This window comes from Oscarella lobularis, chromosome 5 (assembly GCF_947507565.1).
Source record: "Oscarella lobularis chromosome 5, ooOscLobu1.1, whole genome shotgun sequence".
NCBI lineage: Eukaryota > Metazoa > Porifera > Homoscleromorpha > Homosclerophorida > Oscarellidae > Oscarella > Oscarella lobularis.
Window position 1 is genome coordinate 2107352 of NC_089179.1, and position 72089 is coordinate 2179440.

The 72089-nt window shown below is 46.7% G+C and overlaps 3 protein-coding genes across 3 annotated transcripts in view; 2 read left to right on the top strand and 1 right to left on the bottom strand.

The window, feature by feature from the left end:
* Positions 1–26956: 26956 nt before the first annotated feature.
* Positions 26957–29584, top strand: LOC136187347 (52 kDa repressor of the inhibitor of the protein kinase-like). Its single transcript, XM_065974926.1, has 5 exons — positions 26957–26993; positions 27048–27133; positions 27197–28780; positions 28821–29108; positions 29156–29584. Exons 1-5 carry the CDS (start codon positions 26957–26959, stop codon positions 29582–29584), a joined length of 2424 nt encoding a protein of 807 aa, XP_065830998.1.
* Positions 29585–30062: 478 nt separating this feature from the next.
* LOC136187348 (S-antigen protein-like) lies at positions 30063–30905 on the bottom strand. Its single transcript, XM_065974927.1, has 4 exons — positions 30901–30905; positions 30779–30870; positions 30537–30734; positions 30063–30493 (listed from the first exon to the last, which is right to left on the bottom strand). Exons 1-4 carry the CDS (start codon positions 30903–30905, stop codon positions 30063–30065), a joined length of 726 nt encoding a protein of 241 aa, XP_065830999.1.
* A 26895-nt stretch (positions 30906–57800) lies between these two features.
* LOC136187349 (uncharacterized) overlaps positions 57801–72089 on the top strand; it is a 16816-nt gene continuing 2527 nt past the window's right edge. Inside the window, 5 exon segments of the mRNA XM_065974929.1 lie at positions 57801–58908; positions 58946–59020; positions 59100–59666; positions 59714–60068; positions 60177–60496. Of these exon segments, the coding sequence (XP_065831001.1) occupies positions 57801–58908; positions 58946–59020; positions 59100–59666; positions 59714–60068; positions 60177–60496 (2425 nt within the window).

The window sequence follows — 72089 nt, forward strand, 5'->3', positions numbered from 1 at the left end:
CCAGTAGTCGCTCTCACTGCTACTGCCACGAAGACAACGATGAAGAAAATATGTGAAAGAGTTGGGATTGTTGATCCAATATACGTGGTAGAGCCAATCGATCGCTCCAATCTGTATTTCATTTTTCTGACGAAAAAGCAAAGTCACGAAGTATACAGTCTATCTTGAGAGTGCATTCATGTAAATTGTATTCCATTTCCTTCTCAGGCTACTTTGCAGCCAGTCTCCGAAGGGCTTCGAAATGGCGAGCAGAGGAAAACGATCATTTTCGTTCGAACCAAAGAAATTGCGACGACCTTATGGGACCTCCTCCGCATTTTTCCCGAAGTTTCCATTCATCACTCGTCTTTGGAGGCCAAAACTAGAAGGGAAACAGAACAGAAATTTCGAAACAAAAAGCTACTTGTAGTCATTGCTACCATAGGCTTTGGCATAGTAACTCCAATTCAACTTTTCTACTGTGTTGAGCTTCTAAAAAGAATTGGGGGTTTTAGGGCATCGGAATATGACTTCAGCCATTTTTAGATGTTTGGCAGAGCTGGACGCGACGGCCTACCATCAACGTGTATTCTCCTTTACAGGCCAAGTTCTATCAGAGGCAAAACTGTGGATGCTGATGTCAAGGATTTGATGTCAACCAATTCGTGCATTCGACGAAAATTTTGCCAGTTGCTCGAATCTTCATTCGACGAAACACACTGCCCGGATTCCTGCTGCAGCAATTGCAAGCATGATTGCAACGACCCAAACAAGATGTTTGTTTACCAGCCACGTCCTCGGCAACCTCGAAAACGTGTTGCATCACCTAAGAAAACAAAAACCAAAAGAAGGCAGCCGAGGGAAATCAACAGATCAACCCTGAGCGGAAAATTGGTGGATTGGCGGAAAAAAGAAGCACGTCTAAGGAGGATGTCATGTTTTGGCGAGGAGGCAGTGGCAAGCAACTCTCTTTTACAGCATATTGTGGATATGAGCCATGCCATAGAAACTGTCGAAGATGTACAAGCCATTCCCGGTGTTAAACCTCACCTAGCTGCATCGTTATTCAGAGCCATTGAGCCATCAGAAATGAATAGATATTTGGAGGACTGCACCAATCTGTTGTAATCAAAATAAATCAACATCCTCCAAATCAATTATTTGTCGCCTAATTGGCTCTACTGCGTCACAGCTACCTCCCTTTGCCAGAAAATCCCGAAGCCATCCCTTCTCCAATTTCAAAATCCCTTCCCTGCGTGGATCAACGAACTTCCATCCTTCAATCAGTCGCCTCTCCTTGTCCACTATCACGCCATTATTCACGAGAGTGTTCACCATTTTCTCTACGTCTTCTCTTGCAGATCGAATGGTATGAGATGATTTTCTATCAATCCGAAGTATCTGCTCCAATTTTCGTCCTCCTTCCAATAGTTCTTTCGCCACTTTAGACACCAAAAACAGGCGGGACTTCGTCAAGTTTGCACCGCTGCCACGAACGGCATTTTTGATCACCCTAATAACAGGAGTTAGTATCAACAGTTTGCAAACAGTGTCCGAGAGCTTACAGGTTGTAATGCTCAATGAACTGGTCAATAGGCTTTCCATGGCCAGGCTTGCCAGCCATATTGACCGTCCTGAAATGGGTATGTATGAACGTCGTGGCAGGGGTCCAGTCAGCTTCAACGTTTGCCAATAAATTGGCTGCCTCATTTGCGTAGTTGTATTTATGCCCTCCAAGAAAATGAGGCAGCCAATATCTCCACATCCTAATTATTTCGGGCCCGTTCTCGTATCTGACTGCTTCTCGGAGATTGCAGTAGAGAAAACCCATGTGGAGTAGAGCCCTGTGGTACGTGTAAACTTCGTCAGAAGCTTCTTCCGGAAATGGAGGATTTTTCACAACAACCGTTGACTCAAAAATTTCACAAGGATAGGATAATAGTGAAATTATTTGAGCGTGAGACCGTCCTCATTGATTATTTATGATATTGCAGCGAAAGTGGCTTCCCCGTCGGCTGGAAATGATGTTTTTCTCTCTAAACCCTTTGTCAACAGCCATCAAATTCTGTTTTACTTGGGGAAGCTCAACTAATGATAACACTCATTGCTGCTTAAAAATGGACCAAACGTGCATTTTGTCCTTGAAATTTGAATGTTTAATGCAAATGAGGGACAGCTGCAACTTAGCCAGATTTTTCGGTAAACTTCATTCTGGAAGTGATTCTAATTTAATTCACATAACAAACCACATGGTTTGAATCGTTTTCATAGTTGCGTCTTTACAAATTTGCTCACGAAGCAAACTGAAGGAACATTCTACATCGTGCTTACACGTTATGTTGCTCATGAATTCTCGATGCCGCGTGATGAATTTTTCACTCTTAGCTTTAACTTGATGTTACGGCTAGCAGGGTTTCTCTGCTGAAGCCAAGAACAACTTTGACTGGTCTGCCGCTGTAAAAAAGTATCTACTGATGCAGTGAATGATATAAGATACTATCGGAGAAGCTAATCTTTTTCTGAATAAACTATAGCCACGAAACATTCCAAAGACGCATGGAAATACCTAAAAAACTTAGATAATGTAACAATAGAGTTTTGGCCTTGTTCTTATAGATTCTTAAAAAGGAACTCTGTTATCATTGGCCAATTTTGTAATGCAACGGAGGACAAAACGCATATTCTAAAGTTTATACCTATAGTCCAGTCTTAAGAAAGGTTGAGTCCACAAGCTAAGTCTAAGATTTGTGTTCGTTAGAGTGACGTCGCCTGCCGTCAGCAGGACTAACTTTCACTGCGCATGTGCGCGTTGCTACGCACTTCGCGGTCTGGCGAATAGCTCGTTCGTTGGTTCTTTTTCGTTCCTGATCATTCGAAATGCTTTAGGAACGTTTGTTTTTAAAGAACTGCAGAGAAAGATAGAATTTTGCAGCTGCAGGTTGCATGTACAATGGGGGTACTTTTGTTATGAAGCGTATCACGTTTCAGTGGCGGATCCAGGATTCGAGCAATGGGGGGTCGATGGGAGAGAGTTCGTGTGCGCCTTTGTCGCGCGCAAAAATTTTGCTGACCACCGCCACATTGGTGCATTTTTGTTACATTTCAACAGCTACACAGATTCATTATTCAAATATAATGGTCTTCTAAAATAAACATTATTTTTATTTTTGTCGCGCAAATCTGCAAAAATGTCGTCAGTTAAACTTTTTGCAAATTTCACGATATGTTTTCATTACAGCGTTGCCCTACAACCGGTCAGCAAACACGATGACGTGTTTAATTAGCTTTAACAGGCTAAATCTCCTCTGCTTAGCGCTAACCCCTAATCTTAACTGTCTTCCCACACCCAAAAGCACTGCGTTTAGTTTAATTTTAATTTAGATTTTTTTGTTTTGCTCAAGGGGGGGGGGGGGGGGCATGGACCCCATGGACCCCCTGGATCCGCCACTGCGTTTTGTGCGGTAGAGAGTCATACGTAAGTCATCGGATGAAGATGCTCTTTCGCCGACAGGTGCAACTTACAGTGCATGTGTTTGTAATCAATCGTGTCACGTTTTGCGCGGTATAGAGAGTTGGGAGGTGCCGTCAGATAACCAAGCTGAGGCCGCTGAATTTCTTCTGCCGATTCGTGCATTGCATGCATGCATTCGTAATCAAGCGTATCACGTTTTGTGCGTTAGGGAGCCCTGCAGTAGTTGAAGCGGCTGCATGCTGCTGCTGGTGTTGCTGAACCCTGTAAACTCTTAGTGGACTGCAATTTACATTTGTAAACACTTTCTTTATGTCATTATTAGGCGCTGCCGCTCTTCATACCGCGTTGGCGGATCCCGTTAACCTCAGTTCAACGGGATTTTATATAATTTCTGCCATTATTAATAAAGATTATGAAAAGTATAGCTTCGGCGAAGAAGAGTGGGAAGGGCAAAGGTTGTTTTATATCTGTTAATTATCTAACAATCACCATCACCAAGGGAAACATGTAACACATGATAAAACATCGGAAAAATGCCGAAAAGACACGCGAGCAACACACGGAATCCATTCATCCCTTTGTTTAACGCACGTTAAACAATAAAAACAAAACAACTAAAAATACTACATCAAAAAACAATCAGAAAAAACAGCCTACACCACCACACATAAAACAAAACCTCCCAAACTTAAATACAAACTGACAAAAAAGAAAAAATAAGAAAACACCCGAAAAGGGGCCCCTAAACATAACCACATAGGAACACCTTATAGAAACAATTGCAACTCTACAACAACCAACTCTATAACAAATCCACCTCTCAAAATCGAGGAGAACGTGTCTCTCGTGACTGGCAAGCCACCTCCCACGGAGATAAATGTCAGCCTAACAACTATGACATCTCGGATGCATAGCTGTTGTTCGGAATTAGGAGATTAGTGGCAATTAAACCCTAATCCCTATTCCTTACCCTCTCCACTAACCCTAAGCACACTCATGCCAACGACTCGCGTCCGATTTCGCCAGAGTCCTATCCTGAAAAGGAGAAGGAAATTGAAGGGAATGGCATACAAACCTACCTTTGAACGGCGACACTGACGGACCAATGGTCAGGATGGCAAATCCAATCTGAAAAGAGAGGAACAAACAAAGCCAAAAACACCATACGAAAGTACGGTGTTCATCCACTTATCTGACGGCCATTCGTGGGGAGAGAGGGGAGATTGTCTTCTCTTTCGGACGGGTGAGGCACTCTGGATGGGTTGGTCAGGCATTGGCCGATCTCTCAAAATGCAAAGACGATTTCCTACGCGAGAGAATAGGTTGTGGGGCTCTGGGGACGTTAGTAGCAGGAAGGGACCGAGTTTGTGCTCTCCTAACCCGAGACCGCTCACCCTAACTCCTAACTCCTCACCCCAACACTAACAATAACCCTGACCTAGGAGACAAGTTCCCTACCTATATTGAAGAGACCTAGGGGACAAGTTCCCCTACCTATATTGAATGTCTAGATCTATAAGAGAGAGAGAGACTAAGGAAACAAGTAATTTTTGTTTCTGGGGGTTCCATCTGCCTATATTAGAGACATTAGCCCCTAATGTTTGTTTCTGGGGGTTCCATCTGCCTATATTATTATTAGAGACCTTAGGGGTTCCATCCGTCTAAATTAGAGACCTTTGCCCGTAATTTTTGTTTCTGGAGGTTCCATCTGTCTATATTAGAGACCTTAGCCCGTAATTTTTGTTTCTGTGGGTTCCATCTGCCTATATTAGAGACCTTAGCCCGTAATTTTTGTTTCTGTGGGTTCCATCTGCCTATATTAGAGACCTTAGCCCGTAATTTTTGTTTCTGTGGGTTCCATCTGCCTATATTAGAGACTTTATCCCGTAATGTTTGTTTCTTGGGGTTCCATTTGCCTATATTAGAGACCTTAGCCCGTAATATTTGTTTCTGGGGGTTCCACCTGCCTATATTAGAGACCTTAGCGCGTAATTTTTGTTTCTGGGGGTTCCATTTGTCTATATTAGAGACCTTAGCCCGTAATTTTTGTTTCTGTGGGTTCCATCTGCCTACATTAGAGACCTTAGCCCGTAATGTGGTTCCATCTTCCTAGTACCATACGGCAGATCTTTGAGGTCTTCCTAGTACCTTACGACAGATATTTGAGGTCTCCCTAGTATCATAGGGCCGATATTGGAGGTCTCTGGTGCGAGGGGAATTACTGAATTGAATATTTATCCTTGCAGCGAAAACGGAAATTACAAAAAAACAGCGTTTACGTTCGGACTCCGACCAAGAAACACGCCTTCCCTCGGTCAAGAGACGACATCCGATATCGTAGAAGATCCTCAACGTTTTATTTCAGTAAGATTATGCTTAATGAAAAACATATTTTAAGTTAACCGACGTTTTGCAGTTCGACTCTAAATACACCTCTACAAGGAGTCTTTCGCTAGAGTTGGTGGCTAAAGCCGGTGAGAAGCAAAGTGGAAAATTTAAAAAATCTTATTTTAATTTTTTATGCAGAAATAATCGATCTTTATACGCCCGGCGAGTTTGCAACGCGTCAGAAGCAACAATCTTTTTTCTTTCAAATAATGACTTTGTTAGGAGGAATCCAATCAAAGCGCTTCGACGGTAGGCGGTAATTTGTCGTTAGATTGATATTCGATCTTTTTTGTAGAACTCGTTAGAGGTGGCGACCTGTGCAGGAACGTGCCTTTGTCGGCGTCGCCAAGGCGACAAGCCATGTCGTTGCTGAGAAAAAGGTAAAACGTTCACCTTTATATTTGGCACAAGTTGATGTGTTTTTGAAAGATATAACAGCCCCAAAACGCCGTTGTCGAAGCTGTACGAAGATACGGCTGCAGAATTTGACGTCAAACCCAGCACAATCAAGACGAACAGCAGCCGTTTTTGGAAGGAGGCGGGTTTTCGCAACTTGGCTGGATTCTTTTTAAGGAACGTACTGGGGGTGCGTATACGATTAATGGCTGCTCTAATCTAGCATTTTCTCGCACGTTATACATCGTCTCCGGATACGGCGTTGGATCTGTTCGTTCGTCCATCACTGTGTCGAGACGAGTGTGGTTTTTCTTCGTCGTCGCTGCTCGTTCGTCGCAAAGGAGATCGGTTCGGTCTGTGCTTGGTTGACGCGAAACCAATAATGACGTACCCGATCTATGTTAGGAAGCTACTGCAGTTATTCGCCTTGACTCGTGTTTGTGAATCACTTTTAGCGTGTAAAACTTTAAAATGCGTATCGCTTGAGATTGACATGTGATGACATACTTACATCCCGCCCCTTCCGCGCGATTGCTTATGCTCGGGAAAGTTTTCGGCTCGCAAGCATTCAATAGCTGTGATCTATCTATCTATCTATCTTGTAAGAGGAGAGTTTGGTCGCGTGGCTAACTAACTGGCTGACGAAGGTAGGTGTTTTCATTTATGTATTCATTCATTCATTCCAAAGAAAATCGATTTTGTCTTGCTGCAGCATGGCATTATCTGTCCAAAAGTGCGGCTGTTAGTATTTCCAATTAATGTTCACAATATGCATTGGATCTATGGGAGTGAGTCGCCTTTGAAATTTAAGATGAATAATTATGTACTTCACTGTTAGCTGGTAGACTTTACAGAGACGTCGGTGACTGTGTTAGATCCTTTGGGAGAAGCAGGAAGCGGCAACTGTTTAGAATGGCGGCAAAAGATAATGTAATGGAATAGCGCTATTACAATGTGTCATGCGCTGTAACGTCTTGTTAAAAGGAAATTGCTTCAATGTGTCAAGGATGATGAGAGCTGGCGCAAGTGGACATTTTTCACTATTAGGATTTCAAGGTATAATATCGTGTCTACATAATACATATATAACATGCAGTCACTAAACAACATGCAGACTTTACCGTTGCAAAGGAATGGCAGCGATTGTGGCATATTTGTAATTATGGTAAGACTTCAAATTGTTACGTTAATTTCTGAAATTGTGGCTAATAGTACGCCTTGTGCAAAATATTAAAAAGGACGCTGACTTTTTCTCAAGTAAGTGGCGCTAATGTCGGAACTGACTGACATCAATGTCACTTAGGTTACCATGGAGAAAATACGCAAATAGATAGCCGGATTGCTCCTCCAAAATTTCCATAGGATTCCGGGCGAATTGGATACAGATGACAGTCAGTCTCTGAGGGAAATGGGGATATACGACAGTTCTTCAGAAGACTCATGTAAACCTGTAACGTAACACATACCATTTGTTGTGATATTCTGAATAGTCGAAATGGTCGAAGAAATGCAAATACAAAAGGCTGATATATGCTTGTGGGACGAAAAGTATGTTACACACTAATATCTGCTTCTTTCAACAACTGATCTTTTTCATTAAATAAGAATTGCTCAATAAAATGGACAAGCTTTCGCAGGTTTGGTGAAGAAACAGCTACCTTATCTGCGGAATATTGAAGAAGGAAACCTATGTATCCTTCTCTATTCAGCCTGGATTCCTATTTCTGCCTTCATAGGAAACAACGAAAAGCATCAGCAATTTTCGTCGATGCCCAGCAGTAAGCAAACATACCAATGATCAGTAAAGTTTGTCGATAGCGAGAATATGGATTAAAAAAACAGGAAAGTAGAAGACCCTGTCGAGGCGGAATGTCTGACAAGGGAGCAGCGTGACGCTGTAGTTGCTCTTCTCATGAAAAACTTCGGACAGTCGACTTCTGGAGAACTCCATATGGGAAAGGTGACTTGTACAAATGGAGCAGATACTTCGAGTAGTACTATTTCAGAGTATCGTTTAGTTTATGTACGTGTGGAAGGTTTTGCTTCCTGAGGCAGTTGTATGTGCAGCAAGGGATATCATTGGGCGTGCCAGGAGTGAAGTAAGATTGGCTACGTATCTGGCAGCCACAGTATGTACTCATACACCATTTTAGACAATTGCCTTTTTACGCACCTACAGTGAAAGACACGCAGTTACTGAGGAAAAAGACACTTTTTAGAAAAAATGAACGTTGTGGCAATTTTCTCTTCATCGCTGTCAACGGGTTTGCATGCCGAAGGCCACGCCCACAATATCGCTAACACTAGTAACCTAAAGTTCACTAAAGCAAGGGGTTTAACGCCTCTATACACGTTTTAACGCTTCAAAACAAAGCTTTCGTAACTGTTCTGCGCTATAACAAGAGAAAGGAGCACGTTTCGCGTTACACTGAATTCGGAAGATAGTGGGAGCACGACAGAATCCCTATTGAAGTTCGGCAGAAGTAAAACGCTCCGACCTTACCGAGCGATGCGAAATGCCCCAGTAAAGGTGCCGAAAGCCACGCGACGAACCGCCGAAGACGGATCGGGTACCTACCTCATACGGGAGTACTGTTCCATATCCTGAGCCATTCCATTTGCAGGCGTAACAACTGTGCGTCGAAATTCTAGTTGCGCCAACAACGATCGTAGACAGTCAACATCAGATTCATCGTCGTTTGAGCACATGATATCTGCAGTGACATTTCAGTCTAGTACTGTACATCCCGCCTTATTTTACTGCTGTACCTCCAGACCACGTGTGTTTTGCGTAGCCTGACGGAATAACACTGGCTCGCAATGCTCTTACTACTGCAATCCACAAAATCCCACAATCGAGTTGTCGTCGAATAAACGCTAACATTTCCGGTTGTACAGCAGAGTTTGAAACCACAGCCTGTATACGGTCGGCTCCCGCTGCATAACTGACCGTGAAGTAGCCTTGTAAGGAATGGCTCTTACTGGACTTACTCCTCGGAGTCAGCACATTGCGCATTTTTTCAACGCCAAATTTTGCAATTTTTGTCCGAACATTTGTGCGCGAATCTGAAGAACATTGACAGGCCGGCTTTGTCCGCGGCTGCGAAGGCTGTTGAATTCACCGTCGGTGACGAGACCTGCACCAAACTAGACATGTAGGCTTACAGATTGAGATGCTATCAAACCGCAGACGTCCATCTTTAAATCAGCCATGGCAGCTCGGATTGCGCTCGTAAAATGGCGCATTTTCTCGTCTGACGGCCCTCTGCATGGAATCATTTTTATTGGAACAGCGTATGGCTTCGACAGGCGTTTCTCTGGGCTGATCATGAAGACCATTGCATGGGTAGCGGCCTCGCGAAGATATCGGCACATTCCTTGCACAGTCTGCGGTGTATCATTTCTGATCTACGCACAAAGTTGTTAGACACGGTAATACCAATGAAATGAAATGTCACTGTTGTCATGTCAGGGGTAAGTGCAGACATTGCAGTGTCCACATCCTTCACGCGCTCGGCGACGCCAGCCAGTATTCTCACCAATTGTCGCCCTTGATCCAGCGAATCTTTCACGTCTCTAATTGTCCACAGGAGACTGCCTTGCTCCTTCGGCTCGTTTTTTTCGCGCACTGTCGTTTTTTGTCAGCCAACACTGTTACCAATTCAAGTCACTGCTGCTCTCTATCTATGCAATTTACTTTTTCAAGCGAAGAAATGTAGCTCTGAATTTTTGCTTTGAGGAAGCTGACGTCGTCAACAACAAGGCAGCACTCTCGCCGTTTCCCGAGACCGAAAGTAGAGGCCTTGTCTTAACTTAGCGGTAGAGGTCCTCGCTCGCACGGCGCCGTCGTTGAGGTCTACGTCGCCTGCCCATTCATGGTTCACCGACTCTTGTATGCCGGGAAGAACGTCGCAAGCGTCTGCTTTTATCCAGAAGGCTGCCTGAGGATGAGATCTTTTTGCATCCCTCAGTGCTTCAACCAGTACAACATCAGAGAAGTGCACACAATCAGTCTTCATCATCTGCACTCACTTGGATCCTAGAGTCTTTGGTGTACTCTTCCTTCTGAATTTTTCGCGCAAAGGATGATATCGAAGGGCAGGCGTTGTTGATTCTCGACTACAAGAAGTTTTCATGTTATTCATGTCTAGGTTATCGGGGGCGTAATGAGATTGCACGAACAACCGTTAGGGCGTTGGGTAAATGGAGGTAAGCACGTACAGACACAATAACACACGCAACAAATAATCATGGAAAGAGTTTTTCAGATCCGTTTTTCGTCCGAACTTAGTGACGATTCTTAAATTCATGTTTTGAAATGCTAACATTGTACCATTGGTTTCTCGCGTCCGCGATTCGAACGATTGCCTTGGTTTCCTTGATTCCCGCGATAGGACCCCAGTCTCCTTACTCTTCCGCGCTCGGAGCGTTTATTCGACGATTGTCTTACGCTTTCCTGCGGCGCCGGATACCACAATGTGCCGTTCCTGGCCGAATTGTATGTTTGACGACCAATGAGCGACGTTGTCCGACCGATTTTCGTCGTCGTTTTTCGTCGCAGTTGTCGCCGACGATGACGATGATGCGCCTTGCGCCGTCGTTGTCCTACTGGTTTGTTTACTCTTTCGGTTCAAGCGAGGAGTCGTCATCAACCATTTCGACGCATTTTCGGGAGCGGCAGTCGTTGCCGCCGTCACTATTTCCGGCGTTGACTCCTGACCATGACCTCGTTGTCGAATCCAACGAGGCGGAACTTGCTGCAGGCGAGTTCGTCGTCGATGATTCGGGTGGTGAGAATAACACTCCTATTTTGTAAGGGGTTTCCCTGAAGGCTGATGAAGATGACAGCATTTCTGCACAGCGAGGATTGCTTCCTCGCTGCTACCAGACGACAAAAAAATTGCGGACTGTTCTTACCATCACCGCTCAAGGATATTCCCAAAAAATTAGTTTCAAATAGGAGAAAGAAAGAACAGCAAGACGTCACAAGTGAAGTGTACCTCATCTTCCAGAAGTTACAATGACAGCAACTCCCAATCTGCCGAATAATCCCTGTGCTAAAACTCTATTCATCTTTTTGTCGACGCATTTGGAGCCCTTAACCGGCCATATCACGCAACTGGAGGAGTCTATGTAACACTAGTAGAAAATAGGCCAAGAGCAGAGCGTCTAAAAATAGTAAATATGTATCGCTTTGGCTTGACGCAGCCAGATTGAAAGAGTACGTCTTTTATACATACTCGATATCTTAGTTGATTGTAGAATCCAAATTTCAGCAATGCATTAGGGCACTGACACATTTTCTCATAAACATTTTGCAACCTGGTTTCTTATGCGATTGTTCTTTTCTGTGGCAAGATTTTTGTTAAAGGAGAATAGAGCACCTTACAGGCAAATATGCCCAAGGCGAACGCTCTCTCTAGCACCAACAACAACAAAACTATCATAAAGATTTTACGCTGTGGCCGAGGAAGACCTTCAACAAGTTTCACGCATCAGCTCCCTAAAAACAAAATCTGAAGTGAGAAATTTGCTGAGCGATGTGAGAGAAGCAGAAAACCGAAGTCAGCTGGAAAAATATTAGAGAAACAAGAGTCATATTCCAACCAGACCAACTACTTTTTTACCCTGATATTATTTTTGACCTCTTTTTCAGGTGAAATACTTTAAATTTCTCTGCTGAAACTAAAAATGTTTTTAAGCTTGTCCAGACATTTTTCATTTGGAAATATTGGGCATTGCAAAACTTCATATAGAATGCTTGTGGAAGTCGCCTTTGTTCTAACGCGCGCTAAGACAATGAATAATAAACGTACACGAAAATACATGGAATATCACTCGAAATAACTTCAAACTCCACTCTAAAAATAATTAGAACGTTCCTGCTACCAAAGAAACCCATCTTGGTTGACGGATTAACTCGTCTGGCAATCCTCTTCCTGCTCAGATAGAAATTGGCCATACGAATAAATATGTTTATTCGTGGAGTTCTGGAATCAGACTTAGGGATTAAACACCCTAACGCCTGACCCATAACCCTACCCTCTAACCCTAACCCACGTACTCTGGCACTCGTGGTGGAACGGCAACGTTCCCACCCAGTACAAGTTGTCTCGCTTTGTCTATATACAATGTGACTGAAACGCTCAAATTCAATAAATTTCATTCATTTATTTAATTTAATTTAATCCCATCCCCCCCCAAACCGTAGATAAGTTAAATAGAGCTACTCGCTCACTCAATCGAATTATACACAATATATAATCGTGAGCGAATCGGTACGCATCTTTGAATCATTTATATATATACATATATTCTCTTTACTCTGTCGTTGCAATTGCTACACGTGGTACAACGCGTCCCTGTGGACACAGTCTACCCCAAAAGCGTTGCCTTCTCTCTTCCCACATCGTGGCAATAGCCCACGAAACACTCTAGTGTTTGTCGAGTCGTCGATGGCACTGTCATACGGGCAGGAAGCTCGCGTGAGGGGTGGTACGCACGTGCCGGACATGTTTCAACATGGTCCGTGCACGTGCCGGACATGCTCCGGCGTGCACCGGCCTCGTGGGCCACACTCATGCGCAGTCACTCGCCCCGCTTTTTGTCTCGCGATCGGACGCAACTCGACGACGCTCCGCTTGCCCGCTCGATTTTGACAGACCTCAGCTGAAGACGCTAAAGCGAAACCGGTTCTGAGGCTCTCAACTCTTCTATCGGCGGCGATTCAGCGGACAGAAGACGAACGACGCTGCAACAACGATCGGCGAACAAGCGACAACTGCGACGACGACTGGAATCGACTTCCTCGCTTCGTACGGATGGCCACTACGACGACGAACTCGCGAAGAGACCAAGCGCAACAGCAGCAGCAACAGGAAAACAGAGTAAGATGCGTACCGATTTTAGTAGCGTTAAAAATCACGTAGACGAAGCGATCGCACTCTCGTTCAACATTTCGAACGACCGCTTTCGCTTCGATCACCCGAAAAGTAGAACTAGGAGCGAACGGCGAGACGCTGTTGCACATTTTTTTCAGTGCGCCACGTGCTTCGCCGCTCGCACGCGGCCATCTTGAGTATCCCTTAGAGGTGACATTCACGTGATAAACCGGTTGACTCCCGGCACGTGCACGTGATATACCGGGTGCGCCCCCTGGCACGTGCGGGAAGAAAAGACCCCCGCTAGCACCTGCACGTACACGGCCGCTCCTTTAGGTTCTTCTTTCACCCCTTTCCCCCGCTCCCCGTAGATTTAGGTACCCTAAACATTTTATCTCCTCTTTTTAATATAAATTATTAATATTAATTTTTATTTACAATTTTTAGATAGGTAGTTAGGTTAATTAAGGCACTAGATATAGGCTCTCCGGCACCCAAATCTAGATGGGGAAACGACAACAACGTAGAATCCAGGTAGATAGGCACCTCGAGGGCTAGGTTGCGTAGTCGATGTCCCATCCAATAGGGATTCGATATCTAGTATCCCTTCAGTACAATAGCCACCACTATTGTCCTACCTAATACATATTCCGTATTTTAGGGAATACTAACGCTGCTGCTACCAACGACTCAAAACAAAAAACCACATCCTCATCCAACTCTTCCCACTCTTCCGTCGACCCTGAGCTCCCTCCCCATGCCAACTTGCTTGATAATCCGAAGCCAAATACCCGCGCTCAACAAGAGCTTGCGAGGCAATTTGCTGCTGCTAAGGATAAACAAGTGCGTGCCGAGAAAGAGGCTCAAAGCCTACGCTCTCACAACGCAGAGTTGGAAAGCCGATTGCTTGAATTGGAGGAGGATAAAAAACGTCTGGAACAACTCAAGCGCGCTACCGAAAACGGCGACGACGACGAATTTAATTTCGTCAATCCGTTTAACGCCATTGCCAATACGTTGGAATCTACCCTACAAAAATCTGCCACACTTCTCGAGGCGGTAGGCGATGCGACAAAGGCAAATACTGAGCTCATAAAACGTTTCACGGAAGAAGGAAGCAGCGCTCGAATAAATGAGGGATCGACGTCGTCGTCGTCGTCAAGAGCGATCGGCGAAGGATTGTCCAACAATTCCAATGCCAAAACGCCGACGATAACGTATACGATACCAAAAATTCAATCGGCAATCCAAGAGAACGAAAAAGATTTCGCCTATAAGCGAGAAATCTTTGAGGCACTCAAAGAAATACGAATTCTCGCTCAAGCGGACTTGATCCGACTCACGCATCACAAGGACTACGCAGAAAAAAAATTCCTGGCGCTTGGCTTATACCCGCCGTCCTTGCGAATTAAATCGTATAATTGGCCGATTCAATTGCCACTCTTGTCAGTCAAGAAAGAGGTCGATGCGCTAATAGAACGCGCGCAAAACGCAAAGCTACGCATCTTTCTTGGCCACTACAAAAAAGCGGCACTCGAGCGCAACGAGTTGATTGTGAGGATCTCAGCTCACATAACAACGCTCACGTCGAAGTCGCCACATCTCGGCGAGAAATGCGGCGACATAAATCGCCGGAGTCAATCGCATTGACCGAACTCAAACGCCGCCGAGCATCGTATGCAAAGCGACTGAGTACAAACATTGAAAAACTCGCCAAACAAGCGAACGAAGCCGGCAAAAAAGAACAGGCGGAAGACCAATGACAGGCAATTCCGCATGACTTTGCTCGGTCCACTCTTCGACGAGAACGACGTCGACGGAGGAGACGATAATCAAAAGGCCGCCGTTAACTCTACAGCCAAAAAGGCGAGCAACGGCGACGAATCGTCTTCAACGTCGAAGACGACGATGGAAACGACGACAACAACGTCGTCGGCGTCGTCGTCAAATGGAAAACAAAAGAAGAGAAAGGGAAAGGAACTTGCAAATGCTGCAGGTCCCTCCACGTCGTCAAACAGTGACGGCGTCGACGCCAACGATGAAAATCAAACCGTTGACGTCACGACGATTGATCTTACCGCTTCGAAAGAGGGAAACGGCGGCGGCACTACAACCGATAGCGCCTACGACGATCCGTTACGCTTTTTACAGCGTACGGTGACGTATCGTCCCGATTGGGACGTCGATGACGCCTGGGCCATGGCGTGCGCTTGGGTGACGTTATCCAATACGACCGTCGGCAAACCGTTGCCGCAAAAACAACGCGGTAGAAAACAAACGATCGTCGAAGAAATCCAACAACGACGAAACTCTGCTATCAAACGCAAACGCGAAGAGATTAGCGGTGAATTCGATATCGACCCGCCATCAAACGTCTACGATGACGACGACGACGACTTGGATATCAACGATTTCGTCATGGCTGCGACCGATTTCCACAAGCCGACGCCCACGTCGACGAAATCGAAACGGCCGAAAATCAGTAACAACAAAAAATACCAACAAAAACGAGGTATAAATAATACCACGATTTGTTCTACGAACGGTTGCTATAATTCGTCTCTTTTGTCGTCCCCCCCCCCCCCCCCCCCCCCCCCCCTATTATTAGGAACGACGGCGACGACGATGACGTCGACAACGTCGACGACGGCTACGGCGACAGCGCCACGAACGTCGACGACGTCGTACCAACAACAGCAACAACAGCAAAAGGGAACGTCCTCGAAAGCACCCCAATCGTTAATGACGATCGACCTAGCGTCGAAAACGTCGAACGATCAGACCACCTCCACTGCCCACGCCGCCGCCGCCGCCAAAAGCGCCGACACTGCCGGATCTTCCGGATACAAAAGCGGCAACGACCGAGGAAACGGGCGAGGCCGTGGAGGCAGAGGGAGAAATTGGTGGAGAAATCGACGCGAAGGCCACGCCCAGAAATCGTCGAATCCCTAATCGAACCCGACCAATCGGGAAGGACGAGGTCGCGGCGACGGAAATGCCTTCCGCCGAGGCCGGGGAAGATCGTAAACGACGAAAACGTTTACAACAATCTATCGTAGACCAAAAAGGCAATTACGTTGCGTTACCCGTATGCCGGAAATGACGTCGACGAAGATAGTGACTATTGTAGTGGTAGTATTGCACGCTCATTAGTTAGACCCAATTCTAGTCGTACTTCAACTTCAAATACAATCAAATTTATTGCTGCAAACTCTCCGCAACAAAAACAACAACCATTGCGTATCCATCGCCGCGCGTTAAGACGACGTCAAAAACAGACTCGTCAACGACGCGGAGCCAAACCGATTCCGAGACGCGTAATGCATCGTCGCGTATACACGGCCACGCGCCGTCTACAAATGCGCCACACGATTGCGCGAGCCAAGGAACGTTTGGCTTTGAAAAACGCAAAAAAGACGATCGTCACGGTCGGTGACGTCACCCTTAGCAACGAAGAAGTTCTTCTTGCAAGGGGACTCACTTTCATTCTTACGGAACCGATACCGCGACGACAACGCCTTTTAAGAGAATTTGAACGTTTTGCCCGTTCGATGCGCATTCGCTATCGAATGGAAATAAGAAACGGTTCGAATACGTCGGCGGCGCCGTCGTCGTCGTCGTCGTCGTCGTCGTCGTCGGCGTCGTTTCCACGACAACGGCGACGACACCCGTACGCTCCACGCTCTACGTGGAATCCGACTTCGTCGGGAAATGAACGTCTCGACGAATTTATCGAAAACGTTCGCGGATCGCTTCGAGCGATGCCGATTCGTCGACCCCATTTTAACTTGTCCCTAGCCGAACGGGCGGCGCTAAATCGCCTCGCCAAACGTTCGGACATTATCATCAAAAAGCGGATAAGGGGGCGAGTATCGTCGTCCAATCGATCGACGATTATCTCGCACGTTGCTGGCGTCACGTGGAAAACGAAAAGACGTACATTCCCCTGCGTTTAAACGACCACACGCAGGCAATAGGCGAGTCGATCAATCGTACGATCGACGACCTCGAAAAATCGCAGGCAATCGATCCTATCACTGCCGCCTATCTCCGCAACGAAGCGCCGGAGACAATTCGAACGTAATTACTGTATTTTCTCTTGAAAATACATAAAAACCCGTATGGATCCCGACCGATCGTAAGCGGAAGTTCCGGCCCGACCGAAAGAATTTCCGCCTACGTTGACAGCCTCTTACAACCGGTTGTCAAGCTAACATCGAGTTATCTACGCGATAGCTCGGCGTTCGTGCACCACATCGAAAATCAGTGGTATCCGCACGACGTGCTTCTCGTCACCATCGACGTGTCCGCACTGTACACGTCAATTCCCCAACAAGAGGGAATTGAGAAGGCGGGAATAGCGGCCGGGAGATACTACGGCAAAGCTGGCGCACACACTCGACAAATTGTCAAAGGGTTTCTTCAATACATTCTAAAAATCATTGTATTTACTTTTGCCGGTCACAACTATCTCCAACGCCACAGCACGGCAACGGGAGCCAAAATGGCCCTATGCTTCGCCTATCTATCTCTTCATGGCCAATCTCAAACAGGCCTTCCTCGGTCTACATCCGCCTGAGAGGCGACCGACGGATTGGAAGAGATACATTTACGATATCTGGATGACGTGGACGCACGGACGTGAGACACTCAACGTTTTTCTCGTCTGTTTAAACGATTTCCACCCGGATATCAAATTTACGTGGGACATTAGCAAAACGGAAGCCGTCTACTTAGAGGTACGAGTTCTTAAGGGTGAGCGATTCGCCTCGAATGGAATCCTCGACATACGTACCCATTTCAAACCGACAAACTCGTTCCTATACGTCCACGGAACTTCGGAACATCCGCCGTCCGTCTTTAAAGTCATAAGTCACTTGTTTAAGTTGACGAGGTTTTGTTTGTTACGCGTACCTTTACGCCCCCTCCTCCCGAGCAGTCTCGTGTTCGCGTTCGTCGCGACCCTACTGCCCCGACCCGAGTGGCCCGTTACGACGCGACCCGATCGTTCGAAATACTTATTCTTTCTCTCGCGGGACTGTGTTCGAGTTTCGGCTCCCGTCTCGCCCGATCGACCGACTTTAATCTCGGAGACGGTTTGGCCCCTCCCCTTCGGACGATCTCATATTTTCCCACGAGCTCGACGCACTCACTCACGCATTCTACTCTGTACCGACTACTCGATAACGACATGGCGAATCGACGACCACAAGCGCAAGCTCCCGCGAACGCCCCTCCGCCGCGGCGACGAATGCCCGTTGAAATTGACCGATTTTGGGGCGAAGAAGGCGAGGAGCACGATAAATGGCTCTATCAATTCGACCTCATGCCGAACTCAAAGGCTGGGACGACGCACGGCGACTTCAGTACGCGAAAATACACCACCGAGGTCGAGCTCAACGAATTCATCCGAACGACTTTCGGCCCCCGCAATCCCGTCACGCACTGGACGCAGAATCTCATGGGACTACGACAGGGGAAGATAGAACTCTGTAAGCAATAGAGCACAACGTAAACACGCGTTACATGGTGTCAGGATTCGATTCGATATTATCAGCGATGGCACAAGGAGGAGATGGAGGCGCGCGTCTCCAGCAATTCGCATACCTGAACGCGAAGCAGCCATCGGAGTTGCATCTCTCCGATCCGGCGTAGAAAGGACAACACTGGAAACGGTTCGCTCGCGAATGGAAATACTACGAAATCGCCACGGAACTCACACGCGACCTGAACCCGTGCGCGTCGCTGCACTTTTGAACATAATCGGAGACGAAGCGGTGCAACTATACGAAGCGAGCGTATGGGAAGATCCCGCCCACAAATCCGAAATCGAGCGAGTGCTCGCGATGTTCAAAAGCTACTGCATGCCGGCAGTCGATGTCACCTAAGAGAAGTACGTTTTCAACACACGGAACCAGAGGGTAATGTCCGTGACGTTATTTGAAACGTTCTTTCGATTGGGAAGGCGTTTCAGCTGAGCAAGAGTCCCGCATTCATTGTTGGATTTGTCGAGGTAAAAATTGCTAAAAATAAGGTCGATGAAATTCATATGGCAGTGAAAGTCTTCGGACAATCCCGTAAGACTTTTCTCTTAACTGTCACCGTCAGCGAGAGCTAAGGAAGACGATCGAAGTCGTTCCGTCGTTAGCTGATCTCCGAATTGCATCGGTCGCACCACAGAGTCATCGACATACGGCACATATTTCGAGTTAACGTGTCTCGCTATCTCTATCATTTCGTCGGTTTTCTGCTCATTGTTTTCCTTCGATCCCAGCGGAATTTGAATAGACTTTTCAGCTGCAACATCAGAATACTCATGGTTGATATGGTCAGAAACGAAGGAACGATAGTCTTGTAATTCGCTGACGTACTTTGTCAGGGTTCTCGCTATCATCGCTGTAAACGATTCTTTCATTAAGTCCACGTCGGTTAATGAAGCAACAAATGTCTTGTTTTCGATGTCAAGTATTGAGCATCTCTGTTTTCGGCCAAATAAGGTGGAAGGTACAGGAAACCGCTCGTTCGTCGCAACCATGTTGAACCAGTGATTAGACTTATTTCGTTTTTTACGCGTTATAAATTTGGTTTTGATCGACAGGTCAAGATTGTCTCCTGTAATTTGATACATCAGACTTTTGTCACCATCTTGATGAGGGATGCAAGACGACTCGTCATCATGGCCAATGTCGCATTCTTCTATGTCACTGTCCTCGTCGCTACGACTACTGTTGTCGGTATCAATAGATTGTGCCTGCCGCGCCCTCATATCAACCGTTCCGGACAATTCCATCTTAGACTGCACCACCGGAAGATCAATGTCCTTCGATATGTCTCGAAGGTTCCTTCGTAGACTTGACGGGTGAGAGCAGATTCCTAATCTGTTTAGAACTGCGGCAGTCGGTTTCTTTATCCCAGAATGATGTCCTTCGATATGTCTCGAAGTTTCCTTCGTAGACTTGACGGGTGAGCACAGATTCCTAATCTGTTTAGAACTGCGGCAGTCCGTTTCTTTATCCCAGAATGATAGAGCAGAATGGAAATGACGTATGCCAGCGCGGAAACCCTTTCATAAATTTGATGTATTGCGTACGGAAATCATAATTTTTAAAGAGAATTGAGGCTTGGGCTCATCTCAAAAGAAGTGGAGCGGGCTTCTGGATTGACTTTTTCATTTTACTGAAAGTAACCTTTAGAGTTTTCTTATTATCTTTCTCAAGCAGGACTTGCAGGATTCAGAGGAATTTGACTCTTCCTCGCAAATCCATAAGTTGTTCTGTACCAAACGTTTTGAAATGTTATCATAATTTTTACTTGCAGAGACTGTCTACGCTACTGCTTTATGGATATGCTACAAGAAGAGCTTGACAGAAAACAGGCTGAATGGAATTTCCACAGACTGAAAAAATCTAAAAACGCGGAATCGCCCTGTGGCATACAGGAAATGCTGTACTTCACGCCAGAAATTGAGGTTATTACAATAGGTGTGAACTTGTGTCATAATGCGATTATTTAGGGGCAGAATCGTTTATGTTCCCTCTTGACGAAGACGACTACAAGGCGGCTGATGCAGCAGAGCATCGTAAAGAAAAGCCTGCTCCATATTCCAATGATTTCAGGAACCTACCTGATGTCGTTCTTCATGATGGCAATCTGACCTAACCAAATACCCAAGAAGAAGGCAAGGCAGAATTTACATTGCTTGTACGCGCCATAACTGATGGTATGCGTGAACTACGTTGACGCACTTTTGTTAACATCTCAACTTTATTACCTATCGCGCATCCCTAAGGGCAACAAAAAAGAATCAGTCTTTAATTAGAAATTTAACTCAAGCAGTCAACGAAAAGACGTTTCAATTACACCAGCCAAAACTTCTTAAAACACAACTCACTATGCAAGTGTCGTTTGACGCAGTTCGGTAGCGACGGTCGTCATTGTTGGACGCTTTTTTCGTCGTAATTAAGACAAGCTTCAGATAGACGACGTATAGTCGGAAAGGTAACTTGTCTGAGGTTTTCTGGAGCAACTTTTTGCAGCGCCAAACTTGTAACTTCAACGGTTGTCAGAAGGCTTCCCCAAGCTCTTTTTCTAGTCGACATCTCGACGAGGATAAGACCAAATTCCCACAAGTCGGAGGTAGGCCCGCATTTACGACGGATTAGAGTTTCCGGTGAAATGTAGCTGGGGTCCCCTCTTGGCCACATCGAATCAATGTGGCTAAGCCCGACTTCATCTTTGCCAGACCCATGTCGCACAAAAAAACTTTCTCGCCATTTTCTTCAACCTTAAATGCAAAGTTAGGCGATGCATTAGCAAAAATTCAAACGCGTATTAGAACATTTGCGGGCTTCAGAACCCTGTGCAACAGAGGAGGTTGCTGTCCGTGCATGTATCCTAAAGCTGATGCAATTTTTTCAGCGTACTTGATAATTGTATTGAGCGAAAGCGAAACATCTTTCTATAGAAAAGAACATGTCAGTCGCAAATTTAAATGTGGCGCAATTGCACAGCGTTAGCTTACTTTTTCTAAAATGAGTTCATCTAAGTTGCACCCTTTGATGTAGCTTGTAATCAAGAAATAATGGGTATCGCTCTTGCCGAAGCCCATAAAACAAACGATGTTTGGGTGACGTAACTTTCTGCAAGACAGAATTGTCTCAAATGTAGGTCTAGTAGTAGGCAGCATGAAACTAACGCAAAGGTTTTCACTTCCTCGTCAACAAAGTGAAACTCGAACCCGCCGGAATAAATTTTTTTCACACCGCAAATAGTGGACCTAAATACCCCACAAACAGTTCTCCGAAACTACCACGACCGATTCGTTCCCGCAGCGTGAAAGACGATAGTGGTACTTGTAGGGTATCTGTAGATAGACGTGAAATACACTACTGTTATCACCTATCCTCTCATTATTCAAATTACCAATAAGGCCAGAGACAACATTGCTTTCACCTAAAAATTCGCTACAGTTGGCTGTTTATGCAGCACGCTAATTGTACCTTTGTCTTGTTTTGACGTGACGCTCATAGCAACTACTAGAAACATGAAGACGTAAAGTAAGATGAACATTTTTACATGACTGTACCGCTAGCATTGTTCTGGATTGCAGTGCTGTTTGATTCTGTTGTACGAGCATGCTATGAAATGAACAAAGTACAAAAATCAATTTGGAGTTGTAGGATAATTTAATTCATTTACGCAAAAGAGCTTAACTTTGCTAGGAAATAATCCGTTTCTTGTCAAAAACTCGTTTGATGTCCACGCCTTGTCTAGAATGTGATCTGAAAGGCGATGTCCTTCTGAGTTCGCCAAGTAAAACTGCCCCGAGACTTCGGAACCAAAAAACTCGACTTTCGCAGCGCTAACGACTGCTGCGTACGACGACGATCGCTTCAGGCACATGATCCTGCAAGGTTTCGTTTCTTTATGTCCTCGAGTTCCAAGTCGCGTTCCAACTTTTGTGGACATAGCTCCAATTTTAATCTGCCAGGCAACGTTTAGCATGAATATTTACGAATGTCTTTTGTAACTCTTACGTTAACGCAATCAGATTTCGGAGAAGGCGCTTTGAACTGGAAATCCGACTTTTGTTTCTTCGACTCCTGACCCACGCGAATGTCCTTCTGCCGTCCCATATACATCTGAAGTAGTCTTTTTCGCTCCTCTATAGTTAGCGGATGCCAATAGCAAGGTAAAAATAAGGCGAGGCGACAAACCCGGCTTCCTCTCTTGGCCCGTCGACTTTTCGCTATCGCAACGCATCTTTGCCACTGCCTTGTCGACGCTTTTGCCAACAGTCTTCTCGATAAAGTCTCGCAGCTCTTCGTCCATATTGCGCCTAAAGGAATAGAGGAGTTGTCGAGTGACGTAACCATTGGGTAGCGCACGTAGCCTGAGTGGCAGAAAAGATGCTAGCCCGGTTGGCAATCTGTCGAAGTGTGGCAAGGCTGCAATTTTGTCTATTGATCCTGCTCATTCCGACGTTTTTGAGCGAAAAATACATGAATGTCGTCTCATCGACCTGTACAAAGAGGTCTATGCTGAGCTCGCCTATCCTGATTTACTAAACAAGTGCGAAGAAGTATTTCAAGCAATGACAATGACCTCAGAGGATGCTCAATAGATTGAGGAGAACACACGAGATCAGTCAGCCATCAAATTCTGGTTTCAATATAGAGCTGGACGCGTCACTGCTTCTCAGTTTCGAGCAGCTGCTCACACTGACTTAAATCAGCCTTCACTGTCTCTTATAAAAAGGATTTGCTATCCCGAAGCATTCATGTTTAAAACACAAGCAACTGCTTACGGCTGTGAGCACGAAAAAGCCGCCCGAGAATCTTACGCAATACTGGCACAAGAAAAGCACACAAACTTTCACATTCGGAGCAGTGGCCTCATTGTCGACACCGCTTGCCCTCATCTTGGTGCCACTCCAGATGGATGGGTTGAATGCGACTGCTGTGGATCAGGGGTTTTAGAAATAAAGTGTCCTTACTCCTGCAGGGAGAGCGCTATCAGTGAGCGTGCAAGTGAAAAGCGATTTTGCCTTGAGAAGGATGAGCGAGGAAAAATGACCTTGAAGACAGCACACGAATATTACTATCAGGTACAAGCACAGTTGTACCTTTCGCACGTCAATTTCGCCGATTTCGTTGTTTGGAACAAAGAGGAAATATTCCTTCAGCGAATTTTACCCAACGCTCCTTTCATTGTCAATGTCGTCGACAAGGTTACAACATTTTTCAAGATTGGACTGCTTCCTGAAATTCTTGGAAAATATTTCACTCGTGAGCGTGTGCCACAGATGCCCGCTAGTGAATCAACGTCGTCGCCACCGCTATGGTGCTACTGTAAGAAAGAGGAGAGCGGAAAAATAATATGTTGTGATAACGATAATTACCTGATTCAATGGTTTCATATCTCCTGTCTGAAGATTTCACGTGTGAATGACGGAAAATGGTATTGCCCGACTGTCGCAGTAAACGAAATGAGCAGAAAAAGTCGACGTCTAAAAGTAAGAAAGTCAGCAAACAGGGTGTCAAATAAATGCAGATAAATATGAGATCTTACGACAAATTTATTATAGAATCGCAGCAATTGTTTAACGCACAGCAAACTACAACCAATTTATCAAGTAAGCTCGTATTACTACCCTCTTCGCGGCGAATCATAAATATAGAAACTGTAGAGCTTAGAATAGAGAATTTCTGACGAACTGCTCCGATCACCCTTTCGATGTCTATTCGAACCCTGGATAGTTGACGAGCTCGGTCCACATCGCAGCTAGAAAGCTGTTTCTTGCCTCTTGTGAAGGGAGGGACTTTGATTGTAGCACAAAACAGTCCAACCGATTCCTGTACGTTGAAGCCGCGGTCTGCAAGGATCAAGTCCCCTGGCAGTAGGTTGTCCAAAATTCCGCAATTCTCTGTCAGGTATTTGTCGATGTTCTTCCTCCCTTGGGAAATGTATGAAATAACCCCCTGCGGACAAATACCTATAAGAAATTTCACAGTGTTGTGACTTTTATAATTGGAATAAGTCTGCGCCCTCGCCATCAAGTCACTTGGTCGTTCACAAAAACCTCAAAGCAATCTATGATGCAGACGCATTTTCTGAAATGGGGTAGAAAAACTGCAGGCATGGTCTTCCTCAACTGCTCCCTGGATGGCCACTTAATCAGCGGCTTCACGCTTGAGTACATTATTCCGATCCATTCCTTAAAATATTTTGAAAAGGTGGATTTGTCAATGCGGAGGCGGTAAGCTAAGCCTTGATCTTACGAATTTTCTCTCAACTTGTTGAGGACAGCAGTAAAAAATTCAGACTTCGTCACGGGCATTCTGTCTGATAAGCGAAGATGAGGAGCTAGGAAGTCGAACACAGTCGTCAGAGTTTCAAAAGGCAAACCAGTGTAAAACTTCACTCTCTTATCATCGCCTCTGAAAGCGTCAAGCGAAAACTCGGAAACTCGTTCACTTTGAAGAAGCCGAATCTCCTTCATCTCATTTCTTAAACTTTGGCACTCCTCTTCCAAGGCAAAAATCTGTTCGCTAGTTAGAGTCGTAGCACATTCCACAGACCGTTCTTTGAAAGATACGTCTTCCAGAGATCCGCCAAGATCAATCAGAGTCTGAGCTGCTTCTCTTGCAGCCTGCTGGGCTTCATGGGCAATTGCAGACGCTGATTCTGCTGTCAGAGAGGCCTCTACAGCAGCTACGTGTGCTGCACCCCTAGCTGCCTCCCTGACAGCCCTGCGTCGTTCATCCCTAGCTCTGCTTCTCTCAGCTTCCCTTTCCGCTTCTCTTTCCTTCCTCCTTTGTTTGACTTTTGTTCGATTTTCTAACTTGTTCGCTTCGCGCGTACGCTTCATCGATTGTCGTCGTTCATACGCCAACAGAGCTCTCGATTGTTCGCGTTTTTTAGGAATTTTCATGAAACGGAATATCGTTGGAACATAGTCTGGCGACAGTGGGTCGTCAGATTTGGCTCCAGAAACGAAGTGCTGCGAGCAAAGACGATCGTTCTTCCCCGGTGTCCAGTTTTCACTCCGAATCGCACGTATCCAGCGTTCGCGGCGCTCCGTGCCTTCAGGAGGGAACCTATAAAAACTACTGAAAGCTCCTGGATTGCAGCGGTTCGTACAAGAAACGGCGCATCAGCTTTTCACCATATCTCGATAGGTGTACTGTGCATAAATGTGCCACCAAGCGGGAACGCCCTACACGAAGGCACGTGACTCTTGACGTGGCCGACAACTCCTCTATAGGCGGGAGCTTATAAAGCCCGTATTAAGGAAGAAGTGATATGGCAGAGAAGAGGCCTGCGAGAAGTGACAAGGTAGCGAGAAGTGACTAGTGTAGAGAAGTGTCTAGCGAGAAGTGACTAGTGTAGAGAAGTGATCTGCGAGAAGTGACTAGTGTAGATAAGTGGCTAGCGAGAAGTGACATGGGTAGAGAAGTGATCTGCGACAAGTGACTATAGTAGAGAAGTGGCTAGCGAGATGTGACCTGGGTAGAGCAGTGAAGAGAGGAAGAGGCCCCGTATTGGTACAGAGAACCCGTATCGGCCACCGCATGAATGAGATCGAAGTCACTGACTGTCGTGACTGTCGCGTCCAATCACTCCAATGGATCGTCCTCGTCGGATTCACAGCTGCAGTCTGCCTTACAATCGATGATGTACTGTGACCCAAGCAGACTACACTGAATCCCAATCTCGGCTGTTGACACACCCTCTGTCTGGCAACCTGAATTAACGTTGCTGAATTACAAATCAGATGGATGCATAATATATGACATGATTCGCGTACTTCCCCAACTGCGCTACCGTGACAATCTTCTCCGGCTCCCAGGTCTTCAAAAACCTCCTTTTGCGACACCGCAGAATCTTCACGTAAGACTTCGGCCACAACCTATACACCCATTAGCGGATCCAGAGGGGGGTTCCTGGGTTGCAACCCCCCCCCTTTGATAGGCGAAGCCACCCCCCGCAACCGGTCAGAAAGTTGATGGCTTTGATATTGAGAGGCTCTTACTGCTCTTCCGGGGAATAATTTTTAATTAAATAATTTTGCACTGTGTCCACGTACGCTAAGAGGAGTTCACCAAAGCAGGCGCGCGCTAAAGAACGGATTTAGTATGACGGAACGTCCTTCTAAGGAATCGAAGCGGTTGCAGTACCAATCAATCGTGTCGATGTTTCAGAGAAAACAAACAGAACGTGATGGTGCGGAAGGCTATGCTTTGCTAGGCAATAGTACTCTTATTCTGAGAACTGCTGGGCAGGCAGCTTGAGTCGCCGAAAAGACATCTCTCTAACCGCACCATCTGATGAACTGGAAATGGTTCCCTGTCTGAACGAAGAGTCTGAGTCTCATGGTCAGCGATGAGCAAAACTATTTCGGCCATCAATGTTACGGTTTGTTACGGCAGAGTCGGAGTTGTCCGAGTGCGTAGAGGTGATGGCTGCAGAAGACGATCGGGACACCGGCACTGAAGACTATTCGCCTCTGGAAGCTGTAAGTCTATATGTACCGGTATATAGTGATGAAATCCAGCAATGGTAATTTATTCTACCTAAGGAGCATATGACCGATTCTGAATCTTCCGAGCCTGGTGACGTTGGAAATACAGTTGTTGAAGCGCAAGGCTCTTTTGAGAAACTTCTAAGCCTGTCGGCAAATTTGGACTCCAAGACTAGGCTGGCTCTCTTGTGCCGTCACACAGAGCCTCATCTTCATGAACAGTTGCGATCTCACAGCGTCACAAAAGCGGGCAAAACGTGGATAGCCTCCTTTCAGCGCCAGTGGCTGACAAAATTTCCCTGGTTAGTTTACAGCAGACGACTCAAGGGAGGCTTGTGTAAGTCTTGCATTCTCTTTCCACACCGTCCGGAGAAAGGGGGCAGAAAAGGAGCGGCTCCTGGAGTTTTAGTGCTTCAGCCTTTTGAAAAAGGCTTAACAAGAGCTTTGCGAAAGGATGGCATTCTTACGTGCCACGAACAGTCATCGATGCACGCGATTTCTCAGCAACAAACATGTTTCTTTATTCACAACGAAATGAGCCCGGAGCATCGAGCTGACAGTCTTCTACTGTCAAAGGCAGCTCAAAATGAAGAGGAAAACAAAGAAGTTCTAAGACAAATCGTTAGAACAGTGAAATTTCTTGGGAAGCAAGCGATGCCTTTTAGAGGCCATCGAGATGATAAGTTGGATTTTGAAAACCTGACAACCAACCCAGGAAATTTTATTGCAGCTCTAGAATATCTTTCGGAAAGCAACGATACCCTGCAAAAACATCTGCGAAGCGCAAAGAAGAATGCAAAATACACAAGTAAAACTATTCAGAATGAATTAATTTCTCATTATGCGGCTGAGCTGAGGAAACATCTAACTCATCGTATTCGAGAGAATAACTTGCCCTACACTGTAATTGCGGACGAAGCGACTGACGCCCATGCTAACAGAGAAATCTTATCAGTGTGCTTGAGATACGTTGATTTGTCAGAACCCCACATAAGAGAGTGCTTTCTGAGTTTCGTTCACCTGGAAAGAGCTACAGCGAGCGCTTTATATGAGAAAATTGTTTCTATTTTAAGTGATCCAACGTTGTCGTTGGATTTGGGAAAAATTCGTGGCCAAGCCTACGATGGTGCTGCAGTGATGTCATCGTCTATTCGACGTGTGCAGGCGAAAGTAAAAGAAATAGCTCCCCTAGCAATTTATACGCACTGTTATCGCCACTGTTTAAATCTTTCGATTGCCTCATCTTGTAAGATTTCTGCAGTGAAACTGGTTTTTGACTTGATCAACGCTACTTATTTCTTTTTTGCGAACAGCCCTACGCGTCAAAGATTTTTTGAACTTGTTGCCAATACGGTATCCGCTCCAACGTCTCGCACAAAAGTACTTGGACTGTGCAAAACTCGATGGGCTGAGCGCCATACTTGTTTTGAAGCGTTTCTAGAATTGTACAGACCTATCATCATCTGTTTGGACGCCATCGTGGCTCCTCAAGATTACCCCGACCTTTGCGAACCCACAACGGCGTTGGAACAGTGGCAATGGAATCGCGAAACCAACGTTAAAGCTCACGGATTAAAGGCGTCTCTGGCATCTTTTCCAACGATAGCAACATTTCTTACTACAAAGAACGTCCTAGACGAAGTGCGATGTTTGGCCTCTAAATTGCAGAAGCGTGACCAAGATACACGTGTATGAAGCGTATGGCATGATTGATGCCACAAGAAAAACAGTGAAACAGAAGCGACAAAACGTCAACGATGTCTTCGATTTGTGGTATGCTGAAATAGTTGATTTAGCTAACGCCCTTGGAGTTGCAGAAACGGTAGCAAGAAAAGTTGGAGTTCAGCAGCATCGAAGCAACGTACCGAGTGAAAGCGCTAAAGAGCACTACAAAAGAAATGTTGCTATTCCGCTGTTAGACGCGCTGTCTCAACAGCGGGATGAGCAATTCTCCCAGGACAGTCGTGTTGTTGGGTTTTCCAACTAGTTCCTGTCATCATTATTGCTGACTCACAGCTTGACCGCGAAAGTACGAGGGAGCACCTAAGGCCCTGGACAAACGACATGCCTTTCCCTGCATCACTGCCGAACGAATTATTGCGATGGCAAGACCTGTGGAAAAGCAAGGAAAAGGACAGATTACCAAGCAATTTGCTACAAACGTTAGGCGTTTGCGATTCCGACACTTTTCCAAACATACATGCCTTACTAATCATTGGCTGCACTTTGCCAATTTCAAGTGCAGAAGCTGAGAGGTCATTTTCGCTTCTAAGAAGACTCAAGACGTACACGAGATCGACGATGGGCGAAGAGAGAATGTCCGACCTTGCAGCCATCGCCATACACTATGAAGTCGTCATACCAGTCGAGGATGTTTGCCAACGTTTTGTTAGCACTAACCCTAGAAGGATGTTCGCTAAATCCCTTTTCGATGAGCAAAAATAAAACAATTAATTATAAACCTTGTTTTTGTGGGCGTGGCTGTCCTGAAAATGGGCGTGGTCAAAAATTTTTTCGCGCGCGAAGTGCGCGAAAAATTACAACCCCCCTTTGTGTCATTTCTAGATCCGCGCCTGACACCAGGTATGGTCTTCTTGTTTTGGAGATCGGATTTCAATAGGCGGAATCAACGGTCTCTTGCATTCTTTGTCATTGCCCCACGCCTATCGTACCTTTTTCGTTGTCGTGAAAGATTAGTCATCCGACATTGCGCTTCTGAACGGCTGGATGATCGAGAAACACGCGCATGCTCCGTGCGGGGAGGGATCAGATAATATCAGTACAACTGAAGTAGAATCGGCGGCGTAGATGAGACTAAAGAGGAGCCTATCGCCGACTGCTGTAACGTGAATATATTTAATAACACGTAGGACAAAAATACGCGCGCTACAAGCACAGGAAGTCTGTAGATCTCTGTGAGTGTCTACTGCGTCTTCTTCAATTTCCGCCTCTGTTGCCGCGTCCTCTTCCGCTGTCGCTTCTTTCGGCTAGGCGTGTCTTTGCCAATGAAAGGTATCCTTTTGAGGTAGCACTCCCTCTTCTTCGGCTTGGCCTTGCGCTCGTCGCGATGCTCGTCGGCTTTGGACTCGTCGGCGTCGCAGTCGCGATGCTCGTCGCTTTCGGCTTCGTCCTCGTCGCGATGCTCGTCGGCTTCGGACTCGTCGGCCTTGCCGTCGGCCGCGTCGTCGGTCTCGTCGTCGCGATTCTTGTCACTTTCGGCTTCGGCCTCGTCGTCGCGATGCTCTTCGGCCTCGTCGTAGCGATCCTCGTGGCTTTCGGCTTCGTCCTCGTCGTCGCGATGCTCTTCGGCCTTGTCGTCGCGATGCTCTTCGGCTTCGGACTCGTCGGCCTTTGCTGTCGGCCGCGTCGTCGGTCTCGTCGTCGCGATTCTTGTTGCTTTCGGCTTCGGCCTCGTCGTCGCGATTCTCTTCGGCCTCGTCGTAGCGATGCTCTTCGGCCTCGTCGTAGCGATGCTCTTCGGCCTCGGCGTCGGCCTGGTCGTCGCGACGCTCGCTGTCGGCCTCGTCGAACCAGTCGCAAATCTCGTCGCTGCCGGCTTCGGACTCGTCGTCGGACGAGTCGGTCTCGTCGTAGGCTAATTCCAGAAGCTTCTCGACGAGGGTTCTGGCGTTCCTCGACCGGAGGAGGCGAGCCAGTACCTTTTCGACTTCATTGCGAAATCGCTTCCTCTCGGCGTAAAGTAGGCGAGATCTACTTTTCTCTTTATTAACCTGGGGGAAGAAATCGCGCAGAGTACTCACCACATCCTGTTTTGAAGCCTTTTTATCTGACAGGCAACACTTTTTAGGTAGGACCTCAGTTCCTTTTGGCTGTACTTCGAGAGCTCTCGCCTTAGCATGACTTGAAAAAGTTGACGTCGATATGATCCTGTGACACAGTGCAATGGCCTTTTCAAGGACTCCGGTTCGCGTGCACGTCTCGTGTTTGTCAACGCCCACCGCCCAAAGGCATACACACGCACACTCTTCTTTGGGATCATACCAATCATTCAGCTCTGCTTCCGCTCAAACGTCGTCTCATAGAAGGGAAATTCCGGCCACTCCCACATAAGCCGATAGCGACGAACGCCATCATAGATCTACAAGAGAAGAGACAAAATGCATTTCTCAAAAAAGTATTACGCGATCACGACACTGAAATAGCCGCGCAGAGTAGCGGATCAGCGCTTTTCGCCGACCTCATGACACGTGTACGCCCTCCCCGGATATAAATCTGCCAAAGGCGATAACGAGCGTAAAGTGTACCTCCTAACGCCCACCCGATCTGCCCCAGGTGCATGCCTTTCTTGGAGGTCATACAGTGCGCCCACGCATAAGCTTCCCACGTGACTCTTGGTAGGAATCGCCGCGTCATTCAAATGTCATAGAACTTGTATTCTTTGCGGCGGTTTCAGGCGCATAAGGAATACTTACTCTAACCTTTCGCGTGATTCCGTTCGATTCCGGAAATGCACGTTTACACGTTTTCTTCCTTCGTTCTCTTTGACACTACTCGATGTCGTCTGCGAAATAGCATCTATTTCTTCCTTCCTAAAGATTGGTCAAGCCGATTTTCGTTCCGTTCTTTCTTTCGTCTTCCATTTCGCTTCGAAAATCCGTTGCTATGAGCGTTTCGATACCATTTTCTAGAGTTTACGCTCCATTTCGCGATAATCCGCTTGCACGAAAAGACGCGCAAAGGAAAGACGAAGAGATCGGTCGAGCGGATTTTGCTTCCCTGTCTTTGTTCGTCAGATACGGCTCGGAGACGTCTGGCCGAATGGTCGTCATGGGCGTCGCCAAAAAATCTTAGCGCGCCATCTTCGTACATCGAAAACATGCCCGAATTCACCTTTTCTTCCGTAGTGAAGGCCGTGAAATTGTACGTCGGGGCCGAAAACGTCGCAAAGAAGGTCCCAGTTGTCTTGGAGTGGGACCAACGCAATCGGTACGACCGATACGCCAATTCGGTCATCGCCAAGTGTCGCGGCGTTCTAAAAATGGCTGGGCACCTCACCAAAGAAGACGCGGCGAAACTTGGGCCCTTGTTGCGCAGCGGGAAGCTTACAGCCGTGGTGTAAGCGCACATTTATCATTCAACATACACTGTGTACTGTAATATCTATGTGGCAGTGAATTTTCAAGTGACCCCTACGCCACTGAAAGTCGGTCCTACCAGCATCGCGTGGCCGACGTCATAGTAACCGTCATCGGCACCGAAGACGTCGTGGAACATTTTAAAATATGTTTTAAAATTATATGTATGCGTTTATCAAAAATATATGTATCAAATAGTACAATTGGCTTTTTTTTGCGAGATCGCAGGTTGGGTCCCAGAACGCCACCATATGCTCAGGAATCAAACCTGACCATTCCCCGTCCGCTGATACGAGAGTCAATGGAACTGCGTAAAGCAGTATCTCTAACAAAACGAACAAATGGAAATTAATAATTTGAATCTAACCTCAAAACTCGACGGTGTCACTTATACTTCTTCAGTGCTTCTTTGACTTCATTTACGGCCGATATTCCATTCCTATAAATTTCAACTTACTCGCGCACTTTTCTCAAAAATTTGCGAATTCTATCTAAGGGGACGGCATCCAGAGCTGGTTCACGTTTGCTTGAAGTCCGGTGATGGAGTAGTTGCATAGTCGTCGCGTTTCTCGTTTGGCCTCCGCCCATATTTGCTCGATGGGATTGCACTCGCATTGGAATTTCGGTATGATGTCCGGCGTCTCTGGCAATCTTCTCCACAAGTGATAGTTCTGATGCAAAATCCGGGTGACAATTCTTTGACCATGGCCTTCCTCAACATTCCTTCTGTGCATCGTTGTCGTCGCACCAAGCATTCCTTTAGTCCAATGTTCTCTCCGCTAGAATTTGTCATTGAAAAAAATTGACCCTCCCACTCAGTATCCCTCATAATTGGTGTGTTTTCCCCCCGGCTTAACTATCATGCGGTTTGCGTTTAGTGCGTCACTAGCTCGTTTGCCCGCGCTACGCGCGGGCGTTACTTCCTGTTGCTTTTTCGTGTGGGTAGTTTTTTGAGTTCGATTAGCGTTATATCATAGATAAAATAGAGAGAGGGATTGGCAACTAGCACTGTCACGTGACCCTTAGTAAATCGATGTGTGTCTCCGTCGCTATGGAGGACTTCGAAGCCGCTCTAGACGTCTTTCTAAACAAAGCCGTTACTACGACACCTTCTACCCGTTATTCTAACGCGTTAAGGATTGCCGAGCAGCTGCGAAAAGCCGTGAGAAGAGCCGAATTCATTCCGCCGGTTACAAGCATCGTTTCACTTATCGACGAATGCTTAAAAAAGGCAAAATCGGTTACCTCCGTTGGAATTCAGCGGCAGAAAGCGTCCTTTTTGTCCAAGAGGTTTCTTTGACTGTGTTGCCCCTCTATTGGGAGACACTCTTGAATAGCATCAGCACGGACAGCACCGATTCAAGCGATCCCCTTTTGCCGCAGTCAATAAACGACTTTCTTTTTGAACGCGCTTTCTCTCGCCAGTTCGCGGGAAAAGGGATCGATTCCAGTAGTGGACATACCAGTAATATTGACATGACGACGGACGAGTTGAACGCTTTGCGCTACATGTGCGGCTACATTCCTTACAAGCTGCTGCGCAAATTTTCTTCGTCGGGGAAGCCAAAGAGTAAAGATTACTGCATCGTGCTCGAGCAACTTAGAGATGAATCCTCTTCGAAGTCCGCTGACGACGATGTTATCGAACTTGACTCCAGAGCATGGCTTCGTCGCGTCAGTAGAGGTTACCTATTTGAGGTTAGCGATGCCGCATTTGAATTCTTCAAGGCTATTGAGAAACGTGTTCACCACCTTCTACCAGCAATGCTTCTTAGAAAAGAAGGAATTGTTGATTCTGTGAAAAAGGAAATTTTAGGAGATGAGGTTGTGAAGGGTTACTGGAGTGACTCAACAAATGAAGCAGATTGCAGCGTACGAGATGAGCTGCTGATAGACATTGTTTCTCTTTATGTTACAATTCGCGGATTTTCTCTTGCTGCCAGTTGGTTAGAACAATACAAGCGAGAAAAAAGTGTTAGAGTTGCAAAGAGTAAAGCTCTTAGAAAGTCTATTAATAAAGGTGATCAATAGTGTACATGGGATGTTTCTTCCTACCTCCGTTTTGAACGTCAGAAACGCCTAGTTTGACGCTTTGGAAGAGGCGTGCCATCAATCTTTTCCTCAGGGTATTGAAGCCTTTTTCGGCTCGAATTTCCTCTTACAGGTATAAGAGCAGATGATCCCTGTTGCTTCAATGACATAGAATTTGTCAGGACCTGCTGGACAGAAGGATTCTCTGATCTTCCTCCTCTTGCTCTCTGCTGTCCAAAATAATTTTCAATGGGATCATGGTTCAAGTTGCCACTTAGGATGAAACATTGATTCGACCCCTCTACCGTAAAGAAATACTTCACTAAATCCACGAAGGAGCAAACTAAATAATGCAATGCATTAATATTTATTACTGCAAGTATCTAAAAGCGCTTGCCGGAAATGTGCAAGCCCTCCAGTGTCTCTCTGCTCAGCTGCCGCAGAGCTACCTCGCCTTTAGACAGCATAGGAACTGACTCAATTTCAGCCTGCCATTCACGCAAATATCCGAGAAAGTCAGTCTTCAGGAACTGCAAAGGAAAAAAGATATATCTTTTCTATACGTATAAATAATATTACAACGCAATATGTACATACCGTCAGACGCTCGTCATTAGGACTAGTGTACCCTCGCCGATCAGGCTTTTCTGCCTTTAGTGATCGCGCATTCATGCAATCAAACATTTTATCGAATATGCGAATAAACTTGGCCGTTTCTTCGGATCCCTCAATTTTGAAATATTCCAGAGCGTTAGCGACACTTCCACTTAGAACCTATATTACAAATCAAGGTTAGGAAAATATATAAAATACGTAGTAATTTGGGACATGTTCTTTACTATGGCACGCCAAACGTAACAGAACCTACGGTAATGTACATTTATTAATATGTCGAAGTACTTTATTTATATGCCCAACTACTTCATTTATATGCCCAACTACTTTATTTTCATATGTCGAAGTACTTTATTTATATGCCCAACTACTTCATTTATATGCCCAACTACTTTATTTTTATATGTCGAAGTACTTTCTTTTCATATGTCGAAGTATTTTATTTATATGCCCAACCACTTTATTTTTATATGTCGAAGTACTTCCTTTTTATATGTCGAAGTACTTCATTTACATATGTCGAAGTAATTTGTTGTCATGCAGAGTGCTTTATTAGAAAGCTACGGGACGATCGTTTGCCACTAAATACGGGATTTATACTTCGCCATATTGTTTCTCCGTTCGCTTGCTCTTCTACCGTCGATTTCTCCTTTTCTTGCTCAGTAACAGGCTATACAGTCGGTGAGCTTGTGATGAGAGTTGTTTTAGATCATGGAAAACGACATGACGGAGTTTATTTTGTCGGCTCCTTCAATAGTTAATGAAAGCAGGCGATCTTTGAATTCTTGCCATCCGCCAGCTATTTCGACGTGCCGTTTTAAAATTGAAAATGCCGTCGCGGTTCTTGGTATGCCAGGATAACTGGTCATTTCTGATGTAACAGAATTATTCAGGCGCATTAGAGAAGAGAAGTGAGGAGCACACCTTGTCGGGATTGATGCGACGTCTGCGCCGATGTCTTGAGGAATGTGAAGAGAAGTGCCATGAGCAACTGGACTTGCTTCAGGAGGCACCCCGAATGTCGCAAATAGTTCCTAGCAGCCTTGCAGCGGCGGTCACTAGGTCTGTTTGTTGCGATGCCCGTGGCCGGCCATCGCTTCGCATTGAAATGATGACTTGAGGCAGTTGTATGAAGTCATGGGCTCATGGACACGGGTATCGTCTACACTGGGTGTGTCCATGCAAACTCTGTGGAGAAGGCGCCAAGAATATGACATGCCTATTTGAGCAGAATCATTCTCCTTATTGTCAGACGCGGAGCTGGACGAGGCAATAGGTGACACTTTAGACGTGGCGCCACAGTCCGGCGAAGTATATGTCCAAGGTTCCCTTGTTGCTAAGGGAATACGCGTTCAGCGTCAGCGTGTTAGAAATTCGCTTAGAAGAATTGATCCCGTTAACAGATCTCTGCGTCGATCACAAGTAATCATCCGCCGAAAAAACAGCGTTGCTGGCCCCAAATGCCTTATAGTAGTACTAGACTGTTTGTTTCTCTTGCCTCTACACATATACCATTTCTGTAGGCATTTCGACGGCAATCACATACTAATACGTTGGAAAATGGTTATTCACGGCTGTATAGACGGGTACAGTCGACTCATTACGTATTTGCCAGAGTTGCCAAGGATGAAAGGGCGTCGGGCGTGAAATATTAAAGCGCAAGCAAAAAAATTTGTGACCACGCCCCCTAAAAAGAGAGTCACGCCCACTCAAAAGAAAATAGTTAACCACGCTCCCTTAACATAACTATTTTTGTTCTTCACATAAATGTAGTATAATGCATTTAGTAATGATGCATTTAGTCGTAGCAGTGATCATTGTTTTTGGTGCTGCTTGTTGTACTATCATCTCTCATTCAGCGAACTGGGAACGTTCGCTGCCGTTCACAAGCTTGTTGATTTTTCTTTGCGCTCGCTCGAAGTACACTGCCCTCCAGGCAAGATTCAAAAAAGTAATTGTGTCTTTAGGTACGCTGTTCAAAAGGCTGCGGAGCTGTGTTTTCGTACGGCTTGCTGAAAGATTATGTTTGTCAGCCAGTTCATCATTTGCCTGTCACACCCCTGAGGCGGGTTCGGTCGCTTGAAAACATCTCAAGCATAGCAACACCAGACACAGTTCAAAAAAAGCAAGCTGGCGCCGTTATTCAACGATTGCTTAGCAAGAAGAGGGGAACTCCAGATGACATTGTTCTTAGTCTTCCAACAGGAAATCGAGGGCAGGTATAGATCATCCAGAAAACGCCTTTTTCTGTCTGGCCCAGCTGGTATAATTGCTGATCCAGAGCTTCGCTCGGTTGAGGATGAACTTGAAGTGTCAGACTGCTGGCGAGCCATTTGCGACATGCAGCTTTTCTTCCCAATAAACTTTATGCGTTGAATGGGAGCATATGGGACTTCCTTCACCCCAGGCGACAGCATCCAGTATGCTTTCTTTCCAGTCACCGTGACTGCATCTCTCGCACGCACGCCGGCCTCAATCGCCCACAGTAGAGACGCTACGTGGCTGCACGTCTCTCCTAGACCAGCCATACAGTTACAGTGGGCGGCAAGACTTTCCTCCAGCCTCCGCAATAACCCACGGCCTCAGAGGCTTTTCGCTCATGCGCTGCGAATGATTCACCTAAGAATGAAAGCTGCTGAAGCAAAACTATAACAATTGAGGCATATTTACTTACGCTGTCACGATGCGGTTGTCGTTGCTGGGGAGTTTGTGCACTTGGATACCATGTACCCATCTCGCGAGGAACTTTTCGTAGCAATCCATGCTCTTATAGTTAAGTAGTGCTTCACCGGTGTAGGGACTTGGTTTGACGATAAGATACATTCCTAGGTGGATGTGGGTGATCCCTGGCCAGGCGTCCACGTCATCAATCCAGTCCGATTGGGCCATTTCGTAAGGGTCTTTGCCCTCCGCGAACGCTAGTTTTTTGTCGTATCTACGTTGATGTTCCGCTCCTTCAAGGGCAGCCCTATAACCTTTCAGAATCGGCTGGTTTCGTGGCATACTTCTTGGCTGTAAAACCCGGATGGCCTGAAGTGGAAGGATCGGTCACTATTTGCTCACGTGAATGCAACCCCTCTATTGAGGACAGACTGCAATACCTGGGTTTTAGAGAACGATTGACGTCAGTTCGCAGAGAAGCAGCTGTCTCTTCGCCACGACTTCGCCACGATCACCAGACGCAGTCACGTAACTCACTTGCGTCGCTCTAAAAAATCAATAAATAATTATAGAGTAATATTTAATTGTTGACCTTGCTGGAAGAACCATGTCTTCTGTCAACGTCGTCTCGTCTTCCACTTCCGGGACTCGTCTGTCTATCCGTCGCACGTTTCTAAAAAAACAATACATAATCAATACATAATTTTTTCATCTAATCCTATTACATTTTTCAAAATGATATCAATGTATCCTGCTGCGGTCCGATGACTGAACCGGGCAGGCATAATCTGCACCGAACGTCGCCATAGAAACGATAAACAGGAGAGAGGCGCTTTCGGAGAAGGCAGGGAGTAACCCTAACTACTGCGCATGCGTGTTTGAATCTCCGTTTGATGCTACGCTAGCAGCTAATCGTCAGAGTTCGCTCTCGTCGACGTTGTGAGCGAAAAGCCTTCACCGACACTCAATCGACGAGAGAATTCGGCGATCTTTCGCCCATCGTCGCTCTCACGTGGCCGCATTGAGGTATGCAGATTTTGCTCCGTAATCGCGCGTCGACGAGGCGAAAAAGCCTCGAAGCTCGCGTGCGCGAATCGATTCCCCCGAGGATGATGGGAACGGCACACTCCCAAACGATCGTTCTCGCACACCTGCGCAAATTCGAAGCGTCCTGTCGCCATTCACTATTTTCTTTTCGAACAGAACCTCTCATCGTCTCCCAATGTCCGCAACAGCGTTCTTGTACGTCATCGAAACGGTCGTTCTCGCCGAACAGCGACAAAACCACGGTGAGTACGAACATTCGCGTAGTGGGCTCCAAAGAATTGCGGCGTTCGTTTCGCGCGCGCGAACGCCACGCGCGAACGCTCCTGCCTCGCGGCAAAACGACGCCCTACGCACCGTACGCGCTCGTCTTATCGATCGTAAACGATTGGTTCTTGCTACGTCTTCGACGGCCCCTGTCTAAATCCGCTCCAATATTCGATTTACGTTTGTTTGGCACCGCCAATTCGACCGTTATTACTCGCCAACTACATTAAATTTAGCTTCGCGATAGCCTCGGACCCAGGCCTCTCCCACGAACCTTGTCACCGGGGAGAGGCCTGGTACCTCATTCAGTCACATGCTCCCAAACTTTTCACGTGATTACCTTTTATGGTCATGCAATTAGACGGGCTGATGTCTTAGGATTTAGGCTCGGCTGATTCCCATTTTTTAGTGAAGACAGTCATCATTTGTTGAAAATTCTGTTCCGACTTTTCGCGTAGGAGGCAGCAGAGCTCCTCATATATTGGCCGCCTGTTTTCACTTTTTTCAACTTTGCAGAGATTCCTCTTAAAAGTTCTATAGAGAATTTTTTTACCCTTCCCTAATTTTTTACGTAGCTGGCCTAATTGTAAATGGTGAAAGTAGCCATGGATATAGCAACTCTCTGTCTGCCCTATTGTAAATAGAGGCTACAAAACTGCACTTACCGGCCGACGTGCCAAGGGCATAGGATGTGTCTAGCTTCGTTCCCAAGAGCAGCACGCACAGCAACTGGAATGGCGAGATCTAAAAGCGGTCATATATAATCTATAAAAGCATGTAAACGCTAACCGTCATCTGACATTACTTCGTTCACTTTGGTGGAAGGACTAGCACCAACAACACATTTCAAAAAAAGCTTGATAACACTGCTGCTTTCGTTGCTGCTAATGCACCATCCCGCAGTACATCCTTAGGAAGACAAACACTTAAGATTCGCTATTCTGCTTTCCGGTTACGCGCTGTAACTTACCGTTTCCAACGTCGTCTACCACCATGACAGTAATGAGTTTGTACCCATACTGATTTGTACCGTGGGTTAGCTGTGATCGACGCTAAAAATAGGATCCGCAACTATAAACCCACTTATGTCTGATAAAAAGCTTGCAGAGAAAGAAATGTGCGTCGTGGCATTGATTTAATTGCACGACAACAACGCCCGTATAAAATCTGCGCTGGCCTACACTGTACGACAAAAAAACACGAAACGTTTTTCTGCATCAAGTAAGTGCTTTTTTGACTAAAATAAGCGTAAGAAAAAAAGAACTTCATACACAGGGGGGAGGATTTTTCTCTTCTTTTTCCCCAGCGACTTCAAATGCGTCTAGAGCGCCTCACTGCTAATGAAGGTAGAACCTTCACTCGTTGTGAAGGTATAATCTTTATCGTTGTGAAGGTAGAACCTTCACTCGATTTGAAGGTAGAACGTTCACTCCTTATGATGGTAGATGTCCGGGAAGGTCTCGCGAATTCAAACGAAGGAAGACAACGAACTGTTTGTTTCATGCGGATGAAATAATGTACGATAGACTTGTGATTGCGTCAATGCACGCTCATGTGATCACATAACGGGAAAAAGCTCCTGTCTTCCTGGCTGGAAGGGTAAACGTTGGGCCTCACTTTTTCTAACAGTAATTATCAGTTTATCAGCTACGTTTTTATGTCATAAGTCGCTTTATAATAACCGCTTCGGTTTGCAAACTTGGTTTTAGACTGTTTTCCTAATCTCTTCGTACTGACCCATCACATAGGCAGAAACCTTTACGAAAAGCCATACACACTTTTTCTTCTAAATCGAGTCAGAGGACACCCACCTCGCTGCCAACGACAATTTGATCCGAAGGCACGCGAATTTTTGGTCCCGTCAAGATTGCGGCACTGTTAACAGCGTTTGATTTCTAAGTCAAGTTCTAAATTTGTACGTTTACGAAATATTACTGACGGCGTTTGATTACTAAGATAGCGGCACTGTTGAAGGGTAACGAATCCTCGAGAAGGGGAAAAAAAAAGAGCGAAAGAGATCTTAGAATTACGAGAAGGCGTGCGTCAAGGTGAGCATGGTGCATGCACTAAAGTTCTGAGGTATACAATACACCGTCGATTGAATTCAAATAAGCGGGCTGCATCAACTTAACACTGAAGAATCGATTTCGTCGTATTCACTATTGCTTCGGAAGCTTCTTCATTTGTTCACGTCCAGTCACCAAGGAGTTGTCAAAATGAAGTCACTAGCCAGATGTCACATCTGGTGGCCTCAAATCGACAAAGAAGAAAACCAAAGCCCCTATAACACGTAAAACTCTAGTGCATGGTCGAAACGATCTCGTTGGACGTAAAGTTGTCTGTAATCTTTGCTTCTTGGGGTTCCATCTGCCTATACTTGAGATCTTAGCTCCTAATCTTTGTTTTTAACGGATCCATCTAGATTAGGAGCTAAGGTCTCTAATATAGGCAGATGGATCCCTTACCACGCTATTATTCACTAGACGCGTTCCGTCCGCCTGAACTGCAAGCGTCGCTTGCGCGCAACGACGTACAGACATGTGTTTGTCCAGATATTCAGTGTCGTGACGATGAGGGATTGGCCTCAGTAAGGGAGAGAGACTGATAGAGTGAGGGGAAACGACGGGGGTTTCTAGGAAAAGGCTGCGCGGAATGAATTCCTGTGCGGCGGTTTCCATCTTGCCACCTTCGTACGCGCCGGCACCTATGCCTCGCGCCACCGAACAATTAACGATGGCCAGTGGCCATTCAATCGACGTCATCGGCTCAGCGGATTTTCCTCTCCGCATCGGTACTTGGTCGACGCAACAGCGTTTCCGCGTAGCCCCGAACTCTACAAACCCCATCTTGGGTGTTGACTGCATCGTCCCCAACAACATCGATATCATCACCTCTAAACGTCAGTTACGACTCCCAAACGGCGTCTCGTACCCTCTTATTGCCCCGCACTGCCCCACACGGTCGCTTCTTCGCGCAGAGCCTACGTTACCGCTGTCCGTGGTGCTTGCTGAGTCCGTCGTCTTTCCGCCGGGAAAATCGGAGATGATTGTTGCCGGCATTATTCAATGCGCGGATTCCGCGGAGAGATACAATTCTTCTACATCCCTCCTATTGTTTGAGCCGTTGCCGTCTCTGACAGAAAAACACGAGTTGGTTGTCTCCGCATCTCTGGCGAACAACAATAACGGTGGGATTCCGGTGCGTATTCTCAACGTCGGAGGAGCACGCAAACTGTACAAGGGGAAACGTCTTGCCAATATCGCCAACCGTTTCATCTCCGCGAAGAGGCGCAGCGTCAGGTGGAAGAAATGCTTGATGCCGGCGTCATCGCCCCTAGCAACAGCCCGTGGTCGTCACCCATGATTCTCGTACCAAAAAAGAATGGGAAGTTACGTTTTTGTGTCGATTTTCGCCGCCTGAACGATTACACCACCAAAGACGCTTACCCGATTCCGCGCATTGACGACGACCCTTGACAATCTTGGCGAATCTCAATATTTCTCTACTCTCGATCTCGCATCGGGGTACTGGCAGGTTGGGATGGCTCCGGGGGATCGTGTCAAGACAGCCTTTTCGTGCAACGGAGGTCACTATGAGTTTCAAGTTATGCCGTTTGGCCTGACCAACGCGCCCGCAACATTTCAGCGATTAATGGACCTTGTGCTACGGGGGCTCCCACTCGACTCTTGCCTGGTGTATTTGGACGACGTCCTTGTACACTCGCGCACATTCGAGGAACATATTCGCAACCTCGAAGCGGTGTTTTCTCGTTTGCGGTCTGCTGGCCTGAAATTGCGGACCGAAAAATGTCAGTTTCTTCGCTCGGAAGTGCCTTACCTCTGTCACATTATCAGCGCCGCGGGAATCGCTACTGACCCGTCGAAAGTTGAGAAAGTCCGACATTGGCCTCAACTGCATAACAAAACGGAAGTTCGATCCTTTATTAACTTTGCTGGTTACTACCGTCGCTTTGTTCAGGACTTTTCAACAATCGCTGCTCTCCTCCATGATTTAACTACACAAAAGGTGCCTTTTCAATGGTCGCCCGCAGCGGAGACGGCATTTGCGAAATTGAAAAACAAACTGACGTCCGCTCCCGTTCTTGCTTTCCCTCGTTTTTCTCAACCTTTTCGCCTCAAGACCGACGCCAGCGACGCCGGCCTGGGGGCTGTTTTGTTGCAGCTCATCGACGGACAGGAGCATCCAATCGCGTATGCTAGTAAGAAGTTAAACGACGTCGAAAAGCGATACAGCGCTACCGACAAGGAGTTGTACGCTATTAAATGGGGGATGGCGCATTTCCATCCTTATTTGCTCGGATCGCCATTTGTCGTTATAACAGACCATCGCCCCTTGGTTCACCTCAAAAATATGAAACAGACGTCAGGAAAAATAAGCCGCTGGCTTCACGCCATCTCTCAGTACACCTTCACCGTGGAATATAAACCGGGTCGACTTCACGAGGACGCCGACGCACTCTTCAGAATGTGCGGCGCAACGACAATTTCGGCGGGCGTCACAGAAGCGGAAATGCGTGCGTTACAGACTTCCGACGAGGCAATCAAAGCGGTTATCTCTCGGCTTCGCGAAAACAACGGATGTCCACCCTGAAGGGCGAGGGCGCGAGGGCGCATATCGCCGTTATTGTCAGCTCTGGGATCAACTGCAGTTGGGTAACGACAACATTCTTCGGCGACGACGAAGACTTGGCGCCCGTCTTGACGAAATCACGGTTTTGGTTGTTCCGCCGACTCTTGTCCCTACCATTCTCCGTCAAGTGCATGACGATCCACTCAGCGGACATCTCGGCGTTAACAAGACGGTGGATGTCCTTCTTGAGCGCTACTACTGGCCGGGTTTTTCCGCAGATGTCAAACGCTACATTCGCGAATGCCCGGCGTGTCAGCGGACTTTCGTATTGACACCCCGACCAAAAGCTCCCCTTCGCTCGATTCCAGTTGGTAGTCCGTTCGACATGCTGGCCATCGACTTTCTGGAACTCCCGCGCACGACTCGTGGAAATCGCTACGTCCTCGTTTGTTCCGATTATTTTACTCGCTGGCCAGAGGCGTTTGCTACAACCGACCAGACCAGCGAAACTGTCGCAAAAGTCCTTTTCGACGGAGTTATATCACTCCACGGGGTTCCACTGACGATCCACTCCGATCAGGGTTCCAGCTTTGAAAGTCGGGTGATACAACGCCTATGCCAACTGATGGGCGTTCAGAAAACCAGAACCACTCCCTATCACCCGCAAGGGGACAGACTGGTCGAAAGATTGAACCGCTCACTGATGGGTATACTGCGTCGTTACTGCGCAGATCGACCCCTCGAGTGGGACTTGTGGTTACCGGCGGCGCTTCACGCTTATCGCGTCACCAAGCAAACATCTACTGGCGTGTCGCCGTTTGAGTTGCTCTACGGACGGAAGCCTCGTCTGCCAACGGACATTGCGTGCGGAAGCGCTCCTCCCGTACCAACAGACACAACGGAATACTTGAATCAGCTACATCAGCAAATGAACAGTGCTCGCGAGATAGTGGACGCGAACCTGGCAGCGGCCCAAGAGCGTCAGCGTCACGACGCACCCGTACACGTCCATCAGTACCAACATGGTGATTGGGTTTATTTACATGATCCCGGACGACGGAGAGGGAAGGCACACAAATTATTGTCCGTCTGGGACGGTCCGTTCCAAATCCTCAAAAAACAAGGCGACAACGACGTCTACAAAATCAAGCACACGACAAAGAGTCGACGACGTCGTTGGGTACATCATGATCGCCTGCGACCGTGCTACCGTCGTACCAACGAGTCAACACAAACGAATGGCAAGTCAGTACATCTTCCGCCCGAGTCGGGCACACCGTCGGAACAGGAAACGAGCACTTCCGATTCGTCGCCTCCCGAGAACGCGAATGTTGAAGAAGAATGCACCGTTCTGTTAGAACCCGCACCACCAATAAGCAGCACACAGATGGTAATTCCAACGCCAGCACGTCAGAGGAGAAATTCAACCCAGCTTGGAAGAGCGCCGTCCCACGGTCCCGTCGAAGTTGTGTCACCAGCCCGAACTGCGGACACGCCACAGCAACCAGAGCCGCCAGTGTTAGACTCACCGGACCCACAACATCAACCGCCAAACCAATCGGCGGACGAATTGACGTACCGTCGACCACATCGGGTCTCTAGACCACCCCGGCACTTGGAAGACTTCGTTTTAGACTTTTCGGACAGCGACGACCAGTCATAGTCATAGGCGTTGTAGTAGTGAAGTAATGCTTTATACGGGGAGTTGGGGGAAGGCCTAGATTAGGGAGGGTGATTGAGAAATAGAACAGTCTTGCTTCTCGTGTGTTTCTGGTGGCATCGTCGTTGTCGTCTGGTTTTATTACACATCGCCGGAAGATCTGTGCACAACCAACGCATTGAGAGGTTCTGGCGTGATGTCACCGTTGCCACAGCCGGAACTTACCGAGAAATTTTTTGACACATGGAGAATGAAAATTTGCTCGACCCGGACAACGTCACGGATCTCTTTTGCTTGCACTACGTCTTCCGTCCACTAATTCAACAGAGCCTTGACCGGTTAAGAGAGGCTTGGAGCCGTCACCGCTCTCGACAGAAGGAGGGAGGACCCCTCTACAGGTAACACCTCCAGTGCCGCCAAGTCTAATAAGAGTCGCTTTTGGCTAACTTTTGTAGCTGTTTGCTCGTGGCTTGCTCGCCGCAGCCTGGTCAAGCCAGGACTCTGAAGAGGTGATCCCGGATATGTATGGAATCGATTGGTCTGGTCCTATTTCAGAAGACCTCGGTGAAGGAGTTCCTGTCGAAGATCTTCCTCCTGTACTACCCGAGGCCGATTTTGAATCACTACGTCGTGAATTTGATCCACTGGAAGACGATGGCAACTACGGAATAACAATGTATGGGAGAGTATCGAATTTTGTAGCTACTCACATGTTCTAATGGAAAATAATGTCCGCGCTATTACTCATTATCACATTTTGCACCCATCCAATTCAATCAAATCTGACATAACACATTTCAATAAGACACCGTCAAAATTTGTCGACATCATCAAGCATGATGTCCCATGATCAAAAAGCTTCAACTTCGCATAGGAATTTTTCGAATACTGAGATTTTTCGAACACTGAGACGTGCCTCTGTCACAAATAGCAATTGATAATAATTCTTGCTGTAAATAACTAGGACATACCGTCAAATTAGAACATTCCGAATCCAATGTAGCCAGTTAAAAGAGAGTCGTCCATGCAGCGTAAAAAGTCACTGTACGTGCGATGACAGACGGGCAACGTCAGCTCTGGCAGACATGTATTTGCCGAAGGGTACGGATCGGCAGCCGTATCTCCTTCAGCAAACGACACCTCAATCTTCGACCCAGGAGAGAAACTGGAGATGGAAGAGAGCAAGAAAAGTGCAGCAGCGCCTCCCATACTTTCATCTCTTTCCCTATCGATCGGCAATAGACGTGTGTTTGGCCATGGCCAGTTTAAACACTTACCGTCAGGAAAGGTCAAAATTCTCTCTCCCTCAATAATGTACTGACAAAAGTAGGCCTCAGTTCTTCTCTCGTCGTCGGTGTGACAGGTGTTGGGTGAGAAGCAGTCCATAACCCTAAGAAAATAAGAAGCCATAAACGACTACCTGATTGGCGATCACCTTTCAGCGGTTAGAGCGTCATCTTCCTGCGGAGTGAAAAACCGCATCATCATTTCAGTATTCGTCCGGATGAGATCTATAATCTTCCCAGAGGCCAATCCCTGACAAAATTGGTCAAGCTCTCCCTGCCTTCGACACAACAGCGTCGTAAATTAGGGCCTGGACGACATGCTCTTTCTTCGTGTATTCCATCGTCTTTCGCCATCCTGCATTCTCGAGCAAATCCATGACCTCCGGCCTTCTAATCATCCTGTCCCACTCGCTTTCAGTGCTGCAGTCGCATAGCTGTAAGATAGGTGTAACAAATGCTGATTACTTGCTAGCAGTTTGAAATTTATCAGCTGACCTCTTTGATGGTTATTTTATTGTCTCCCTCTCGTATATCTTCTATAGACATTAGACCAACTACCACTTCTTGGCCACATCCAGAAATCACTGCATAGAACGCCGGCGAGAAATACGGAAATCCGACACCGCACTGAAGAATCGAGTGGGCCAGGATTCCCAGCCGTCTTGTATGCTCGACAGCGCAAGTTGCTTGTAAAGTGCACTGGCCAGATTCTTCCGCCATTCCCTTCAAACATTTTGGAACCAGAACCAAAAACCTCGGGAATGAGCTGCGAGAAGAACTCAGCCGCTAAACCCCCTGCATCGATCCCGTTCTCCCCTTCAAATTGAACCTTTCCAAAAGCAATCAACCCCGCAACTACTGACTGCCGTAGCTATAATAGGTGTACCTTCAGCAGCGGAAGAGTGTTAGTGAAGCGCGACTTGTACATCATGAAACCGTCCTCGAAGATCTTTGAGCGACGAACTGTGATTCGAGCAGGGTGCACCTGATCAAGAAACATCTGCTTGTGAACTGCCAATAGAGCCGGAAGGTCTCTAAATGACCGTCTTTCCTAAAGTTAATAGATTAGTAGATTTTATACTCTTTACTATTTTCTATGGTCTCACTTCCAGGTGACTTTTGGCAGAAGTAGACGGTCCAGGAGTCAATGTCCTAGACGTTGGCATCCCCGAAGTTGAAGATCCAGCAGTAAATGGTTCATCAGCCGATAGTTTCACAGTCGATGGTGTAGCAGCAGATCCAGTCTGTGCTGGCTCCACTCTGCTGCCATCCGACGCTCCCTGAGAACTGTCGTCAACACCTGGAAGTATTGCATAAACTCCAAGCAGTAACAATTCTTCTGAAATATCACCGTGATAAAAATGGTTCGCCTGCTCTAAACTCAAGTACATTTCTTGATCAGTCTGATCGCTAAATAGAATACATTTAATTAGTCAAATGATTAATTACTCAATATAATTAATTAATTAATGTTAGATTATAAATTAATTAATTATGAAATATTAATTCCTTAATTAACTAAGTGCGTGCACAATATTAATTAATAAATTAGTTAATTAGTTGCCAACGTTTACCGTACCCAGTGCAGGTAAACAAGTGTCTCCTCATTTCGAACTGTGGCAGTCGCTGAGAGCACCTCAAGCAGTTCGTCGTCGGAACATTGTCGGACGACTCCTAGAAAGCGATGTAGAAAAGAAATGATACAATGCGTTAAATTTTGAAAGAACGTTACCACCGAAGATATCGAATTGAGCGGCACGTCACGCTGGATTGGTCGGACGTACACCTTGGTATTGTACCGGTTATGGACGCACAAATAGTGGCCATCCATATCTGCTGGGTAGGGAATGAGCTCCCTCGATCCTGCAGACCCTCTTAAAAGCTCAATTCCACCGCACGACTCGAGAGGCGGAAAGGCGCTCAGGACTGCGCGGTTGATGTCAGCGAAGTAGCACTGAACTTGATTTCTAGCAACTTCAACCCCAGCCCTCGCGCTTGGGGAGACGACATAACGTCTGCCAAAGGAACGCGGTTGGTCGTCGTGTCAGCGAGGCAGCAGAAAAACCGAGAGCAAAAATCTCGTTCTTTGCGAACGGTCTGTCTCGGCCGTGCAGACGCTCTCGAACTCCCGCGTTGAAGGCTTCCTCCTCTCCGAGTGGCAGCAGGAGACGATGTTCGAGACGGACGAAAGGCATTCATCACTTCCTCCCTAACGTTTCCAGTGACAGTAGACACACCTGCGCAGTACAATCTCTAGAATGCCTTAAAGTCAGAGAGAAAGTTCGTACGTGAAGTTCTCGATGAGGTAGGCTGAGGAAACTGCCCTCGTTCTCCCTGCCCCTCATCCTCGCCTCTTTCGTCCAAGGATGACATCGACGACCCAGGAGATTCTAACGTGTCGGAGACTGTTACGAAAAGCACAGCGCATAATAAGTCTTACGAGCAGCAAATGCGCGAGACAACCGCCTAGCCGTTTCCTCAAGAGTCCCCAAAAAGGCCGCCACGCTTGAATTCGCTTGTTCGCTCATATCGACGCTGTTCTGCCGGAAGAAGAGCTTTCGAAAATCCTCCGAACGACAGAAAACGATCTCTTACTTTGCCGCACGTGGGTCCCTCGTGTAATGCGTAGCGCACGCTTAATTTTTGCACGCGTACCCTATTTTTGCACTCGTACACCATTTCTGCACGCGTACACCATTTTTTGCACGCATACCCCATTATTGCACGCATGCCCATTTTTGCACGCGTACCCCATTCTTGCACCCGTACCCCATTTTTGCACGCGTACCCCATTCTTGCACACGCACCCATTATTTAATATGAACTGCAATAATGCAAGCGCTTAAATATGCAAGCAAACATGCAAGCGTCATGCATTTTCACTGCGTATGCGCAATTATTACATCATACCTAATTATGGCATAATCCGCTCGCCATAGCGCTTATCGTACTGCAATTTTTCAGCCAAAGAAATTCTTTTTCCTAACTATGGGAGTCCTTGAAGGCAAAATGGAAGCTGTGTTTTTCCTCACCGAGTCCTTTGAATATCAACAGCGGTTTCACTCTTGGCTCACCGTCGGCAAAAACAGTCAACTGAACTGTACATTGCCGTTTGTCTAGTCCAGACTGCACCACGGACCCGAACTGATTTGTTGCCGGTGTCGTCACACGTGCTTCCATCGGAGAAGCAGAACGGTAAGGGTCTTTGATCCATATTAGCAATCCGACTTTCCGTCCACTTCTTCAGAGGACATCCCCTTTGAGCGACTCTGCCCGAATGCTTTGATGAAACTCCTGTATCAGCGACAGCTTATCTTCTTGTTGTCTTTGGCTTGTGTTTGTTCTCCATCGTTCAGTATTCGATGCCGCTTCTTGAAGCCCGTAAACTAGTCTTCTGAAAAGGCAAATTGAGCACTGGGAGAAAGCTCGTGAAGTATCTGTTTCGATCGTAGCATAAACCACCACCGTTTCACCTAGGATAACACAGCAAGCTGACGGCATTCCATTGCATAGACTGGCGTTTGACTTCACCTTTAGACGTCCTTCCTCAAGCTTTTATACTCGTCGTGCAATTTCTGTTCCATTTCAGGGAACTTCGGCGTCCGATCAAATTTAATTCGTTTGCTACCCTTTCGGCTTTGACGAATCTTATCCTTGCTTAGGATCCATTGCTTCACCGTTTTCGTGTGAACAGAAAAATGCTTGCTTGTTTGATACCGATTCCTGCCGTTGCTCTCATAGAATTCTATTGACGACTTCGAGTTTCACTTCTGTCGTGTAGCTCTTTCTGCTTCGATCCGAGACTCGCAACTCAGCCATGGCGAAAAAACGTTCAGGTGCGGCGCAACGGAAGATGAGACAACGGAAAACGCGAGCGCAGTCACGTAATTCGCCACTTGATATAATAGGAGCTTAATATCAAGTAGTACTGACTAGAAAAGTCATCGACGACTAACAAAGGAAAGCGCCTAATAAAAAAGGGCGCTTAACAACCCGTGAGTACGGTAACTCATTCCACTTTCGCGACCGTACACTTCGAAAAATATACGCAAATCGTGCGAGCATCAAATCGTTTGTGTAAGGCCAACTACTAGTATTGACAACAGCGATATCATTACGTCCGAATCGGAATCGAACGACGACGATGTCAGAATGCACACGCCGCTGCGAAGATGGGAAAACGTGAACTGTCGCCGGAAAGGTATATGTATAAATAACTATATCTAACTATTATTTTTGAGACAGCTGTTGCTTTACAGTACCGTTGTTGATTTTACCTGCGAAGAAAGTAGATACCACTGCTTATTATGTCAGTGAGGTGGCCGTCCCATCCATCGTCATGATAAAATTGCATGTGTCTGGCGTTCGGATTTTGTCGTCTTTGACATCAGCGGAACTCGGCGGTCTCTTCTAGGCATCGGAGAGGCTCACCCTTTGAGTTATAAGCCTTTCCATCGTCTTCCAAGTTCCAATAACCCAGGCCATGCTGAGGTGGAGAGCGACTGCTAGAAGGAATAGAAGAACTGGGAGCTGTCTCGTTCTCTTATCCGGATAATTCTTGTTTTTGAATACATGGGTCGATAGATCACAACTACCGTTGAAAACACTTCGGGTTTGAAGTGGGATTTCCAAGAGGCCACTTAGGCGCCATCATAATGAAGTCACTCCTCTTTGAATCTGAATATCGCTTCCAAATGTCCTCCTTAATCTGACAGATATAGACAAGGTTAATGTTTTTGCTTTGCATCTCTCTACTTGGTCGTTGCTGTAGCAACGGAAGCACAGTGTAGTCTATAAAATTTTCAAAAAACTATCGTTGCTTTGTTAAGGCCGCCTGCAGCTGCGTATATCATGTCGACTTCAAGGAATGGGATGGAAAGAAGCAGAATGTGGCTATGTAATTGCAAACCTCGTCACAAAGCGAAACCACGTTAGGATAGATTCCAACTTTCTTTGTTGTATTAAAACCAGAAGGGACGTCAAGATGGCAAGCGTTTTCCTCGTTAACGGCACATTCTGGGGGTAAAGTTTTTTGAAAAAATCATTTAATGCAGTAGCAGTCGGTAAATTTGCAGCACCTTAAGATGCGTTGCTCTTCTGCTTTAGCAAAGACTAACGGCCTCCTTATCAGCAGGGAAAATATTTCGTTCCCGAAATAAAGTCAAGCTGTTTTGTTTGGCCGAAACGAAGTTCTAAAAAGGTATTATGAATTTTTGAAGTAGCTTCTCAGAACTCGGATTTGAAAAACTTTCATTTCCATGAAATATCCACCGTTTGTCGGCTTGGTCAGAACGAAGAAAAGCCTAATTGCAGGTAGTTATCAACCGACAGTAATTTTCTGGTGACAGTCAAAGGGGATATATTCGGCTCAAGTGCGAGGAGACTGAGACAATGTGACTTCAAAGCCTTCCGCCAAAGGGAAACTGAGAAGGCGTGGTCAAGTTAAAAACTTGCGCTGAACCGATTTTTGGTTTTTATTTGAAAGGTAACATTTTGAAAATACAGGCGGCACAATGAACTGTATATTTTTGAAACGTCCTTCACGTTAGCGACGTGCACAATCTCACACTGTCCTCCTGCGAGTAGGGGAATTTTTAGTTTTATCCTCAAGTGAAAGCACATGTCTTCAATCGATGTAAATGTCAGCAACTCTGTTTGGTATTAGGGCTGTTGAGAGCTTTAAGGTTATCCAACGTCAATCACGACGCAATGCTCATTTATGCTACTAAGAATCCGATTCAAAACTACGCTGTTCCAATAAGGCTTCAAAAAATAGTTCGGCGATCACAACTTTGAAAGCATCAGCGAATGCGCGAATTAATTAGTTTGCTTACTAAATATCAGAAAAACGGAGAACTAAGCGGTGGTCTGAGGGGATCTAAGGGTTCTCAATAAAAGTATTTTATGACAATGAAAAAGTGCTTAGAAAAAGAAGACTTTTATAACATTTATGCGTATTGAATAACAAATAAATAATTAAAAAAAATTAGCATAACTTAGAATTGCGCAAATTTAATCCCAAACCACGCCCCTTAACAATTACTGGGGCAAAGCCCAAAAATTATTAAATGTTGCTTTCGCTGCAGATTCATCAGCAGTCGGTTTAATTAATTTCAAATATTGCTTTTAGGCCAAAATGAGGGAATAAGAGAAAAAAAATCATAAATTAAAAGAAGCTCTAACTTTAAAAAGAAATACTGTCTTCGGGATGTTCGTGCACCCACATAGTTATTATATGGTAAAAAGGGCGGTATTGGATTTATCGCCACCTACACCCGAGGGACTCCGAGATAATTACCCGATGGTGAGGGAGCGATAAAAGCCACACTGACAGAATTTTGACCATGTAATAACAGACTTAAATCTCGACCTCTTAAATAAAAGCGTTACGAAGCGTTAGATCGATGTGCTGGGTCCCGTGGAGCGATGCGTAGGTAGAAGCTTGTTTGGGATGGGTATACCCTAGTTCAAAACTCTTCTGCAACATTTTTGATTTTTTTGCTCTTCTAATGTTTTTCCGACTATGATCGCAAAGAACGCTACAGATTAGGCCGCTCGCTTTCGTTAGGGTTTGGTTGGGTACGCGAATGTTCCTATATATAGCGGTATTGACTAAATCAACCAGTTAGTATAACCGCCCTAGAGAGGTTATGAACCCATAACCTCCCTAGGGCTGTTATGGGATATACCGCTTTACAGGCGCCTTTGATCCTCCCACGCATCGAGATATAATCGTCTTTATAACGACATCGCAAGCCTAAACAATTTTTTGGGGTGGGTTGCGGAATCATAGATCGTAGTTAGTTTCTTAGCCAATAAAAAAGGATCGCGTGCAATGACGTCACAAAGTCAACGCTTCCTCCAGCTATTGCTTAAACTTAAAGATGATCGAAGAATTGAGCATCCTGCATAAAGTTCCTATCAATAAACGGCTTAAGACGGCGCAATTAAGTTTGTAAGAGACAAAGTTGATTCGAAATGGGCTACAAATGTATGATAGTTGATGGAATAAGGAAGCGCCTAAACTGATAAGGACCCAACCCACGCTAATTCAAACAAGAAGGGGGCTATTTTTATATAGAGGGGGGTGCTATTTTCACAAATCGCGTAAAATCGCTGAGGAAAAATCGAAACTGACGCTGATCGCGACGGCTGCTGGGCAGCCGTCCTCGTCTCGACACAAAACGCATAAACATAGTGGCTGACGAGCTTTTCGCGAAAAGAAAGAGCCGCGAAAAGCAGTAGAAATCCGCGCGAAATAGTTCTACGCTCCTTGCTCCTCGACGAGGCGATTTTTCTCGATGTTTTCGCTGTCTCGCTGCCACTACGATCGCGGCGTCATGACACGACACCTCACACAGAGCACGCCCTGTTTTGGAAGTATTCGGAGCTATTTTGGAAGGGAAGCACACCAGCGGGCTTCTCTACGCGAGTTTCTCTGTGTTTGCGCCACTCTGAAGCTAAAGCGGACGAACAACGTCGCTCCGCTGTGGCAAAGGATCGCGAACGCTGCGCCGGTCGCCTTCGGCCGTGCCCTGAACGTCTCCTTCCCGTACTAGACGACCTGGCGAATGCTGTTGTGGCCTACCTGTGCGCTAAGCACAACGACGAAGCGGATAGCAGAGCAGACGTCACGGAGCACCCTTCGTACGAATCGCCGGCGAAAAGAGTCGCTATCGCAGCGCCGTCGTAGTCGATCACCGAAACTCGTAAGACGATTGCGTTGGGCGCTAAATCGCTAAGAGATCCTGCGTAGAATCGCTCGAACGAGCAGAACCAGCAGATCGGGACTCGCTGCTTGCTCTTCACGAAGCACGGACGAAAATCGGTCATCTCGAAGACGAAAATCGACTATTGAGAACGGAAATTGAGCGTCTGAGAGGCGATCGAAGCGGCATTCTTCGATTCTATAGATATACCTCACGTGACTTTCAACAATGTATATATAGAATCTTTTCCTGAACTAGTGGGGCAATTTCAGCGTGCGCTCTATCAGCACAGCCTGCAAGAGAACTGCTCCAAGCTGTACGGAGCAGAGGAGATGAAGGAGTTCGCCGAGCGCAATGCCCCAGGTCTATTTGGGATGATCGAAAGAGCCCTGACGGGAGACTACGCAGAAGCAGAAAGAAGCGCTTTCCAAAATCAAAGGGTCGTAGGGAACTACATCGGTACTCCTATTTTTGCAATCAGGTAAGAATAATTTTTATTACATTACACTTTATATATCATAGGGGTCTACTTACATATACTTATATATACATATATACCTCTTTGTAATACCTGCAAACTTAGACGCATTTCATCCCTGTAGAGAAACAATATGCTCGAGAACGATACTGGACTGCACCTGTCTTTGTCCGGATGCTCTGAAGCGGCATTGGAATGCGGTCGAGCCTTGGGCCTATGCCCTCATCCCATGACCATACGACGATTCAGGAAGAAAATAAGTGGCAACAATGCGGTCATAGCCGCTGGTCTTATTGCGAATGCTGAATCTGAAAAATACATGGTGCTTCTAATGATTGACGATTATCATACGATATATACAGTTCCGAGGCCAACTTCCGGACACACTTCAACAGCCATTCACATGGCTACGTGTCTGGCAGATTTCTATCCGTCTGTTCCAAGCATTCCTCTGCCCTTGGAGCCCATACACTACCGTCCAAACAGTTCTTCTGCCCGAGGGTCAAGAAATGTTGGCAGAATTCTCGATCATTTTGAAACAAACTTGGAGTCATTTTTTACTCAAACGTGGATGGAGTGCCTTCCAGAAATATTTGGTATTTTACACTTAAAGCCATGGATAAGGATTATCAGAAAAACACGCCAGAAATGAGATAACTGAGTAAAGCCAACAAAGTGAACGTTGCATATGCAATCATCGCGATTTGGGACCCAGTTTGAGGATTTCGATCCGGGTTTGTCAGCGCGATCCATCAGCTTTAGAACAGCTTGTCGAACGTCGCTCTCCAAACTGTTTATAGTGTGCAGAGTGGGGAGGTTGTGGTTGGCAGTGTTTGGGCGGACAATCGCACAAAAGAACGCCTTCCATTGTTCGTGGACACAAGCCCTTCCGATTTTGGCAATCGGGAACGCAGCATTGGCGTCTCGAATGCCTAACTTCCGACATGTGTAAAGGCCGAAGGCAGAAAACGGCGATAAACGACACGAACGGGCGTATTTGCTTAGAGACGATCACCGTCACGTGATGCAAAACGTGCGAAGGAGGAGTCAGGAATAAGGTCTATTACTCGTGAATTGATCGATCTCAACATTCCAGCTCTAGCTTCAGCAATATACGCCATTGCTCCAAAAGAAGTGATAGCACTTGTATCCAATTCGGTTTCGGCTGAAAGTGCACACGTATGCTTGGCCAAAAACAATTTGTTACTAAGAAAATATGGAAAATTCCCTCCTCAACGCGCGACGTTAGAGCAACCGTTAACGGAACTCCTCGCGAAGGATGCACCCTTCGAGTGGACGGAGCGATGCGAAAAAGCCTTTACGGCGCTGAAAGAGAAGTTGGCCTTAGCGTACGTGTTAGTACACTGTGACGCCAAGCTGCCGCTTCGCCTGGCGTGCGACGCTTCCGCGTACGGGCTCGGCGCCGTGCTATCTCACATCATGTCGGATGGGTCAGAGCGGCCTGTCGCTTTCGCACCGAAAACAATGACGGCTACGGAACGGAAGTACAGCCAAATCGAGAAAGAAGCTTACGCTTTGAAATTTGGAGTAACGAAATTCGCGCAATACCTATACGGTCGTCGATTCACGTTGGTGACCGATTATCGACCTCTCGTAACGATTTTCGGAAAGAAGGCATCGCTGTCAGCAATAGTGGCGGACCGGATACAGCTCTGGGCGGTCCCTCTGTCAATGCAAACGTTTGACATCGAATACATATCATCGTCGGCTAATGAAAATGAGGGCGGGCTCTCTCGTCTGCCATTGGATCTCGAAGAAGACGAAGAATCCATCGGACTCGAGGTCAGAGTGTCGAACGCGCAGCAGATTGCAAGTCTGACGATGACAACTGAAGACTTGGCTCGCGAGACGCGTGAGGATGCAGTTCTGTCGAAAGTGGGCGAGTACATTGAAGAAGGCTGGCCGGCGAAGGTGGGACAAACGCTACAAAAGTACCGCGCGATACGCGAGAACCTCACATATCGGAGTGGAGCGAATGAAAGGCCTGGCTAAACTACACGTTTGGTGGCCGAAGATTTCAGCGGACATTGAGGACGTAGTCCGGAAATGCGAGGCTTGTCAAAGGCATGCTAAGAATCCAGCTCGAGTGATCTTACATCACTGGGAGTGGCCGACGGCGGCGTTCGACCGCATACATATCGATTTTGCGGGACCATATATGAAACACATGTTTCTCGTAATCGTCGACGCGTACTCGAAATGGCTCGAGGTAATACCGATGGAGAAAATCTTCTACATTAAAGCGACTCATTTGACGAACGAGGCGAATGTGGGGCGAGAGAAGAGCTTGACAGGAGCGAGACGACAAGTACAAACCAGATTGTGTTCACTGATTCCGGACGACTCCAACGACACAGCAGGGGAATACAGTGACAGAGACGAGGAGAGAACAACGTCCAGAATAGATGTCGACGTAGCAGTAATTCTGGTCGGCTCTGAGACGATGTTCTGTAGCTGGAGAAGGCTGAGGGTTTCCGCAACTAATAGACGATACCAGGTTGGGCGTGTCTATCAGTGCATGCGCACTTGTCGAAGGTGAATAGAAGGAAACGCCCCTTTCCAAACACTCTTCCTGAAGACCGGGTCCGTATGACGATGTACTCGAGTATCTCTACGGTATGACCTCTTTATGATAAGCGTTCGGTGTCCTGGCTTTGGTTGTCTTTAGGTCAGCGAAGGGCAAAACTATAGCGAAGAAATTTTGGTGGGCGTGGTCTCTTTCGCGAAACTCTCTCCCGATGGCAAACGCTGCGCCGAATTCCTCACCAATATCGACATACACGTAAGTGGCATTATTACCTTTGACCTTAGCGAGCAGAGCCCTCGCCGGTGTTTTTTTAAAACTTCTTTGTACACGAAAATAATGTTTCTTGTTCTATCATCGCCGCAAATCACATCGCATTTGCTTCGAAGGGATTTCATTGCATTTTGCGCGCGTTTCCGCAGGCAAAAGAGCTAGTCTCGCGTGGCCAGACCCTTTCCCTGTATATCAATGGTCACGCGAGACTAGCTCTTTTGCGACAAGTGGCCTGCGGAAACGCGCGCAAAATGCAATGAAAGCCCTTCGAAGCAAATGCGATCTGATTTGCGGCGATGATAGAACAAGAAACTGTGATGTACGGGGTTGGGGTTGATTCCAATAGACTGTGACGTAAGCAGCCACGCTACATTGGCGTAGTCGACACTGGTTTCGAACCTTTCAGATGGCTTCGGTGGGCAAAATCGGCGTCTTTGAGAGCGAAAAAGAGGAATGGCGTCATTACATCGAGCGACTGGAATTCTATTTTGAGGCGAACGACGTCACCGACGACGGCAAGAAGAAAGCAATTCTCCTCAGCGTTTGTGGGCCGGCGGCGTATCGAACAATTCGATCCGCATCGTCCGCACCGCTCAGAACAGCATCTTACAACCAGATCACAAGGCAGACAGAAGATCACTTGGATCCCACGCCGTCTAAGGCCACTCGCCGATGGCGTTTTCGTTTGCGACATCGAAAGCAGGGCGAATCGATAGTAGCCTACGTCGCGGAACTACGCAAATTGGCTGAACGCTGTGAGTTCCACGATGTCGCAGAGGAGCTGTGCGACCAGCTCGTGGTTGGAGTGAACGACCACACAATTCGTAGCAAGCTACTCGCGGAAAAGAAGTTGACCTTTGAGTCAGCGTTCGAGATCGCGCGATCCACGGAGGTAGCCGAGATGCAATCACACGAAATGCAAGGAACACCAGACGAATCGGCTCATGCAGTGAGTACTGCAGCCGCGGGAAGCGCCGCATTCAACGCGCAACAACGGAAGTGTTACCGTTGTAACGGAAACCATTCGCCTGCCACGTGTCGTTTCGCTTCATACACCTGTCACGAGTGCGGTAAATTGGGTCACGTTGCTCGTGCTTGCCGCAGTCGCCAACCGGCACCTCCCACGGAGAAGAAAAGTACCAAGGAGTCGCTCAAAGCGAAGAAGGCACATAAAGTGTCGGAGGCACAAGCGACGGATGAGGACAGCAATTCGGCGGAGGAATCGTTCCGGATTAACTTTTGCACAAAAGGTTCCCGAGTGGCGCCATTTATGGTGCCATTAAAAATTGATGGCAAGCCGTGCTCGTTTGAGTTGGACACGGGCGCAGGCGTGTCCCTGATAGGAGAAGTGGAGTTTCGAAAACTGTTGTCGAGACGGAGTGTCCCGGCGTTACGGCGTGGCCGGGTAACGCTGTCGACTTACACGAAAGACCCAATTCCGGTTCTCGGGGAATGCGATGTACGAGTGAGGTACGAAGGTCAGCGAAAGCAGTTGACCCTGATCGTCGTGAAAGGTTACGGGCCGAGCCTGATGGGACGCAACTGGCTTAGTTGGACTGGCCCCGTCTGGCAGCAGATCAGACAGCATCGGTCAATGCGTGTTCGGCAACAAGTGGGCTGCAGATCGTAACGAAATTTCCTGAGGTTTTTGGCAACGGACTAGGAGAGCTTCGGGGACAACAAGCAAAAATTCGAGTCAAGTAAGGCGCCACACCGCGGTTCTGCAAACCGCGGGCGGTTCCATACGCACGTCGATCGTAGGTTGAAAACGAAATTCGGCGCTTAGAACGACAAGGCGTCATAGAACAAGTGCAGTTTTCCGATTGGGATGCTCCGATAGTGGCGGCGCTCAAAAAAGGGGGCGAGGTGCGAGTTTGCGGTGATTACAGCCTCACGGTCAATCCGGTAATTGTTCCGGACTCGTACCCGCTTCCTCGCATTGATGATTTGCTAGCGTCCCTCGCAGGTGGGGAGTCGTTCACGAAGCTAGATCTCAGCGGCGCTTACCAGCAGGTGGAACTCGACGAGGAATCTAAAAAGCTATTGACCGTCAATACGCCGTGGGGCCTTTTTCGGTACAATCGGCTGCCATTTGGCGTTTCGGTAGCCCCGGCCATTTTTCAACGAATCGTGGACAGTTTGCTGCAAGGCGTACCGGGGACCGTCGTGTATCTCGATGATACATTGGTGACGGGGAAGTCCCGCGAGGAGCATCTTCGCAACCTGGAACTCGTGTTAGGCCGTCTTGCGTTTGAAAACATCAAAAATGCGCGTTTTTCGTTCCTGTGGTGGAATACTGAGGGCATAAAATTGATAAAGAGGGACTCCATCCGACCGATGACAAGGTTGCGGCAGTCACGCACGCACCGGCCCCCAAGAATGTCGCGCAGCTCAAAGCGTATTTGGGTTTGGTCAACTATTATGAAAAATTCATCCGGTACTTGGCGACGAAGCTGGCTCCGCTGTATCGTCTACTCGAAAAAGGAACTCAGTGGAAATGGGGCGACCGCGAAGTTCAGGCTTTTGCGGACTCAAAGAAAGCTTTGACGTCGGACTGTGTTTTAGCACACTATGATCCAGCATTACCGTTGACATTGGCTTGCGATGCGTCACCGGTGGGAGTTGGAGCCGTTTTGTCACACGTTTGGCCTGACGGGAGGGAACAACCCGTGGCGTATGCATCGCAATCGTTATCGGCGCGGTAGCGACGATATTCGCAGCTCGACAAGGAAGGTGCGGCGGTGGTTTTTGGGCTCAAGAAGTTCTAAATGTTTCTGGCTAGACGACCGTTTACAATCTTTACGGATCATAAGCCGTTATTGACATTATTCGGTCCGGATAAAGGAACTCCGCTGCTTGGCTCACCGCGGATCTTAAGATGGTCGGCTAAGCTCAAGGCGTTTCAGTATACGCTAAAGTACCGTCCCGGGGCGGCAAACGGAAATGCGGACGGGTTGAGCAGGCTGCCCTTGGACGACATTGCTGAAAAACCAGAGTCGCCTATTGAGGCAGTCTTGTCCCTACGTGCTTTGGAACTGACGGCAACGGAATCTCCCATCGTGGTGTCGGATATTGACGGCAGCGGATCCAACCCTGCGGCTGGTGCGATCCTTCGTCGGAAATGGATGGCCGGAGAGGAAGCATGCGGAAGTATTGGAGAGTTTTTGGTCACGCCGTTCAGAGTTGAGCGTGGAAGACGGATGCTTACTCTGGGGTGAACGGTTGGTAGTACCAAGTCAAGCGCGATCCCGCGTATTGGGCATGCTACATGAAGGGCACCCAGGAGTCGTTACGCATGAAGTGTTTGGCACGCAGCTATGTTTGGTGGCCGGGTTGTGACACGGATATAGGAGCAACAGTGAGGGGATGTGAGGCATGCGAACAAAATTTGAATGCGCCTGCGGCGGCGCCACTTCATCCTTGGGAATGGCCCGAGAGACCATGGGGACGACTTCATTTAGACTTTGCAGGACCATTTCTGGGAAAAATGTTTCTGATCGTAGTGGATTCTCACTCCAAGTGGTTAGAAGTAGAGCTCATGCTGTCAACGACATCCACGGTAACAATTGGAAAGCTACGAAAGATCTTCGCCACCCATGGTCTACCAGAAATGATTGTCACGGACAACGAACCACAATTTATCAGCGAGGAATTCCGGTCTTATCTGCGGTCAAACGGCATTCGGCATGCCACGTCGGCGCCGTATCACCCGGCATCGAATGGTATGGCAGAGAGAGCAGTACAAATTTTTAAGAGGCGAATGCGGAAAATGGATAAGGAGAAACTGCCCCTTGAAGAGAAGCTGGCAAAAGTTCTGTTTTCTTATCGGGATACTCACCAATCCACCACGAGAATATCATCCGCGGAATTGCTGTATGGCCGCCGCCTTCGAGGAAAACTGGATCTGCTGAAACCCGACGTAGCGGCACGTGTTCGCCAGCAACAGGCCAGGCAAAAAGGATATCATGATTTACACGCGGCGACGCGAGGGTTTGTCTTGGGTCAACGAGTTTGGGTGCGGCAACACTCTGGACCGTGGGAACCCGGATTGGTTGTCGCTGTATCCGGTCCCGTCTCGCTGGTGGAGATGAGCGATCACCGCAGACTACGGTGTCACTCGGATCAGGTGAGGGTCCAATACTCGGATGCCGTGCCGCCATCGCCGGCACCGACATCGTCAGTTTCTGGTACGGGTTCACGAGTCGAACCTCATGCAGACACTGGACCAGACAACGACATTCGAGCAGATCGGTCCGGTTTACCAACCGTACCGGCAGAAGGGAGGGAAAGGTCGTTAGACCCACCCCCGTTGGCTGAGCCGGTGGCCACGCCTCAGTCAGCGTCAACGGCGGCGTTGGAACCTCTGCAGCCACGAAACACAGCTACGGGCACAGCTGCAGTTGCCAACGACAGTCCCGCGAGGAATGAGAACCAGGGCGGGGGTTCCACGGCGGATAATTCTTCGACGTCACCGCAGCAGCGTTCGTCGCGCGTAGCGCCGTCTTCTCCCGAAGCGACTACACCGCCACTGCGAAGGTCGTCGCGAGTTTCTAAACCACCACAACGCCTGGACCTTTGACCAGGGAGGGCGACGACGAAGATTCTTGTTTAACACTTTCACTGACAAATCATTTTTTTTCTGGGCATGGTGTTAGGGGCAGTTGGGCCGGGCAAAGTAACTTAGGTGGGGGAGAGTGAGATGTACGGGGTTGGGGTTGATTCCAATAGACTGTGACGTAAGCAGCCACGCTACAGAAACATTATTTTCGTGTAGAAAGAAGTTTAACAAAACACCGGCGAGGGCTCTGCTCGCTAAGGTCAAAGGTAATAATGCCGCTTACGTGTATGTCGATATTGGTGAGGAATTCGGCGCAGCGTTTGCCATCGGGAGAGAGTTTCGCGAAAGAGACCACGCCCACCAAAATTTCTTTGCTATAGTTTTGCCCTTCGCAGACCTAAACACAACCAAAGCCAGGACACCGAACGCTTATCATGAAGAGGTCATACCGTAGAGATACTCGAGTACATCGTCATACGGACCCGGTCTTCAGGAAGAGGGTTCGGAAGAAAGGGGCGTTTCCTTCTATTCACCCTCGACAAGTGCGCATGCACTGATAGACACGCCCAACCTGGTATCGTCTATTGAGGAATAGGACCACCAAAATTGATGTTCAGATCACCCAAAACCAAAATGTCGGAACTTAGCTGATAGGAATTCTCAACCAGTTCAGACAGCCTGTTCGCAAACAATGAAATCGATCCAGAGGGCGGTCGATAGCAGCAGGGGATGACAGTACGACGAGATGACTTAGCATGGAATTCAACGGAGATTGATTCCAATTCAGGCGACGGTTGAGGTAGAACATGTAGACAAAGTGTGCAATTACGACGATTAGAGGCATAGATTGCCACACCTCCGCCGTGTCGTGTACGGTCCTTGCGCATAAGGCGGTAGCCAGATACAGTCAATTCACTATCAGTGATAGAGTGATCCACTTTAGTTTCTGAAAGTGTAAGAACATCGAGATCACATACGGAGAGAAGAAGTGAGACATAGTCCATCTTGGAAAGAAGACCATTAATATTGAGATGTGCAACAGAGTATCCGGAATGTCCAGATGTAAAGTTGCATAGCTCGTGAACAAGGGGTTGAAGCGTCAAACAGTCAGAGGAATTCGACTCAGAAGAAAAGTCAAATGAAGAAGAAAAGTCAGATGAAGACGACTGATCATCCATAGAGGAACGTTGACTGCCAAACGACGGGACGAAGAATGAGTCAGTTAACGGCGGAAGAGTGCATTTGCCGCAAGTCCAAGGGAACGAATCGGTGCCAAGCTGATTGTAGAGCGCAACAGAGATACGTTGACACTGAATGTGAAACCAGGTGTTACAGCTTCCACACAGAATCCCACGTTGACTGGAACGGACGCTTTTTTCACAAACGCCACAAGGAAATTTGATCGGTCCGGGGTTTAACTCGATGTCTCCATAGGAGACAAGAAGCAGCAAAAAAAATTTCATTCTCCAGCTGAGGAAGCGCAAATTTTGAGACCGAAGAGGAACGGTAAACGTCACAAGCGGTCTCGACTCTTCGCGTTTTCCTGCGTTGTAATGCCTGAAAAATGTGTCGCAGCCAGTTTCAGCAACAGTAGAGAGCAGGGATTCTCACTTTCGCCTTTTCACGAGACCCTGGACTGCGGAAGAAGTGGATCTCGAACGTTCGGCGCACAAGAGCCGGCTGGACGGGCCCTAGTTTCAGATCCCGCTTGTGCATTGCTCACTCCGAAAAGAATTGCTTCGAAAAAGACAGTGTGATGTACGCGAAGCTCGGTCTCGGCTCTAAAAGAACTCGTCTTAAGCCAGACGATTTTCCCACCATTTTTAAACGCGTCTCCAAAAAATCTTCTCCTGTAAAGAGAAAGCGTTCAGCATTCGAAAAACGCGAAAGAGCTAGGGTCTCTGATTATAGCACTTCCAGTACGTAAATGCTTTCCTTTTGGTAGATGGTAGAAGAAATCTTGGGGCATGATGAACAAGAATCTGAAGACATCCCTGGCAGCGGCGAACAGTTAGACGACTGTTTTGACGTTGTAGTGCAGTGCTTGCCGCACATGATCAGTCAAGGTGAACAGTAAATGTTGGTACATCGTTGGTATGAACTGTCAGTCTTACTACGATGTCAGACGTCATTTTTACCTGTTTCTACGAGCGATGCTTCCGTTCAGTGCACTGCTCACTGATTCCATCGAGTTTTTGCCCGATGTTGATTCTTCGTCTGGTGCTGAAGAAGACGATAATAGCTCCACTGATATTGTTGATGTCAATGACCTGGAAGCGTCTCTCTACGAACCGGAAGATTCATCGTCTGAAACACCGTCTTTGTAGGTTTTAGCCAATTTTTTACCTCATACTTTTTACCATTTAAAGGTCTAACACTTTTTCGTACCGTGAAACGAAATACATTGTTTTTGAAGCGTGCCTTCAGCTCTTCCAGACCTGTACCCACTGTCATGCAAAGGACGTAAAGGTTCAAATCATCCAAGAGACTATTTGTAGCGATTGCTTCGACGCCTAGGCAAACGTAGCCTGCCGAAATCATGTCATTTCTCCAACTGGAGAGAGCCGACTCAATATCTCCTTCGTGGTGCTGAACTAAGTGCTGTCAAAGAGGCAGAAAAACTTAATTAGTACCGTCATTGCTCTCTTAGAACGTGAAATTTTTCTTTGTCGAAGCTGCCCTTTTCTTGATCAGGCTCTTTTCAAATGTAAAGAAGCCATTTGGATCGGCGGAAGTGTAGTCACAGTGACTGCAGCAGCTGTCGTCTTCTTGCTCGTCTTCAGTGTACGTCTCTAGAGATGAGGGAACGTAGAAACTTCCTTTTGCATTTTGTTTCGCGTATAAGCGAACGAACGGACTTGTCCACGTCTCGACCGTGAAGACTTTTAAGGCTGTAGAGTAGAACGGCAGTTGAGGAATGTTCATCACGACCGGCTCTGCCGAACTTCTGCAAATGTTCCTATTATGTCATGTGCATACCAGAGTAGTCTACCTGAAAAAGTTGACAAAATTTGCTCACACTGGCGCTTTAGAAGTCTTCAACAATGTTTTCTTGAAATATGCCCCCAAAAGGATTCATTTCAGCTACAAGACGATGTTAGCGAGGCTACGGCTGGCAGTGCTCGATCAAAACAGTAACATCAAGCAAGAACTAACGCAAACAAAAACAAATCGAGACGGATCAAAACGGTACAAGGAGTGGAGCAAACGAAAGAAGGAATGGACCATTAAAGAAATGCACTCTAACAAGTCAACTGATTTCATACATGACTTGGCCCACGGCGTGGTGAAAAGACGAGAAAATGACACCGCATCGTTTCTGCACAGAAGAACAGCCCTTCCGATTCCTGCCGTGGTGCTGATGAATCTCGCACAAAAGCCGAAACCCTCAAAGCAAGAAACCGTCAGGCAACATCAAAGCCGATTTACACTAAACGAATTATTATGAAATTATTAGTATTACAGTTATAGTACTGCATGCGCTTAAATTCCTGATGCCTAAATAGGCCATTGAAAACCCCTTTCGTCGTCGGCTTGTCGGTGAGTATCGTCAATGTGTGGTTCAGCATACCCAACGTAATTTCCATCCGGCTCAGGAAAATGCTCACGAATTTTGAGCACAACGCACGATGGTAAAACAACTCGGTTACCTCTGTCTAGCCATAGATAAAAGAGAAAGAGATTGGCAACTCGCGTTATCACGTGAGAATTGGGGTCGTCTAAGTGTGTCCCGGTGTGCGTCCCGTTACAATGAACGCCTTCGTCGCCGCTCTAGACAGCGTTCTCGCCGAGGAAATAGCTTCCCGCGGATGACCAAGATGGGATTCGGTTTAGGCATCATGCCGCAAGGTCTACGACATGGCGTCAACACCGGCTGTTACAACTGCGGCTCTTTTGATTGTTTCGGCCATCGAATCATGCGTATCCGGCATCAGCGACGCTAAAAGCGTGGCGTTTCGCCGGGAGAAAGCGTTCGCCTTGTTCCATGAAGTTGCCATCACCGTCCTTCCTTTATACTGGGAAACGATATTGTTGAGTGTCGGCGACGTGAATGCAGACCGACTTTTTACGCAGTCTGTCAACCAGAAGGTTTTTGATGCTGTTTTCGGGAAAAGAATGACTGGAGGCGATGTGAGGGACGAATTGGCACCGAGTATGAGTGACACGGAAACGAACGCCCTCCGTTACATGTGCGGTTATGTTCCCTTTGCCCTACTGAAGAAATATCGGGCATTGGGAAAGGAAGAAGGCAGCGCCAAACGTATTAAAGTCGCTCATCACTTGAATGCTTTTTCTAGAATTCGAACGTCTAAAACTATACAAACTCGGTTATAGCGCTACCTAAAATGAATAATTAAAGTCTTGATCGAGTTCCCATTGATTTTCCGCAATAAAATCCGTGAAAAAAGTAGCCACTTATACTTTTTCTTGTTTTAGTATTTCAGCATCATGTAACTTTTACTTACAATGAAGCAGATATTCAACTGCTTGGGTCAGACTAGTTCATGTGAAAATAGACGATAACAACTATCATTACTGAGAGGCCAATAATAAATATGAGAAGCAACAACAGCCTAATGTTTGAAATATCCCTCAATATTTGCGCCGTCGGCGTTGAAGTTCTATTAGATCTTGTGGTTGCAGAAGGAGAAGCAGCTCCACACTCATTTTGTGTCGACGCAGCTTAAAGTTTTCTCCTAAGAGCAGGGAAGTCAATGTCAACAGTTGGTGCACACTGCATGGAAGTGGCTAGAGGTTTGGATCATTAACAGTGGACGACGTGCACAAAAGTGTCTGATTCTAAGCGGTTGCGAGAGTCTACTGCAAAAAGAAGGTCTGCAACGTATGATCATGGTGAAGCCGAGAACGACTGCGAATGCTTTATTTTCGCTTTACGACGAGAAATTAGGCCCTTGTTGCCGACGTGCGTCGCTTGAATGTCAAATAGAAAGACTACGACTCAAACGTTTGATTCCTTTGTAGACTTGGGGTCCGTCGTGTATTTGCGTTCCGTATCCTTCGCAAGCGTACAAAACACATTTGATGGCTGAATTCTGAGTGAAGTCAAACAAATTTAAAACGCTTGCTTCAACGAATTTTACGCTATGCTCGATATACTTTTATTCAAACACTCAACTTTTAAAACATTAAATAATTTCTGTTCACAGGAAATGCGCATAACACGCACGATATTAAAAAATGCGAGGAAGCGAGACTTAATAGAACCTAGCAACATTTATAAATTAGATTCGTAATAGTCTAAGGAAGAAGGTTATCAGCGAATTTGTTTCCATACCAACGAAATAAAAGACTTAGGCTTACTTAAAAGTAAGAAATCGCAACGTACGGCTCACCGTGTATTCGCGGGTCTTCGAAACTGTTTCTCTCTTGTTGAATCGCTGCATTTCGGTCACTTTTTGGGTATCAACATTCATTTACTTAGTCAAGCAAACCGGAAGTGAACTGTAATCAACATTTAGACACCCAAAACGCAAAGGATTATGCGCAAACACAACCAAGTAAACTGCCAGCGGCGTCGTAACTTACCTAAAGTGTGATGTTCGTGAAAACAATTTCGATGGATGCTATGCAAAGATGCACGTCGCACGCTGTGCACCGAGTGTACACTTCGTGACGGAAATTTCCGTCTTTCAGTCGTCGCGTTTTCTAGCTGCCGCGGACGCAGTGACGAAGTTCTCCCTAGGAAATCAAAAGATGTGAAAGTGAAGCGTCGAGCCTTTTGTCCATAAGTTCCCTCTTTCTACCTCTTTGTTTCTTCCCCAAAAATTTCCGATGAGAGCAACGCCAAGTTGAAGACGAATAGAGCGTAAATCTCTTTCGCTCTTCCTCTTTCAGTAGGATTTGGGTAGAGCCGTCTTTCCACAATGAAAACGTTCAATACCGGGGCTTCAAGCAAATAGAAAGCAATCCTTTGCCAGGGTTTTCTTTGTTTTTCGTCCAACGTTGTAAAGAGGCGTTATTTGCTCGCCCTTGTCGACGCCCCTCATGTTGGCAATATAAAGCTCTTAACGAGGGGGACACTCAACATAGCTGTAATTCTGAACATCTTGTCATGACGTTGTAGGAAATGTTCCGTCTTCGAGCCTAGGAGCATGGGCAGTCGACAAAAAATACGAAAGGCCTGTCAAAACGCGCATGCCATCAGGTGTTGTCTGGAAAGATACAGATAAAAATTCTTAGTACATCTTTTTTCGGCAACGCTCAAAGTAGCTTTGGAAATTTTTTCGGTGAGGCCGAACAGTGCCACAGCAATAGATTTGTCCTACAAAAGATCGAATAGAGTAGGCGACGAGTAATAGTTATCCGTGTACAAAATATGACCTTTCCCCTCCATACCCTTCATCAAATCCAAGTCAATTTGAGTCGGCAATCCGTGTTTACCTGTAGCTGCTTTCTTTCCGGTGTAATTGTCAAATTTGTAGACGTAATCCGTAGACGCGTCGGCCATAATAAACACCTGTATCAATCCGTAGCAAATTTATTCTAAATGTCTGTTGTCATACCTTGATTCCCCATTTAGTTGGCTTGTCTTTTATGTACTGTTTGTAACCGAGACGTCTTTCGTACGGAATCATTGCCTCGTCAGTGGTTATTTCCCGTCGTAAGCCATTTTAAATGATATTTGCAAAAGGTCGATCAATGGCCGCCACTTCTGCAATTTGTCGTAGGCGGGATCGTCTCTTGGTAATTCGTTCCCTGGATCAACAACGTGAAAAAATCTTAGGATTTGCCAAAACCTATGTAAATGTTTTGGTAAAAATAAATCTGCATCTACGCAAATACCTTGTCATATTCATAATTTTTGACAAAGATCATTTCCAAATTGGTATAGGATTTTGTCAGTAATCCTAAATCGAAGGAAATCTCATATAACCCATGAGTATCAGGAGACCAAAAAATGCCTTCATCACCTACGCAAAATTTGTAATAAATAATGTTATTTGATAGTCTGTTTTACCTCGACGGGAACTGGGCTCCACGGTCGTTGGCCTTGTTGTCCTGCATTTTTGGCCACAACATTCCAATTTATGTTGCAATTGCCACACCACTTCCGTGAAAAATAGACTAAAACATCTAAATAATAATAGTGTAAATATTTTTTGCATAGAAAATGTTATTTACGTCATGACATCGACTTCTTCAGCAAAGACTCGTGCAAGACCAGATTGAGACGAGTACTCGACTCTGTCAACGCTCTCCCAAACCTCTCTCCACTCGTCGGAATCGTCGGATTTTTGTCGTCAATTTTGGCAGCTTCCGCTGGTTGCTCGTCGTCAACGGCCTCCCCTGCCTCTTCATCAAGACATCGCTGGTGCTCTCGGCCTCGACATGCATTTATTGTCGTCGCCATCGGTTCCCCGGCCATTTCGAACTAAAACGGAAATTCGTTTGAGAGTCGAAAGGTATCCGCCTTCTTTTTTACAGTCCAAAAAGGCGATATTCTTGACCGAAGATGGCCTCGCGGTCTTCGTCCGTTCCGTTTTTAACCGCTTCGACAACGCTTTGGTCGCCTTAAAAAATATTTGAGACAAAAGAATCCCGGGGGCCCCAAACCAAAAACGGTCGATCGAAGAAGCTGTTTCTCACTTTCCGAAGGCTCGACTTGTCGTTCCACGTCTTCGTAGTCATCAGAACTGTCTTCGTACAAAGCGCAAGCCAGAAAAGAACCGGCGCAAACAGCCGCAGCACGTCGCAAGTGTTAGCGAGCAACCATTTTGGATACGCCCTTGGAGTCCTTAATTACCAAAACAACACGACAAGTCACTTTACGTAAATCGAACCCTTTATTGCTATATTACTAAAGTACGCTAAGCCTGTACAGCCGCCAGTGGTGTGACTTGGGCCTGTGATAAGATAAGAGTTAAGCTTTTGGAGCGAATTGTTCTTTCCTTTCGTGTATGCTTCAACATCAATAATTAGTACTGCTTGCATTGCTGACTAAAAATATTGCGTTGTGTTGTTTGGCTGACTGTCACCTCTGCTAAGAAAATCGGGCGTACAAGCTTTGGTCGTCGTGGAGAAAACCACGTCTGGCTGGAACTGAGTTTTCGTTTTCTCTCTTTTGAAGATTTAAACCAGATTCAAAGTTACTGGTAGCTGGAGGGCACTTGTGTAAAAGCTGGTGTCCTATCTCTGCAGTTGCATTATCATAAACAATTCAATAATTTATTAATCAACCAATTAATACACTTTGGGCATCTGTACTCACCTGCCCTTTCAGTAATGCAAAGAACGTTTTCGAAAAATTCCAAAAATAGCTTGGGAAAGAATGACATCCCAATTTGTTTGATAATTCCAAACCAGGAGCATCCGGATTATTTAAAATAGTAGAGATCCTCGGCCTTCACCGTCCATAGGTGACAACTCTTTCACGCACCGTGCATATATCTGCTTATCAACAAACAGAAAATGAATTGGATTCTTGAGTGCACATGTTAGACAAAATGGCAACTACCGTACACATGGGGACACAATACAACGAATCTAGATAGCTTTGAAGCTTTTCGTAAGATGTAAAATAAAATAAAAAAATGAAATTTAAAGCTGTTTACGTGCACATTATCAGAACTTTGCAGCTCAAATGCTGGCTACGACGATGGAGGAAGCACCGACGGCAAACACTATTGTCTACGCCCAGAGAAAAAAGAAAGCAGTAAGACTCTTTGGCAAACAAAAGGCAAGACCCTCGTAGACGTAGTCCTGCGGTGACGCTCGTCAAACCCGTTCGATGGACACTTCGGAAAAGGCAATTGCTCTGACACGATTCGTCCTAAACTAACTGTATTCTTTTTCTCCGTATATATATTCTAGAGTTGAGTGAATGCAAGACACAGTGATGCTAACTTAGCGCGACAACGTGAAAGCGAATCCAGTTCTTAGCCTAACGAAATGTATTACATGTCTGACGTTACCAAGCAGCTCTTTGCAGGAAAACGTCTGCTGGCAAAGCGCGTTGCAATTTGTCGGACGCAATGTTTTAGGGGCGTATTTAGAAATCGAAAGGGGGTGTGCTTTGTTGCACGCGTGACGAGCCAAACATTTATACAGCCACTCCTACTGAAATTTGATTTTTTACTTACTTAGCGAATTTTACTGCCATTGCTAAACTTTTTCGTGAACTCCCATTCCGCAAGCAAGCTAGTGCATTTACCTGACACATGCAACACCACTTCCGACCGAAAAGGGCTTCAGAATCACGGCGGTGCAAAGAAAACGCAGTGCGCAAAAACCATTCATAGACAGAAATTTCATGCCTATGAATAACTCCATGCGTACTGCGTAAGATTAGTTCTTCGCTTAGGCATGCCACTGAACTTTGCATTCGTTTTTTAAGATACTGAGGGGGCGCTTAAGCACCCGAAGCCTCATGTTTTATGTTTTCTTTGCGAAGGTAGCCTTTTGAGAGGTACGGCGGCGGTGCGTTCGATGATGGGGTAGGTAGGTTTTCAGGACAATAGGCCGTCTCATTGCATGACCATGAAAGTTAATCAATTGGAACGTTTGGGAGCATGTTGTGGTGTGACTAGGACTAGAGCACGTTACCTTAGATGTCTGTTATATGTTCTGTCTGATCACAAATAGACTTACTCGGCATCTTACCCACACACATGTGAAGATAGGTACCAGGCCAATTTTAGGTGAGAAAGTTTGTGGAACAGGCCTGGGTCCGAGGCTATGCATCCGGTACGTCATCGGCAGCATAGGTTGCGTCGGGTAAACGTAACTTGTTGCTGTATTTGGGAGAGAGACTGTTCTGGCATCCTGCTTCGGACAGTGAAAACACAAGCTCGACCTTTGAATCGTTCTCCTGATCTCACTTTTCACGGCGGCGACAACCGCGGGGTTCTTGGCCCGCAAAAGCTTTATGATCTTCCTTTGCTTATCGAATTAACTTGGCCTCCGATTAGCTTTTTTGCCCAACGTTGACGACAGGATCGGACGACGCTCAAAAACGGCTCTTTCTTTTTCAGTTCAGTTTTCTTATGCTTCTGCAAGGGTCAAAGGCGCGTCCCTCTCCGTCTTCAATTGGAAATCTGGCCGGAGTTCAACGGTGTACCGCAGCACGATCGACGAGAGGGTGTGCCCTGCACCGCCTAGCAAATGGTTGACCAATAA

What these genes read in the sequence shown, in the direction of transcription:
- LOC136187348 (XM_065974927.1), bottom strand. An exon ending in GTACTGGCTCGCCTCCTCCG is followed by an intron (nt 30,735 to 30,778) that starts GTCGAGGAACGC and finishes TTCTGGAATTAG; the next exon opens with CCTACGACGAGACCGACTCG. An exon ending in CGACGAGGCCGAAGCCGAAA is followed by an intron (nt 30,494 to 30,536) that starts GCAACAAGAATC and finishes CGCGGCCGACAG; the next exon opens with CAAAGGCCGACGAGTCCGAA.
- LOC136187347 (XM_065974926.1), top strand. Translation starts at nt 26,957, where the DNA reads ATGGTTCCCTGTCTGAACGAAGAGTCTGAGTCTCATG. An exon ending in CAAAGAACGTCCTAGACGAA is followed by an intron (nt 28,781 to 28,820) that starts GTGCGATGTTTG and finishes AGCGTGACCAAG; the next exon opens with ATACACGTGTATGAAGCGTA. An exon ending in TCTCCCAGGACAGTCGTGTT is followed by an intron (nt 29,109 to 29,155) that starts GTTGGGTTTTCC and finishes GCTGACTCACAG; the next exon opens with CTTGACCGCGAAAGTACGAG.